A 72,089-nucleotide genomic window follows, 5' to 3' on the forward strand; every position below is an offset into this window, starting at 1 on the left:
AAGTTGCGTTTATTTTCTTAATTTAACCTCCATTTCCATAAATGGTGACTTGTGGATGGATGGAAGGGATCACACTTGCTGGGCTCTTTCATTTAGACATAAGTTGCATTTATTTTCTTAAATTAACCTCCATTTCTATAGATAGTGACTTGTGAATGGATGGAAGGGTTCACACCTGCTGGGCTCTTTCATGCAGACATAAGTTGCGCTTATTTTCTTAATTTAACCTCCATTTCCATAAATGGTGACTTGTGGATGGATGAAAGGGATCACACTTGCTGGGCTCTTTCATTTAGACATAAGTTGCGTTTATTTTCTTAAATTAACCTCCATTTCTATAAATGGTGACTTGTGAATGGATGGAAGAGTTCACACCTGCTGGGCTCTTTCATTTAGACATAAGTTGCGTTTGTTTTCTTAAATTAACCTCCATTTCTATAAACGGTGACTTGTGAATGGATGGAAGAGTTCACACCTGCTGGGCTCTTTCATGCAGACATAAATTGCGTTTATTTTCTTAATTTAACCTCCATTTCCATAAATGGTGACTTGTGGATGGATGGAAGAGATCACACTTGCTGGGCTCTTTCATTTAGACATAAGTTGCATTTATTTTCTTAAATTAACCTCCATTTCTATAAACGGTGACTTGTGAATGGATGGAAGAGTTCACACCTGCTGGGCTCTTTCATGCAGACATAAGTTGCGTTTATTTTCTTAATTTAACCTCCATTTCTATAAATGGTGATTTGTGGATGGATGGAAGAATTCACACCTGCTGGGCTCTTTCATGCAGACATAAGTTGCATTTATTTTCTTAAACTTAACCTAACCCTAACCCACCCCTCTTCCCTAACTCTAACCACCCCATCCTAACCCCCCTAATTTAGAAGACAGCAAAGGGTTTTGGGAAAATAGAATAATTAGGACTTAGCATGAGATTAATAGTGGTCAAATAATTATAACAATTTGGATTTGAAAAGGCAAAAAAACCAAAAACCAAAACCAAAACCAAATCCAAAAAACACACAACCAATTTCTCTCCAAAAAAATTGGATGCCTTGCTAGGGGGGAGGGCACTTGAGAGCCCACTACACAGACAGGGCTCCTTGCCAATATGTCTGGACCCGCCCCTGCAGACAGTGGAAGACATGCAAAGGAGCAGAATCTGCCCCTTCTCTCCAAAAATCTCCATTGAGCTGAGCACAGGAACAGACCTCACAGCCAACTAGAAAGATTTTTAAAACTTTTACTTCTTAGATTTTTGATTTTTTGATTTTTTTGTTTTACTGTGCCTCTGCCTGAAGACTCACAGGATTCAAAACATCTTCTCCGTTGAGCTGAGCATGGTAACAGACCTCACAGCCAACAGGTAAGTATACTTTTTGATTTCTTTATTTTTTGTTTTACTGTGCCTTTGCCTGAAGAAGACTCACAGCAGTCGAAACGTCGCGACAGGCACAATACTTTTCTTTTGCTTTGTTTTCTTTTCTTTTCGGAATTTTGTTTTTATTTGATTTTTAACCCTCTTACCTGAAAAAGTATGAGCGCAGATCAACGCGGTTGGACCCTGGTCAGCCACCGGAGAGGACGGGACCGTCCCCAGGCCAGGCCTCATACCGATTCAGGCCGCGAAATGCAAGACAGGAAGAAATGGGGTTGGACTGGGAGACCTACCTGGAGGAAGGCCCGTGCTCCACCTTCCCACCGTTCATTCGGAGGGGGGGATCAGTTTGTTAACCCTAACATGCCTGTGCCGCCTCCGGGATGTGTTTCCCACAGGCACCCCCACTTCCCTACTTACCCCAGACCACAGAGAAGATACGAAGGCGGGAAGAGCCGGACGTATGCTTCAGTGACCAGCAGAGGACGTCGGGCTCCCTCTACTGGCCGGATAAAGTCACCACCACGACAGCACACAACAGCCACCGACCCCAAATTTGGACTCATGATTCGGAAGATCCACGACATCATCAAGACGGTACACCACCTCCAAAATGTAGCTCCTAGAGAGGACCGGGCGGAACCGAAGATGATCACTCGGATGGTGAACAACTTGAGCTCCATGATCAAGCCAGCAGGACCCACAGCAAGGACCAGGGACCTGATCCGGGGAAATGCCCAAAACTGGGGTTACACGACCCTGTTAATCCTCAAGGACCACTACCAGGAGAATCTGGAGAGCATGTTGGGGGACATGAAGACCCTTTTGACCCAGGATTGGAGGGGGCCTTTTGAAGTGGCGAAAAGATGGGCCAACAAGAAACTCCCACGACTCCACAAGGACGTCACGGACCATGTGGAGGCCCTCCTCGCCTCGTGTTTTGAGGTGCAGGATGACCCCCAGGACCCACGACCCGCTCCCAGGATCAGACTGGACCTGACGGAGGACTTTGCGGATCTGACAGTCCACGAAGTTTCGGAGGGGTCGAGGGGATCACCAGGACCGACCACGTCACCACCATCCCCACCGCCACCCCCCCTTGGCAACGCTAGACCATCAGTGGCCACCATGACGGCCCAGACCTGGGACTGGTCACCCGAACCAGTAGGAGGAGAAGACAGGGACCAAACCCGGACTCCCCCACCCCCACGAACCTGGCCACCCAAACCACCAAGAACCCAAGACAGGGGCACGGTTTGGAACAACTGCGTAGTGGAGGAGGGGGCCGATGGCCTCAGTATCGAAGACCAGCCGATCGTGCCACAACCAACAAAGGTAAGTAGGCGTCAGCTCACAGCAGTACGATTGGCGCCCTTGAGTCTCTCCCGCAGCACCGAACGGAGGTCCCAGGTGCCGGAACACGCGTTGGTCCAGGTTCACCATCTACCCAGCCACGGACGGGAGGACTTAGCGGAACAGGTAAGCCCCCCACACACAATTACACACACGACACCGAGGATAACATCAACCCCCCAGAACACTACCACAGCACCACCATTTAGGGTCCACAGACATATCAGCACCTTCCGTAAAATGACGGAATGGGGTTTGAGTGTCCGGAAGAAGTGGTTGATCATCGGAGACTCCAATCTTTCAAGAATCCCGGGCCATGGTGTCCCGGACCTGCAGATTGAGAGCTACCCGGGAGCCGGCTTCCGGCATGTGGGGAACATTTTGGACCACGCCTCCACACTCGCTGACACACCTGTGGAAATAGTCATCCTCTCGCTCGGCATCAACTGCAAACAACAGAGCGCAAAGAAGACGTCCTCCAAGAGTGTGCAGGCAGCGTTCAAGAGTACCAAGGCCAGATTCCCCTATTCGGAAATATGGATCCCTCTCATCAACTACTCCACCAAGCTGCCTATGACGGAGCAGGACAACTTGCGGGAGCTGAACGACCACCTACAGCAACATATGCCCTGCATCCCCAAGTTAGACGAGGAGGATTTTGACACCGAAGGGGATCTAATCCACTGGACCGAACCAACGGCCACGGCCATGCTGGACCACTGGATCGCCTTTTTAAACTTCCAAGCCCCATAAGCCTCATGGAGGAGGGGCACAACAGACCACCCCTGCAATTGGGACAGAACATCATAAATCTGTCACAACACTTCACCCCTTCTGCGGCTCAACGACAGCTCCTCAACAAGGGCCTGACCTTTGTCCCCACACTTGACCTTGACAAAAACCAAAAGAAACAACTCCAATTTGACCTACAAAATTACCACCGCAGATTAGCACTAACAGCATACTTTATTCCAAACCAAAACAGAGTCCCACTCCCTTTCATGCCACGTAGCACATGGACGCCAACACCAAACATGCTACCGGCGGAGATTAACACATTGATTAAACGTGACAATGAATGTTTTAAGAAGCATTTTAAACCTCGTATAGAGGAACACAATCTCTTACAGGGGGAGGTCGTAGCACTCAGGGACCTGAAACACAATAACAGAATTGTCATCAAACCTGCGGACAAAGGCAGCGCCGCTGTTATCATGGACCGAGGACAATACACCAGGGAAGCATTAAGGCAATTAAACAACTCAACTTATTACAAAAAATTAGACCGGCCAATATATCCCCAGACTATTCCAAAAGTACACCAAATTATTAACACTCTGAGGGACAAAAAATTCATCAATGCTAAACAAAAAATCTATTTGCTAGGCGATACCGAACCCAGGGCTCGGCGGTTTTATCTCCTTCCCAAGGTGCATAAGGACCCGGAGCAGTGGACGGTACCGTTTGAGATGCCCCCAGGACGTCCCATAGTTTCAGATTGCAGCAGCGAAACTTACCTGACGGCCGCATACCTGGACCACCACCTGAACCCCCTGTCTACCAGACATCCATCCTACATCAAGGACACTTACCATTTCCTCGATTTGATCAAGAGCATGACAGTTCCTCCCGGTTCTCTGCTCTTTACCATGGATGTGGATAGCCTGTACACCAATATTGACACACAGGCGGGCTTAAAGGCAGTGGAAAAAATATTTAAAAAATATCCAGATATTAGAAGACCGGACAGAGAACTCCTGCTACTACTGGAAATCAACCTGACGAAGAACGATTTTGAATTTGATGGGGAATTTTACCTACAAATTAAAGGGACAGCCATGGGCAAGAAATTTGCTCCAGCCTATGCAAATATATTCATGGCCAACTGGGAGGAGGAAGCACTGGCCAGGTGTCACAAGAGGCCTCTACACTTCCTGAGGTACCTGGATGACATCTGGGGAGTGTGAACCCACTCAGAGGAGGAGCTACAACAGTTTATTGAGATCCTAAATTCACAGGATGACTCGATAAAAATTAAAACAACAACAAATGCACAAACAGTGGACTTTTTAGACACCACCGTCTTCAAAGGACCATTATTCACACAGAACCATAAATTGGACGTGAAAGTCTACTTCAAGGACACGGACACACACGCACTGCTATTCAAATCTAGCTTCCATCCCAAACATACATTCAGAGGATTGATTAAATCACAACTTCTCAGATTCCAAAGAATATGCACACGGGAGGAGGACTTCTGGATAGCAACCAAAACTTTATTTAAAGCATTGAAGGACAGGGGATATTCAAGGTCATTTCTGAGGCAAGGCCTCAAAACTTTTCGGCTGACTAAAATTAGAGAGGACAGGGACGTAATCCCTCTAATAACTTATTATTCATCTAATAGCACATTAGTGAATAGCCAACTTAAAACCAATTATAGGACCTTAATAGAGGAGGCAGGATTATTGAAAAAACATAAAATCATATCCGCCTACAGGAGGAACCCTAGCCTTAAAGACATCCTCGTCACGGCAAAACTAAAACCTTTACAAAAAATAAGAACCAAACCGGTACCACCATATTTCCAACCACTCAAATTCATCAAAAACAAATCCAACAAAACCATTTTCAAGGTTCCGCAACGCCTCGGTCCGTCCACGTCCAACTGCGTCTACATGATTTCCTGCAACAAGTGTGGAAAACAATATATTGGTGAGACCAAAAACTCCATCTCCACCAGAATGTCGCAGCATAAATATAACATCACAAACCTGAGGCCGGCTCACACCCCGTTGGTCCGCCACTTCAGGTCCCACGGTTGGCCGGCGGTTCGAGTCTCGGGGATCCAAACCAACTCATCTTGGACGGACACCTGTAGAAAAAAATGTGAAAGGACATGGATCGGTTTGATGAACACCAAAGAACCACTGGGTCTAAATGAAAAATACAATTAGTAATGACGGTATGTTATAGCGACTTACCTTGACCCTGGACAAAAATCTTATCCTAACCCTAATCCTAGCCCGAGCCCTTACCCTAACCTAACCCTAACCCACCCCTCTTCCCTAACCCCAACCCCCCTAATTTAGAACCCTAACCCTAACCCTAACCCTAACCCACCCCTCTTCCCTAACCCTAACCCACCCCTCTTCCCTAACCCTAACCACCCTATCCCAACTCCCCTAATTTAGAACCCTAACCCACCCCTCTTCCCTAACCCTAACCCTAACCCCCCTAATTTAGAACCCTGACCCTAACCCTAACCCTTACCCTAACCCCTAAACCCTGACCCTAACCCCAACCATGACCCTAACCCTAACCCACCCCTCTTCCCTAACCCTAACCACCTTATCCAACCTAACCCTGACCCTAACCCTAACCCTAACACAAGCGCTTCGCCTCGCTGCCAAAAATCTTCCGGAGGAGTCCGCTTTTTAATTTAACAACGCCTCGCTGCCAAAAATCTTCCAGAGGAGTCCGTTTCCATAAATGGTGACTTGTGGATGGATGGAAGGGAGTCTCTTTCATACAGACATAGGTTGCGTTTATTTTCTTAATTTAACCTCTATTTCTATAAATGGTGACTTGTGAATGGATGGAAGGGTTCACACCTGCTGGGCTCTTTCATGCAGACATAAGTTGCGTTTATTTTCTTAATTTAACCTCCATTTCCATAAATGGTGACTTGTGGATGGATGGAAGGGATCACACTTGCTGGGCTCTTTCATTTAGACATAAGTTGCGTTTATTTTCTTAAATTAACCTCCATTTCTATAAATGGTGACTTGTGAATGGATGGAAGAGTTCACACCTGCTGGGCTCTTTCATGCAGACATAAGTTGCGTTTATTTTCTTAATTTAACCTCCATTTCCATAAATGGTGACTTGTGGATGGATGGAAGAGATCACACTTGCTGGGCTCTTTCATTTAGACATAAATTGCATTTATTTTCTTAAATTAACCTCCATTTCTATAGATAGTGACTTGTGAATGGATGGAAGAGTTCACACCTGCTGGGCTCTTTCATTTAGACATAAGTTGCATTTATTTTCTTAAATTAACCTCCATTTCTATAAACGGTGACTTGTGAATGGATGGAAGAGTTCACACCTGCTGGGCTCTTTCATGCAGACATAAGTTGCATTTATTTTCTTAATTTAACCTCCATTTCCATAAATGGTGACTTGTGGATGGATGGAAGAGATCACACTTGCTGGGCTCTTTCATCTAGACATAAGTTGCGTTTATTTTCTTAAATTAACCTCCATTTCTATAAATGGTGACTTGTGAATGGGTGGAAGAGTTCACACCTGCTGGGCTCTTTCATGCAGACATAAGTTGCGCTTATTTTCTTAATTTAACCTCCATTTCCATAAATGGTGACTTGTGGATGGATGGAAGGGATCACACTTGCTGGGCTCTTTCATTTAGACATAAGTTGCGTTTATTTTCTTAAATTAACCTCCATTTCTATAAATGGTGACTTGTGAATGGATGGAAGAGTTCACACCTGCTGGGCTCTTTCATGCAGACATAAGTTGCGTTTATTTTCTTAATTTAACCTCCATTTCCATAAATGGTGACTTGTGGATGGATGGAAGGGATCACACTTGCTGGGCTCTTTCATTTAGACATAAGTTGCATTTATTTTCTTAAATTAACCTCCATTTCTATAGATAGTGACTTGTGAATGGATGGAAGAGTTCACACCTGCTGGGCTCTTTCATGCAGACATAAGTTGCGCTTATTTTCTTAATTTAACCTCCATTTCCATAAATGGTGACTTGTGGATGGATGAAAGAGATCACACTTGCTGGGCTCTTTCATTTAGACATAAGTTGCGTTTATTTTCTTAATTTAACCTCCATTTCCATAGATGGTGACTTGTGGATGGATGGAAGAGATCACACTTGCTGGGCTCTTTCATTTAGACATAAGTTGCATTTATTTTCTTAAATTAACCTCCATTTCTATAAACGGTGACTTGTGAATGGATGGAAGAGTTCACACCTGCTGGGCTCTTTCATGCAGACATAAGTTGCGTTTATTTTCTTAATTTAACCTCCATTTCTATAAATGGTGATTTGTGGATGGATGGAAGAATTCACACCTGCTGGGCTCTTTCATGCAGACATAAGTTGCATTTATTTTCTTAAACTTAACCTAACCCTAACCCACCCCTCTTCCCTAACTCTAACCACCCCATCCTAACCCCCCTAATTTAGAAGACACCAAAGGGTTTTGGGAAAATAGAATAATTAGGACTTAGCATGAGATTAATAGTGGTCAAATAATTATAACAATTTGGATTTGAAAAGGCAAAAAAAACCAAAAACCAAAACCAAAACCAAATCCAAAAAACACACAACCAATTTCTCTCCAAAAAATTGGATGCCTTGCTAGGGGGGAGGGCACTTGAGAGCCCGCTACACAGACAGGGCTCCTTGCCAATATGTCTGGGCCCGCCCCTGCAGACAGTGGAAGACATGCAAAGGAGCAGAATCTGCCCCTTCTCTCCAAAAATCTCCATTGAGCTGAGCACAGGAACAGACCTCACAGCCAACAAGAAAGATTTTTAAGACTTTTACTTCTTAGATTTTTGATTTTTTGATTTTTTTGTTTTACTGTGCCTCTGCCTGAAGACTCACAGGATTCAAAACATCTTCTCCGTTGAGCTGAGCATGGTAACAGACCTCACAGCCAACAGGTAAGTATACTTTTTGATTTCTTTATTTTTTGTTTTACTGTGCCTTTGCCTGAAGAAGACTCACAGCAGTCGAAACGTCGCGACAGGCACAATACTTTTCTTTTGCTTTGTTTTCTTTTCTTTTTGGAATTTTGTTTTTATTTGATTTTTAACCCTCTTACCTGAAAAAGTATGAGCGCAGATCAACGCGGTTGGACCCTGGTCAGCCACCGGAGAGGACGGGACCGTCCCCAGGCCAGGCCTCATACCGATTCAGGCCGCGAAATGCAAGACAGGAAGAAATGGGGTTGGACTGGGAGACCTACCTGGAGGAAGGCCCGTGCTCCACCTTCCCACCGTTCATTCGGAGGGGGGGATCAGTTTGTTAACCCTAACCCTAACCCTAACCCTAACCCTAACCAACCCTAACCCTAACCCTAACCCTAACCCTAACCAACCCTAACCCTAACCCTAACCCTAACCCTAACCCTAACACTAAACCTAACACTGGTTTTTTTGGCCCTAACCCTAACTCAGGATAATTTGGCCCTAATCCTAAACCAGGATTTTTTTGGCCCTAACCCTAACCAGGGAGACCCTGGCCCTAAGCCTAAAATTTGGACTCTCTGGCCTTATCCCTATCCCAGGATATTTTAACCCTAACCCTAACCGGGGTCACCTTGAAAGGCCCTAAACCTAAATTTTGAAGGGGAAGCATGGCCTATGGAAAAGAAGCCCCAAAAGCCAAGCCCCCGCGCAGTAAGGTTCTGTCAGGTGGTGGTGATCAGTCCAATAGGCAAAAGCAAGGTCAAAGGGACAGGAAGATCCACAGGGCCGCAGAGGAATAAGACCCCCCAAAAGGAGGGGGCGAACCCGGGCCGATGGATGGATAAAGGTACCCAAAAGACCAGCAAAGCCATGGACTTGGAAGTTCCTGGGGACAAACCGCTGCGCAGGGTGGACAGCCACTGGGAGGGACACCCCAGAAGCCACGCGCCCACAGGACAGGGAGACTCCATGGGCTGGAGCAGAGGCGGACGCCACCCCTGTCCACATTTGGTTTAATTTTTTTTAATTTTTTTTAAATAACCACTCAGGAGCCACTTTTTATTTTTTTAATTCTTTTTATTCTTCTTCCATGCTTGTGCCTGGTAAAAGGAAAAGAAGTGCCCTCTTACCAGCCTGGGCACTTGGCCAAACTGTCTGGGCCCCCGCCCCTGCAGACAGAGGGAGAAGCAGCCAGAAGAGCCCTCTCAACAGCCTGGGCGCTGAGCCAAAATGTCTGGGCCCGCCACTGCAAGCTGTGGGAGACTGGCCCCTTCTCTCCATACTCCGTTGAGCTGAACAAGGGAACAGACCTCACGGCCAACAGGTAAGTATGAGTTTTTTATCTTTTTGATATCTTTTTTAGTTTAGTCTTTTTATTTTTATGTGCCAATTGCCTGAAGAAGACTTAAAAAAGTCGAAACGTCGCGACAGGCACATTAGCTTGCAAAAACATTTAGAGTTTTTGCTTTTTGCATTTTTCTTTTCTTTTGTTTTGTTTTTTCGTTTTTTATTTTTTTATTTTTAGTTTGGACCCTCCTTACCAGCTGTGAAGTACAAGACAGCGGGGAGTGATTTTGGACTGGGAGACCTACCTGGTTGAGGGCCCGTGCTTCACCTTCCCACCGTTCATTCGGAGGGGGGGATCAGTTCCCTGCACCCTAACTCGCCAGTGCCGCCTCTGGGATAGGTTTCCCACACCCATCCCCACTTCCCTACTTCCTCCAGACCACCTTGGAGACACAAAGACATGGACAACAAGAAGACCAAAGTAAAGAGTGGACCTGTCCCTATCCTGGGATATTTTGACACTAAACCTAACACTGGTTTTTTTGGCCCTAACCCTAACTCAGGATAATTTGGCCCTAATCCTAAACCAGGATTTTTTTGGCCCTAACCCTAACCAGGGAGACCCTGGCCCTAAGCCTAAAATTTGGACTCTCTGGCCTTATCCCTATCCCAGGATATTTTAACCCTAACCCTAACCGGGGTCACCTTGAAAGGCCCTAAACCTAAATTTTGAAGGGGAAGCATGGCCTATGGAAAAGAAGCCCCAAAAGCCAAGCCCCCGCGCAGTAAGGTTCTGTCAGGTGGTGGTGATCAGTCCAATAGGCAAAAGCAAGGTCAAAGGGACAGGAAGATCCACAGGGCCGCAGAGGAATAAGACCCCCCAAAAGGAGGGGGCGAACCCGGGCCGATGGATGGATAAAGGTACCCAAAAGACCAGCAAAGCCATGGACTTGGAAGTTCCTGGGGACAAACCGCTGCGCAGGGTGGACAGCCACTGGGAGGGACACCCCAGAAGCCACGCGCCCACAGGACAGGGAGACTCCATGGGCTGGAGCAGAGGCGGACGCCACCCCTGTCCACATTTGGTTTAATTTTTTTTAATTTTTTTTAAATAACCACTCAGGAGCCACTTTTTATTTTTTTAATTCTTTTTATTCTTCTTCCATGCTTGTGCCTGGTAAAAGGAAAAGAAGTGCCCTCTTACCAGCCTGGGCACTTGGCCAAACTGTCTGGGCCCCCGCCCCTGCAGACAGAGGGAGAAGCAGCCAGAAGAGCCCTCTCAACAGCCTGGGCGCTGAGCCAAAATGTCTGGGCCCGCCACTGCAAGCTGTGGGAGACTGGCCCCTTCTCTCCATACTCCGTTGAGCTGAACAAGGGAACAGACCTCACGGCCAACAGGTAAGTATGAGTTTTTTATCTTTTTGATATCTTTTTTAGTTTAGTCTTTTTATTTTTATGTGCCAATTGCCTGAAGAAGACTTAAAAAAGTCGAAACGTCGCGACAGGCACATTAGCTTGCAAAAACATTTAGAGTTTTTGCTTTTTGCATTTTTCTTTTCTTTTGTTTTGTTTTTTCGTTTTTTATTTTTTTATTTTTAGTTTGGACCCTCCTTACCAGCTGTGAAGTACAAGACAGCGGGGAGTGATTTTGGACTGGGAGACCTACCTGGTTGAGGGCCCGTGCTTCACCTTCCCACCGTTCATTCGGAGGGGGGGATCAGTTCCCTGCACCCTAACTCGCCAGTGCCGCCTCTGGGATAGGTTTCCCACACCCATCCCCACTTCCCTACTTCCTCCAGACCACCTTGGAGACACAAAGACATGGACAACAAGAAGACCAAAGTAAAGAGTGGACCTGTCCCTATCCTGGGATATTTTGACACTAAACCTAACACTGGTTTTTTTGGCCCTAACCCTAACTCAGGATAATTTGGCCCTAATCCTAAACCAGGATTTTTTTGGCCCTAACCCTAACCAGGGAGACCCTGGCCCTAAGCCTAAAATTTGGACTCTCTGGCCTTATCCCTATCCCAGGATATTTTAACCCTAACCCTAACCGGGGTCACCTTGAAAGGCCCTAAACCTAAATTTTGAAGGGGAAGCATGGCCTATGGAAAAGAAGCCCCAAAAGCCAAGCCCCCGCGCAGTAAGGTTCTGTCAGGTGGTGGTGATCAGTCCAATAGGCAAAAGCAAGGTCAAAGGGACAGGAAGATCCACAGGGCCGCAGAGGAATAAGACCCCCCAAAAGGAGGGGGCGAACCCGGGCCGATGGATGGATAAAGGTACCCAAAAGACCAGCAAAGCCATGGACTTGGAAGTTCCTGGGGACAAACCGCTGCGCAGGGTGGACAGCCACTGGGAGGGACACCCCAGAAGCCACGCGCCCACAGGACAGGGAGACTCCATGGGCTGGAGCAGAGGCGGACGCCACCCCTGTCCACATTTGGTTTAATTTTTTTTAATTTTTTTTAAATAACCACTCAGGAGCCACTTTTTATTTTTTTAATTCTTTTTATTCTTCTTCCATGCTTGTGCCTGGTAAAAGGAAAAGAAGTGCCCTCTTACCAGCCTGGGCACTTGGCCAAACTGTCTGGGCCCCCGCCCCTGCAGACAGAGGGAGAAGCAGCCAGAAGAGCCCTCTCAACAGCCTGGGCGCTGAGCCAAAATGTCTGGGCCCGCCACTGCAAGCTGTGGGAGACTGGCCCCTTCTCTCCATACTCCGTTGAGCTGAACAAGGGAACAGACCTCACGGCCAACAGGTAAGTATGAGTTTTTTATCTTTTTGATATCTTTTTTAGTTTAGTCTTTTTATTTTTATGTGCCAATTGCCTGAAGAAGACTTAAAAAAGTCGAAACGTCGCGACAGGCACATTAGCTTGCAAAAACATTTAGAGTTTTTGCTTTTTGCATTTTTCTTTTCTTTTGTTTTGTTTTTTCGTTTTTTATTTTTTTATTTTTAGTTTGGACCCTCCTTACCAGCTGTGAAGTACAAGACAGCGGGGAGTGATTTTGGACTGGGAGACCTACCTGGTTGAGGGCCCGTGCTTCACCTTCCCACCGTTCATTCGGAGGGGGGGATCAGTTCCCTGCACCCTAACTCGCCAGTGCCGCCTCTGGGATAGGTTTCCCACACCCATCCCCACTTCCCTACTTCCTCCAGACCACCTTGGAGACACAAAGACATGGACAACAAGAAGACCAAAGTAAAGAGTGGACCTGTCCCTATCCTGGGATATTTTGACACTAAACCTAACACTGGTTTTTTTGGCCCTAACCCTAACTCAGGATAATTTGGCCCTAATCCTAAACCAGGATTTTTTTGGCCCTAACCCTAACCAGGGAGACCCTGGCCCTAAGCCTAAAATTTGGACTCTCTGGCCTTATCCCTATCCCAGGATATTTTAACCCTAACCCTAACCGGGGTCACCTTGAAAGGCCCTAAACCTAAATTTTGAAGGGGAAGCATGGCCTATGGAAAAGAAGCCCCAAAAGCCAAGCCCCCGCGCAGTAAGGTTCTGTCAGGTGGTGGTGATCAGTCCAATAGGCAAAAGCAAGGTCAAAGGGACAGGAAGATCCACAGGGCCGCAGAGGAATAAGACCCCCCAAAAGGAGGGGGCGAACCCGGGCCGATGGATGGATAAAGGTACCCAAAAGACCAGCAAAGCCATGGACTTGGAAGTTCCTGGGGACAAACCGCTGCGCAGGGTGGACAGCCACTGGGAGGGACACCCCAGAAGCCACGCGCCCACAGGACAGGGAGACTCCATGGGCTGGAGCAGAGGCGGACGCCACCCCTGTCCACATTTGGTTTAATTTTTTTTAATTTTTTTTAAATAACCACTCAGGAGCCACTTTTTATTTTTTTAATTCTTTTTATTCTTCTTCCATGCTTGTGCCTGGTAAAAGGAAAAGAAGTGCCCTCTTACCAGCCTGGGCACTGGGCCAAACTGTCTGGGCCCCCGCCCCTGCAGACAGAGGGAGAAGCAGCCAGAAGAGCCCTCTCAACAGCCTGGGCGCTGAGCCAAAATGTCTGGGCCCGCCACTGCAAGCTGTGGGAGACTGGCCCCTTCTCTCCATACTCCGTTGAGCTGAACAAGGGAACAGACCTCACGGCCAACAGGTAAGTATGAGTTTTTTATCTTTTTGATATCTTTTTTAGTTTAGTCTTTTTATTTTTATGTGCCAATTGCCTGAAGAAGACTTAAAAAAGTCGAAACGTCGCGACAGGCACATTAGCTTGCAAAAACATTTAGAGTTTTTGCTTTTTGCTTTTTTCTTTTCTTTTGTTTTGTTTTTTCGTTTTTTATTTTTTTATTTTTAGTTTGGACCCTCCTTACCAGCTGTGAAGTACAAGACAGCGGGGAGTGATTTTGGACTGGGAGACCTACCTGGTTGAGGGCCCGTGCTTCACCTTCCCACCGTTCATTCGGAGGGGGGGATCAGTTCCCTGCACCCTAACTCGCCAGTGCCGCCTCTGGGATAGGTTTCCCACACCCATCCCCACTTCCCTACTTCCTCCAGACCACCTTGGAGACACAAAGACATGGACAACAAGAAGACCAAAGTAAAGAGTGGACCTGTCCCTATCCTGGGATATTTTGACACTAAACCTAACACTGGTTTTTTTGGCCCTAACCCTAACTCAGGATAATTTGGCCCTAATCCTAAACCAGGATTTTTTTGGCCCTAACCCTAACCAGGGAGACCCTGGCCCTAAGCCTAAAATTTGGACTCTCTGGCCTTATCCCTATCCCAGGATATTTTAACCCTAACCCTAACCGGGGTCACCTTGAAAGGCCCTAAACCTAAATTTTGAAGGGGAAGCATGGCCTATGGAAAAGAAGCCCCAAAAGCCAAGCCCCCGCGCAGTAAGGTTCTGTCAGGTGGTGGTGATCAGTCCAATAGGCAAAAGCAAGGTCAAAGGGACAGGAAGATCCACAGGGCCGCAGAGGAATAAGACCCCCCAAAAGGAGGGGGCGAACCCGGGCCGATGGATGGATAAAGGTACCCAAAAGACCAGCAAAGCCATGGACTTGGAAGTTCCTGGGGACAAACCGCTGCGCAGGGTGGACAGCCACTGGGAGGGACACCCCAGAAGCCACGCGCCCACAGGACAGGGAGACTCCATGGGCTGGAGCAGAGGCGGACGCCACCCCTGTCCACATTTGGTTTAATTTTTTTTAATTTTTTTTAAATAACCACTCAGGAGCCACTTTTTATTTTTTTAATTCTTTTTATTCTTCTTCCATGCTTGTGCCTGGTAAAAGGAAAAGAAGTGCCCTCTTACCAGCCTGGGCACTTGGCCAAACTGTCTGGGCCCCCGCCCCTGCAGACAGAGGGAGAAGCAGCCAGAAGAGCCCTCTCAACAGCCTGGGCGCTGAGCCAAAATGTCTGGGCCCGCCACTGCAAGCTGTGGGAGACTGGCCCCTTCTCTCCATACTCCGTTGAGCTGAACAAGGGAACAGACCTCACGGCCAACAGGTAAGTATGAGTTTTTTATCTTTTTGATATCTTTTTTAGTTTAGTCTTTTTATTTTTATGTGCCAATTGCCTGAAGAAGACTTAAAAAAGTCGAAACGTCGCGACAGGCACATTAGCTTGCAAAAACATTTAGAGTTTTTGCTTTTTGCATTTTTCTTTTCTTTTGTTTTGTTTTTTCGTTTTTTATTTTTTTATTTTTAGTTTGGACCCTCCTTACCAGCTGTGAAGTACAAGACAGCGGGGAGTGATTTTGGACTGGGAGACCTACCTGGTTGAGGGCCCGTGCTTCACCTTCCCACCGTTCATTCGGAGGGGGGGATCAGTTCCCTGCACCCTAACTCGCCAGTGCCGCCTCTGGGATAGGTTTCCCACACCCATCCCCACTTCCCTACTTCCTCCAGACCACCTTGGAGACACAAAGACATGGACAACAAGAAGACCAAAGTAAAGAGTGGACCTGTCCCTATCCTGGGATATTTTGACACTAAACCTAACACTGGTTTTTTTGGCCCTAACCCTAACTCAGGATAATTTGGCCCTAATCCTAAACCAGGATTTTTTTGGCCCTAACCCTAACCAGGGAGACCCTGGCCCTAAGCCTAAAATTTGGACTCTCTGGCCTTATCCCTATCCCAGGATATTTTAACCCTAACCCTAACCGGGGTCACCTTGAAAGGCCCTAAACCTAAATTTTGAAGGGGAAGCATGGCCTATGGAAAAGAAGCCCCAAAAGCCAAGCCCCCGCGCAGTAAGGTTCTGTCAGGTGGTGGTGATCAGTCCAATAGGCAAAAGCAAGGTCAAAGGGACAGGAAGATCCACAGGGCCGCAGAGGAATAAGACCCCCCAAAAGGAGGGGGCGAACCCGGGCCGATGGATGGATAAAGGTACCCAAAAGACCAGCAAAGCCATGGACTTGGAAGTTCCTGGGGACAAACCGCTGCGCAGGGTGGACAGCCACTGGGAGGGACACCCCAGAAGCCACGCGCCCACAGGACAGGGAGACTCCATGGGCTGGAGCAGAGGCGGACGCCACCCCTGTCCACATTTGGTTTAATTTTTTTTAATTTTTTTTAAATAACCACTCAGGAGCCACTTTTTATTTTTTTAATTCTTTTTATTCTTCTTCCATGCTTGTGCCTGGTAAAAGGAAAAGAAGTGCCCTCTTACCAGCCTGGGCACTTGGCCAAACTGTCTGGGCCCCCGCCCCTGCAGACAGAGGGAGAAGCAGCCAGAAGAGCCCTCTCAACAGCCTGGGCGCTGAGCCAAAATGTCTGGGCCCGCCACTGCAAGCTGTGGGAGACTGGCCCCTTCTCTCCATACTCCGTTGAGCTGAACAAGGGAACAGACCTCACGGCCAACAGGTAAGTATGAGTTTTTTATCTTTTTGATATCTTTTTTAGTTTAGTCTTTTTATTTTTATGTGCCAATTGCCTGAAGAAGACTTAAAAAAGTCGAAACGTCGCGACAGGCACATTAGCTTGCAAAAACATTTAGAGTTTTTGCTTTTTGCATTTTTCTTTTCTTTTGTTTTGTTTTTTCGTTTTTTATTTTTTTATTTTTAGTTTGGACCCTCCTTACCAGCTGTGAAGTACAAGACAGCGGGGAGTGATTTTGGACTGGGAGACCTACCTGGTTGAGGGCCCGTGCTTCACCTTCCCACCGTTCATTCGGAGGGGGGGATCAGTTCCCTGCACCCTAACCCTAACCCTAACCCTAACCCTAACCCTAACAACCCTATCCCAACTCCCCTAATTTAGAACCCTAACCCACCCCTCTTCCCTAACCCTAACCCTAACCCCCCTAATTTAGAACCCTGACCCTAACCCTAACCCTTACCCTAACCCCTAAACCCTGACCCTAACCCCAACCATGACCCTAACCCTAACCCTAACCCTAACTTATCCCAACTCCCCTAATTTAGAACCCTAAACCTAACCCTAACCCTGAACTTTAACCCTAACCCTAACCCCAACCCTGACCCTAACCCTAACCCTAACACAAGCGCTTCGCCTCGCTGCCAAAAATCTTCCGGATGAGTCCGCTTTTTAATTTAACAACGCCTCGCTGCCAAAAATCTTCCAGAGGAGTCCGTTTCCATAAATGGTGACTTGTGGATGGATGGAAGGGAGTCTCTTTCATACAGACATAGGTTGCGTTTATTTTCTTAATTTAACCTCTATTTCTATAAATGGTGACTTGTGAATGGATGGAAGAGTTCACACCTGCTGGGCTCTTTCATGCAGACATAAGTTGCGTTTATTTTCTTAATTTAACCTCCATTTCCATAAATGGTGACTTGTGGATGGATGGAAGGGATCACACTTGCTGGGCTCTTTCATTTAGACATAAGTTGCATTTATTTTCTTAAATTAACCTCCATTTCTATAAATGGTGACTTGTGAATGGATGGAAGATTTCACACCTGCTGGGCTCTTTCTTGCAGACATAAGTTGCGTTTATTTTCTTAATTTAACCTCCATTTCCATAAATGGTGACTTGTGGATGGATGGAAGGGATCACACTTGCTGGGCTCTTTCATTTAGACATAGGTTGCGTTTATTTTCTTAAATTAACCTCCATTTCTATAAATGGTGACTTGTGAATGGATGGAAGAGTTCACACCTGCTGGGCTCTTTCATTTAGACATAAGTTGCGTTTATTTTCTTAAATTAACCTCCATTTCTATAAATGGTGACTTGTGAATGGATGGAAGAGTTCACACCTGCTGGGCTCTTTCATGCAGACATAAGTTGCGTTTATTTTCTTAATTTAACCTCCATTTCCATAAATGGTGACTTGTGGATGGATGGAAGAGATCACACTTGCTGGGCTCTTTCATCTAGACATAAGTTGCGTTTATTTTCTTAAATTAACCTCCATTTCTATAAATGGTGACTTGTGAATGAATGGAAGAGTTCACACCTGCTGGGCTCTTTCATGCAGACATAAGTTGCATTTATTTTCTTAAATTAACCTCCATTTCTATAAACGGTGACTTGTGAATGGATGGAAGAGTTCACACCTGCTGGGCTCTTTCATGCAGACATAAGTTGCATTTATTTTCTTAATTTAACCTCCATTTCCATAAATGGTGACTTGTGGATGGATGGAAGGGATCACACTTGCTGGGCTCTTTCATCTAGACATAAGTTGCGTTTACTTTCTTAAATTAACCTCCATTTCTATAAATGGTGACTTGTGAATGGATGGAAGAGTTCACACCTGCTGGGCTCTTTCATGCAGACATAAGTTGCGTTTATTTTCTTAATTTAACCTCCATTTCCATAAATGGTGACTTGTGTATGGATGGAAGAGATCACACTTGCTGGGCTCTTTCATTTAGGCATAGGTTGCATTTATTTTCTTAAATTAACCTCCATTTCTATAGATAGTGACTTGTGAATGGATGGAAGGGTTCACACCTGCTGGGCTCTTTCATGCAGACATAAGTTGCGCTTATTTTCTTAATTTAACCTCCATTTCCATAAATGGTGACTTGTGGATGGATGGAAGGGATCACACTTGCTGGGCTCTTTCATTTAGACATAAGTTGCGTTTATTTTCTTAATTTAACCTCCATTTCCATAAATGGTGACTTGTGGATGGATGGAAGGGATCACACTTGCTGGGCTCTTTCATTTAGACATAAGTTGCATTTATTTTCTTAAATTAACCTCCATTTCTATAAATGGTGACTTGTGAATGGATGGAAGATTTCACACCTGCTGGGCTCTTTCTTGCAGACATAAGTTGCGTTTATTTTCTTAATTTAACCTCCATTTCCATAAATGGTGACTTGTGGATGGATGGAAGGGATCACACTTGCTGGGCTCTTTCATTTAGACATAGGTTGCGTTTATTTTCTTAAATTAACCTCCATTTCTATAAATGGTGACTTGTGAATGGATGGAAGGGATCACACTTGCTGGGCTCTTTCATCTAGACATAAGTTGCGTTTACTTTCTTAAATTAACCTCCATTTCTATAAATGGTGACTTGTGGATGGATGGAAGGGATCACACTTGCTGGGCTCTTTCATTTAGACATAGGTTGCATTTATTTTCTTAATTTAACCTCCATTTCCATAAATGGTGACTTGTGGATGGATGGAAGGGATCACACTTGCTGGGCTCTTTCATCTAGACATAAGTTGCGTTTACTTTCTTAAATTAACCTCCATTTCTATAAATGGTGACTTGTGAATGGATGGAAGAGTTCACACCTGCTGGGCTCTTTCATGCAGACATAAGTTGCGTTTATTTTCTTAATTTAACCTCCATTTCCATAAATGGTGACTTGTGTATGGATGGAAGAGATCACACTTGCTGGGCTCTTTCATTTAGGCATAGGTTGCATTTATTTTCTTAAATTAACCTCCATTTCTATAGATAGTGACTTGTGAATGGATGGAAGGGTTCACACCTGCTGGGCTCTTTCATGCAGACATAAGTTGCGCTTATTTTCTTAATTTAACCTCCATTTCCATAAATGGTGACTTGTGGATGGATGGAAGGGATCACACTTGCTGGGCTCTTTCATTTAGACATAAGTTGCGTTTATTTTCTTAAATTAACCTCCATTTCTATAAATGGTGACTTGTGAATGGATGGAAGAGTTCACACCTGCTGGGCTCTTTCATTTAGACATAAGTTGCGCTTATTTTCTTAAATTAACCTCCATTTCTATAAATGGTGACTTGTGAATGGGTGGAAGAGTTCACACCTGCTGGGCTCTTTCATGCAGACATAGGTTGCATTTATTTTCTTAATTTAACCTCCATTTCTATAAATGGTGACTTGTGAATGGATGGAAGAGTTCACACCTGCTGGGCTCTTTCATGTAGACATAAGTTGCGTTTATTTTCTGAACTTAACCTACCATAATTTAACCTACTCCCAAAGGAGTTCCTTTCCATAAAGAGTGACTTGTGGATGGATGGAAGGGAGTCTCCTTCATGCAGACATAAGTTGCGTTTATGTTCTTAATTTAACCTCCATTTCTATAAATGGTGATTTGTGGATGGATGGAAGAATTCACACCTGCTGGGCTCTTTCATGCAGACATAAGTTGCATTTATTTTCTTAAACTTAACCTAACCCTAACCCACCCCTCTTCCTTAACTCTAACCACCCCATCCTAACCCCCCTAATTTAGAAGACACCAAAGGGTTTTGGGAAAATAGAATAATTAGGACTTAGCATGAGATTAATAGTGGTCAAATAATTATAACAATTTGGATTTGAAAAGGCAAAAAAACCAAAAACCAAAACCAAAACCAAATCCAAAAAACACACAACCAATTTCTCTCCAAAAAATTGGATGCCTTGCTAGGGGGGAGGGCACTTGAGAGCCCGCTACACAGACAGGGCTCCTTGCCAATATGTCTGGGCCCGCCCCTGCAGACAGTGGAAGACATGCAAAGGAGCAGAATCTGCCCCTTCTCTCCAAAAATCTCCATTGAGCTGAGCACAGGAACAGACCTCACAGCCAACAAGAAAGATTTTTAAGACTTTTACTTCTTAGATTTTTGATTTTTTGATTTTTTTTTTGTTTTACTGTGCCTCTGCCTGAAGACTCACAGGATTCAAAACATCTTCTCCGTTGAGCTGAGCATGGTAACAGACCTCACAGCCAACAGGTAAGTATACTTTTTGATTTCTTTATTTTTTGTTTTACTGTGCCTTTGCCTGAAGAAGACTCACAGCAGTCGAAACGTCGCGACAGGCACAATACTTTTCTTTTGCTTTGTTTTCTTTTCTTTTCGGAATTTTGTTTTTATTTGATTTTTAACCTTCTTACCTGAAAAAGTATGAGCGCAGATCAACGCGGTTGGACCCTGGTCAGCCACCGGAGAGGACGGGACCGTCCCCAGGCCAGGCCTCATACAGATTCAGACCGCGAAATGCAAGACAGGAAGAAATGGGGTTGGACTGGGAGACCTACCTGGAGGAAGGCCCGTGCTCCACCTTCCCACCGTGCATTCGGAGGGGGGGATCAGTTTGTTAACCCTAACATGCCTGTGCCGCCTCCGGGATGTGTTTCCCACAGGCACCCCCACTTCCCTACTTACCCCAGACCACAGAGAAGATACGAAGGCGGGAAGAGCCGGACGTATGCTTCAGTGACCAGCAGAGGACGTCGGGCTCCCTCTACTGGCCGGATAAAGTCACCACCACGACAGCACACAACAGCCACCGACCCCAAATTTGGACTCATGATTCGGAAGATCCACGACATCATCAAGACGGTACACCACCTCCAAAATGTAGCTCCTAGAGAGGACCGGGCGGAACCGAAGATGATCACTCGGATGGTGAACAACTTGAGCTCCATGATCAAGCCAGCAGGACCCACAGCAAGGACCAGGGACCTGATCCGGGGAAATGCCCAAAACTGGGGTTACACGACCCTGTTAATCCTCAAGGACCACTACCAGGAGAATCTGGAGAGCATGTTGGGGGACATGAAGACCCTTTTGACCCAGGATTGGAGGGGGCCTTTTGAAGTGGCGAAAAGATGGGCCAACAAGAAACTCCCACGACTCCACAAGGACGTCACGGACCATGTGGAGGCCCTCCTCGCCTCGTGTTTTGAGGTGCAGGATGACCCCCAGGACCCACGACCCGCTCCCAGGATCAGACTGGACCTGACGGAGGACTTTGCGGATCTGACAGTCCACGAAGTTTCGGAGGGGTCGAGGGGATCACCAGGACCGACCACGTCACCACCATCCCCACCGCCACCCCCCCTTGGCAACGCTAGACCATCAGTGGCCACCATGACGGCCCAGACCTGGGACTGGTCACCCGAACCAGTAGGAGGAGAAGACAGGGACCAAACCCGGACTCCCCCACCCCCACGAACCTGGCCACCCAAACCACCAAGAACCCAAGACAGGGGCACGGTTTGGAACAACTGCGTAGTGGAGGAGGGGGCCGATGGCCTCAGTATCGAAGACCAGCCGATCGTGCCACAACCAACAAAGGTAAGTAGGCGTCAGCTCACAGCAGTACGATTGGCACCCTTGAGTCTCTCCCGCAGCACCGAACGGAGGTCCCAGGTGCCGGAACACGCGTTGGTCCAGGTTCACCATCTACCCAGCCACGGACGGGAGGACTTAGCGGAACAGGTAAGCCCCCCACACACAATTACACACACGACACCGAGGATAACATCAACCCCCCAGAACACTACCACAGCACCACCATTTAGGGTCCACAGACATATCAACACCTTCCGTAAAATGACGGAATGGGGTTTGAGTGTCCGGAAGAAGTGGTTGATCATCGGAGACTCCAATCTTTCAAGAATCCCGGGCCATGGTGTTCCGGACCTGCAGATTGAGAGCTACCCGGGAGCCGGCTTCCGGCATGTGGGGAACATTTTGGACCACGCCTCCACACTCGCTGACACACCTGTGGAAATAGTCATCCTCTCGCTCGGCATCAACTGCAAACAACAGAGCGCAAAGAAGACGTCCTCCAAGAGTGTGCAGGCAGCGTTCAAGAGTACCAAGGCCAGGTTCCCCTATTCGGAAATATGGATCCCTCTCATCAACTACTCCACCAAGCTGCCTATGACGGAGCAGGACAACTTGCGGGAGCTGAACGACCACCTACAGCAACATATGCCCTGCATCCCCAAGTTAGACGAGGAGGATTTTGACACCGAAGGGGATCTAATCCACTGGACCGAACCAACGGCCACGGCCATGCTGGACCACTGGATCGCCTTTTTAAACTTCCAAGCCCCATAAGCCTCATGGAGGAGGGGCACAACAGACCACCCCTGCAATTGGGACAGAACATCATAAATCTGTCACAACACTTCACCCCTTCTGCGGCTCAACGACAGCTCCTCAACAAGGGCCTGACCTTTGTCCCCACACTTGACCTTGACAAAAACCAAAAGAAACAACTCCAATTTGACCTACAAAATTACCACCGCAGATTAGCACTAACAGCATACTTTATTCCAAACCAAAACAGAGTCCCACTCCCTTTCATGCCACGTAGCACATGGACGCCAACACCAAACATGCTACCGGCGGAGATTAACGCATTGATTAAACGTGACAATGAATGTTTTAAGAAGCATTTTAAACCTCGTATAGAGGAACACAATCTCTTACAGGGGGAGGTCGTAGCACTCAGGGACCTGAAACACAATAACAGAATTGTCATCAAACCTGCGGACAAAGGCAGCGCCGCTGTTATCATGGACCGAGGACAATACACCAGGGAAGCATTAAGGCAATTAAACAACTCAACTTATTACAAAAAATTAGACCGGCCAATATATCCCCAGACTATTCCAAAAGTACACCAAATTATTAACACTCTGAGGGACAAAAAATTCATCAATGCTAAACAAAAAATCTATTTGCTAGGCGATACCGAACCCAGGGCTCGGCGGTTTTATCTCCTTCCCAAGGTGCATAAGGACCCGGAGCAGTGGACGGTACCGTTTGAGATGCCCCCAGGACGTCCCATAGTTTCAGATTGCAGCAGCGAAACTTACCTGACGGCCGCATACCTGGACCACCACCTGAACCCCCTGTCTACCAGACATCCATCCTACATCAAGGACACTTACCATTTCCTCGATTTGATCAAGAGCATGACAGTTCCTCCCGGTTCTCTGCTCTTTACCATGGATGTGGATAGCCTGTACACCAATATTGACACACAGGCGGGCTTAAAGGCAGTGGAAAAAATATTTCAAAAATATCCAGATATTAGAAGACCGGACAGAGAACTCCTGCTACTACTGGAAATCAACCTGACGAAGAACGATTTTGAATTTGATGGGGAATTTTACCTACAAATTAAAGGGACAGCCATGGGCAAGAAATTTGCTCCAGCCTATGCAAATATATTCATGGCCAACTGGGAGGAGGAAGCACTGGCCAGGTGTCACAAGAGGCCTCTACACTTCCTGAGGTACCTGGATGACATCTGGGGAGTGTGGACCCACTCAGAGGAGGAGCTACAACAGTTTATTGAGATCCTAAATTCACAGGATGACTCGATAAAAATTAAAACAACAACAAATGCACAAACAGTGGACTTTTTAGACACCACCGTCTTCAAAGGACCATTATTCACACAGAACCATAAATTGGACGTGAAAGTCTACTTCAAGGACACGGACACACACGCACTGCTATTCAAATCTAGCTTCCATCCCAAACATACATTCAGAGGATTGATTAAATCACAACTTCTCAGATTCCAAAGAATATGCACACGGGAGGAGGACTTCTGGATAGCAACCAAAACTTTATTTAAAGCATTGAAGGACAGGGGATATTCAAGGTCATTTCTGAGGCAAGGCCTCAAAACTTTTCGGCTGACTAAAATTAGAGAGGACAGGGACGTAATCCCTCTAATAACTTATTATTCATCTAATAGCACATTAGTGAATAGCCAACTTAAAACCAATTATAGGACCTTAATAGAGGAGGCAGGATTATTGAAAAAACATAAAATCATATCCGCCTACAGGAGGAACCCTAGCCTTAAAGACATCCTCGTCACGGCAAAACTAAAACCTTTACAAAAAATAAGAACCAAACCGGTACCACCATATTTCCAACCACTCAAATTCATCAAAAACAAATCCAACAAAACCATTTTCAAGGTTCCGCAACGCCTCGGTCCGTCCACGTCCAACTGCGTCTACATGATTTCCTGCAACAAGTGTGGAAAACAATATATTGGTGAGACCAAAAACTCCATCTCCACCAGAATGTCGCAGCATAAATATAACATCACAAACGTGAGGCCGGCTCACACCCCGTTGGTCCGCCACTTCAGGTCCCACGGTTGGCCGGCGGTTCGAGTCTCGGGGATCCAAACCAACTCATCTTGGACGGACACCTGTAGAAAAAAATGTGAAAGGACATGGATCGGTTTGATGAACACCAAAGAACCACTGGGTCTAAATGAAAAATACAATTAGTAATGACGGTATATTATAGCGACTTACCTTGACCCTGGACAAAAATCTTATCCTAACCCTAATCCTAGCCCGAGCCCTTACCCTAACCTAACCCTAACCCACCCCTCTTCCCTAACCCCAACCCCCCTAATTTAGAACCCTGACCCTAACCCTAACCCTAACCCACCCCTCTTCCCTAACCCTAACAACCCTATCCCAACTCCCCTAATTTAGAAACCTAACCCACCCCTCTTCCCTAACCCTAACCCTAACCCCCCTAATTTAGAACCCTGACCCTAACCCTAACCCTTACCCTAACCCCTAAACCCTGACCCTAACCCCAACCATGACCCTAACCCTAACCCTAACCCTAACTTATCCCAACTCCCCTAATTTAGAACCCTAAACCTAACCCTAACCCTGAACTTTAACCCTAACCCTAACCCCAACCCTGACCCTAACCCTAACCCTAACACAAGCGCTTCGCCTCGCTGCCAAAAATCTTCCGGATGAGTCCGCTTTTTAATTTAACAACGCCTCGCTGCCAAAAATCTTCCAGAGGAGTCCGTTTCCATAAATGGTGACTTGTGGATGGATGGAAGGGAGTCTCTTTCATACAGACATAGGTTGCGTTTATTTTCTTAATTTAACCTCTATTTCTATAAATGGTGACTTGTGAATGGATGGAAGAGTTCACACCTGCTGGGCTCTTTCATGCAGACATAAGTTGCGTTTATTTTCTTAATTTAACCTCCATTTCCATAAATGGTGACTTGTGGATGGATGGAAGGGATCACACTTGCTGGGCTCTTTCATTTAGACATAAGTTGCATTTATTTTCTTAAATTAACCTCCATTTCTATAAATGGTGACTTGTGAATGGATGGAAGATTTCACACCTGCTGGGCTCTTTCTTGCAGACATAAGTTGCGTTTATTTTCTTAATTTAACCTCCATTTCCATAAATGGTGACTTGTGGATGGATGGAAGGGATCACACTTGCTGGGCTCTTTCATTTAGACATAGGTTGCGTTTATTTTCTTAAATTAACCTCCATTTCTATAAATGGTGACTTGTGAATGGATGGAAGAGTTCACACCTGCTGGGCTCTTTCATTTAGACATAAGTTGCGTTTATTTTCTTAAATTAACCTCCATTTCTATAAATGGTGACTTGTGAATGGATGGAAGAGTTCACACCTGCTGGGCTCTTTCATGCAGACATAAGTTGCGTTTATTTTCTTAATTTAACCTCCATTTCCATAAATGGTGACTTGTGGATGGATGGAAGAGATCACACTTGCTGGGCTCTTTCATCTAGACATAAGTTGCGTTTATTTTCTTAAATTAACCTCCATTTCTATAAATGGTGACTTGTGAATGAATGGAAGAGTTCACACCTGCTGGGCTCTTTCATGCAGACATAAGTTGCATTTATTTTCTTAAATTAACCTCCATTTCTATAAACGGTGACTTGTGAATGGATGGAAGAGTTCACACCTGCTGGGCTCTTTCATGCAGACATAAGTTGCATTTATTTTCTTAATTTAACCTCCATTTCCATAAATGGTGACTTGTGGATGGATGGAAGGGATCACACTTGCTGGGCTCTTTCATCTAGACATAAGTTGCGTTTACTTTCTTAAATTAACCTCCATTTCTATAAATGGTGACTTGTGAATGGATGGAAGAGTTCACACCTGCTGGGCTCTTTCATGCAGACATAAGTTGCGTTTATTTTCTTAATTTAACCTCCATTTCCATAAATGGTGACTTGTGTATGGATGGAAGAGATCACACTTGCTGGGCTCTTTCATTTAGGCATAGGTTGCATTTATTTTCTTAAATTAACCTCCATTTCTATAGATAGTGACTTGTGAATGGATGGAAGGGTTCACACCTGCTGGGCTCTTTCATGCAGACATAAGTTGCGCTTATTTTCTTAATTTAACCTCCATTTCCATAAATGGTGACTTGTGGATGGATGGAAGGGATCACACTTGCTGGGCTCTTTCATTTAGACATAAGTTGCGTTTATTTTCTTAATTTAACCTCCATTTCCATAAATGGTGACTTGTGGATGGATGGAAGGGATCACACTTGCTGGGCTCTTTCATTTAGACATAAGTTGCATTTATTTTCTTAAATTAACCTCCATTTCTATAAATGGTGACTTGTGAATGGATGGAAGATTTCACACCTGCTGGGCTCTTTCTTGCAGACATAAGTTGCGTTTATTTTCTTAATTTAACCTCCATTTCCATAAATGGTGACTTGTGGATGGATGGAAGGGATCACACTTGCTGGGCTCTTTCATTTAGACATAGGTTGCGTTTATTTTCTTAAATTAACCTCCATTTCTATAAATGGTGACTTGTGAATGGATGGAAGGGATCACACTTGCTGGGCTCTTTCATCTAGACATAAGTTGCGTTTACTTTCTTAAATTAACCTCCATTTCTATAAATGGTGACTTGTGGATGGATGGAAGGGATCACACTTGCTGGGCTCTTTCATTTAGACATAGGTTGCATTTATTTTCTTAATTTAACCTCCATTTCCATAAATGGTGACTTGTGGATGGATGGAAGGGATCACACTTGCTGGGCTCTTTCATCTAGACATAAGTTGCGTTTACTTTCTTAAATTAACCTCCATTTCTATAAATGGTGACTTGTGAATGGATGGAAGAGTTCACACCTGCTGGGCTCTTTCATGCAGACATAAGTTGCGTTTATTTTCTTAATTTAACCTCCATTTCCATAAATGGTGACTTGTGTATGGATGGAAGAGATCACACTTGCTGGGCTCTTTCATTTAGGCATAGGTTGCATTTATTTTCTTAAATTAACCTCCATTTCTATAGATAGTGACTTGTGAATGGATGGAAGGGTTCACACCTGCTGGGCTCTTTCATGCAGACATAAGTTGCGCTTATTTTCTTAATTTAACCTCCATTTCCATAAATGGTGACTTGTGGATGGATGGAAGGGATCACACTTGCTGGGCTCTTTCATTTAGACATAAGTTGCGTTTATTTTCTTAAATTAACCTCCATTTCTATAAATGGTGACTTGTGAATGGATGGAAGAGTTCACACCTGCTGGGCTCTTTCATTTAGACATAAGTTGCGCTTATTTTCTTAAATTAACCTCCATTTCTATAAATGGTGACTTGTGAATGGGTGGAAGAGTTCACACCTGCTGGGCTCTTTCATGCAGACATAGGTTGCATTTATTTTCTTAATTTAACCTCCATTTCTATAAATGGTGACTTGTGAATGGATGGAAGAGTTCACACCTGCTGGGCTCTTTCATGTAGACATAAGTTGCGTTTATTTTCTGAACTTAACCTACCATAATTTAACCTACTCCCAAAGGAGTTCCTTTCCATAAAGAGTGACTTGTGGATGGATGGAAGGGAGTCTCCTTCATGCAGACATAAGTTGCGTTTATGTTCTTAATTTAACCTCCATTTCTATAAATGGTGATTTGTGGATGGATGGAAGAATTCACACCTGCTGGGCTCTTTCATGCAGACATAAGTTGCATTTATTTTCTTAAACTTAACCTAACCCTAACCCACCCCTCTTCCTTAACTCTAACCACCCCATCCTAACCCCCCTAATTTAGAAGACACCAAAGGGTTTTGGGAAAATAGAATAATTAGGACTTAGCATGAGATTAATAGTGGTCAAATAATTATAACAATTTGGATTTGAAAAGGCAAAAAAACCAAAAACCAAAACCAAAACCAAATCCAAAAAACACACAACCAATTTCTCTCCAAAAAATTGGATGCCTTGCTAGGGGGGAGGGCACTTGAGAGCCCGCTACACAGACAGGGCTCCTTGCCAATATGTCTGGGCCCGCCCCTGCAGACAGTGGAAGACATGCAAAGGAGCAGAATCTGCCCCTTCTCTCCAAAAATCTCCATTGAGCTGAGCACAGGAACAGACCTCACAGCCAACAAGAAAGATTTTTAAGACTTTTACTTCTTAGATTTTTGATTTTTTGATTTTTTTTTTGTTTTACTGTGCCTCTGCCTGAAGACTCACAGGATTCAAAACATCTTCTCCGTTGAGCTGAGCATGGTAACAGACCTCACAGCCAACAGGTAAGTATACTTTTTGATTTCTTTATTTTTTGTTTTACTGTGCCTTTGCCTGAAGAAGACTCACAGCAGTCGAAACGTCGCGACAGGCACAATACTTTTCTTTTGCTTTGTTTTCTTTTCTTTTCGGAATTTTGTTTTTATTTGATTTTTAACCTTCTTACCTGAAAAAGTATGAGCGCAGATCAACGCGGTTGGACCCTGGTCAGCCACCGGAGAGGACGGGACCGTCCCCAGGCCAGGCCTCATACAGATTCAGACCGCGAAATGCAAGACAGGAAGAAATGGGGTTGGACTGGGAGACCTACCTGGAGGAAGGCCCGTGCTCCACCTTCCCACCGTGCATTCGGAGGGGGGGATCAGTTTGTTAACCCTAACATGCCTGTGCCGCCTCCGGGATGTGTTTCCCACAGGCACCCCCACTTCCCTACTTACCCCAGACCACAGAGAAGATACGAAGGCGGGAAGAGCCGGACGTATGCTTCAGTGACCAGCAGAGGACGTCGGGCTCCCTCTACTGGCCGGATAAAGTCACCACCACGACAGCACACAACAGCCACCGACCCCAAATTTGGACTCATGATTCGGAAGATCCACGACATCATCAAGACGGTACACCACCTCCAAAATGTAGCTCCTAGAGAGGACCGGGCGGAACCGAAGATGATCACTCGGATGGTGAACAACTTGAGCTCCATGATCAAGCCAGCAGGACCCACAGCAAGGACCAGGGACCTGATCCGGGGAAATGCCCAAAACTGGGGTTACACGACCCTGTTAATCCTCAAGGACCACTACCAGGAGAATCTGGAGAGCATGTTGGGGGACATGAAGACCCTTTTGACCCAGGATTGGAGGGGGCCTTTTGAAGTGGCGAAAAGATGGGCCAACAAGAAACTCCCACGACTCCACAAGGACGTCACGGACCATGTGGAGGCCCTCCTCGCCTCGTGTTTTGAGGTGCAGGATGACCCCCAGGACCCACGACCCGCTCCCAGGATCAGACTGGACCTGACGGAGGACTTTGCGGATCTGACAGTCCACGAAGTTTCGGAGGGGTCGAGGGGATCACCAGGACCGACCACGTCACCACCATCCCCACCGCCACCCCCCCTTGGCAACGCTAGACCATCAGTGGCCACCATGACGGCCCAGACCTGGGACTGGTCACCCGAACCAGTAGGAGGAGAAGACAGGGACCAAACCCGGACTCCCCCACCCCCACGAACCTGGCCACCCAAACCACCAAGAACCCAAGACAGGGGCACGGTTTGGGAACAACTGCGTAGTGGAGGAGGGGGCCGATGGCCTCAGTATCGAAGACCAGCCGATCGTGCCACAACCAACAAAGGTAAGTAGGCGTCAGCTCACAGCAGTACGATTGGCACCCTTGAGTCTCTCCCGCAGCACCGAACGGAGGTCCCAGGTGCCGGAACACGCGTTGGTCCAGGTTCACCATCTACCCAGCCACGGACGGGAGGACTTAGCGGAACAGGTAAGCCCCCCACACACAATTACACACACGACACCGAGGATAACATCAACCCCCCAGAACACTACCACAGCACCACCATTTAGGGTCCACAGACATATCAACACCTTCCGTAAAATGACGGAATGGGGTTTGAGTGTCCGGAAGAAGTGGTTGATCATCGGAGACTCCAATCTTTCAAGAATCCCGGGCCATGGTGTTCCGGACCTGCAGATTGAGAGCTACCCGGGAGCCGGCTTCCGGCATGTGGGGAACATTTTGGACCACGCCTCCACACTCGCTGACACACCTGTGGAAATAGTCATCCTCTCGCTCGGCATCAACTGCAAACAACAGAGCGCAAAGAAGACGTCCTCCAAGAGTGTGCAGGCAGCGTTCAAGAGTACCAAGGCCAGGTTCCCCTATTCGGAAATATGGATCCCTCTCATCAACTACTCCACCAAGCTGCCTATGACGGAGCAGGACAACTTGCGGGAGCTGAACGACCACCTACAGCAACATATGCCCTGCATCCCCAAGTTAGACGAGGAGGATTTTGACACCGAAGGGGATCTAATCCACTGGACCGAACCAACGGCCACGGCCATGCTGGACCACTGGATCGCCTTTTTAAACTTCCAAGCCCCATAAGCCTCATGGAGGAGGGGCACAACAGACCACCCCTGCAATTGGGACAGAACATCATAAATCTGTCACAACACTTCACCCCTTCTGCGGCTCAACGACAGCTCCTCAACAAGGGCCTGACCTTTGTCCCCACACTTGACCTTGACAAAAACCAAAAGAAACAACTCCAATTTGACCTACAAAATTACCACCGCAGATTAGCACTAACAGCATACTTTATTCCAAACCAAAACAGAGTCCCACTCCCTTTCATGCCACGTAGCACATGGACGCCAACACCAAACATGCTACCGGCGGAGATTAACGCATTGATTAAACGTGACAATGAATGTTTTAAGAAGCATTTTAAACCTCGTATAGAGGAACACAATCTCTTACAGGGGGAGGTCGTAGCACTCAGGGACCTGAAACACAATAACAGAATTGTCATCAAACCTGCGGACAAAGGCAGCGCCGCTGTTATCATGGACCGAGGACAATACACCAGGGAAGCATTAAGGCAATTAAACAACTCAACTTATTACAAAAAATTAGACCGGCCAATATATCCCCAGACTATTCCAAAAGTACACCAAATTATTAACACTCTGAGGGACAAAAAATTCATCAATGCTAAACAAAAAATCTATTTGCTAGGCGATACCGAACCCAGGGCTCGGCGGTTTTATCTCCTTCCCAAGGTGCATAAGGACCCGGAGCAGTGGACGGTACCGTTTGAGATGCCCCCAGGACGTCCCATAGTTTCAGATTGCAGCAGCGAAACTTACCTGACGGCCGCATACCTGGACCACCACCTGAACCCCCTGTCTACCAGACATCCATCCTACATCAAGGACACTTACCATTTCCTCGATTTGATCAAGAGCATGACAGTTCCTCCCGGTTCTCTGCTCTTTACCATGGATGTGGATAGCCTGTACACCAATATTGACACACAGGCGGGCTTAAAGGCAGTGGAAAAAATATTTCAAAAATATCCAGATATTAGAAGACCGGACAGAGAACTCCTGCTACTACTGGAAATCAACCTGACGAAGAACGATTTTGAATTTGATGGGGAATTTTACCTACAAATTAAAGGGACAGCCATGGGCAAGAAATTTGCTCCAGCCTATGCAAATATATTCATGGCCAACTGGGAGGAGGAAGCACTGGCCAGGTGTCACAAGAGGCCTCTACACTTCCTGAGGTACCTGGATGACATCTGGGGAGTGTGGACCCACTCAGAGGAGGAGCTACAACAGTTTATTGAGATCCTAAATTCACAGGATGACTCGATAAAAATTAAAACAACAACAAATGCACAAACAGTGGACTTTTTAGACACCACCGTCTTCAAAGGACCATTATTCACACAGAACCATAAATTGGACGTGAAAGTCTACTTCAAGGACACGGACACACACGCACTGCTATTCAAATCTAGCTTCCATCCCAAACATACATTCAGAGGATTGATTAAATCACAACTTCTCAGATTCCAAAGAATATGCACACGGGAGGAGGACTTCTGGATAGCAACCAAAACTTTATTTAAAGCATTGAAGGACAGGGGATATTCAAGGTCATTTCTGAGGCAAGGCCTCAAAACTTTTCGGCTGACTAAAATTAGAGAGGACAGGGACGTAATCCCTCTAATAACTTATTATTCATCTAATAGCACATTAGTGAATAGCCAACTTAAAACCAATTATAGGACCTTAATAGAGGAGGCAGGATTATTGAAAAAACATAAAATCATATCCGCCTACAGGAGGAACCCTAGCCTTAAAGACATCCTCGTCACGGCAAAACTAAAACCTTTACAAAAAATAAGAACCAAACCGGTACCACCATATTTCCAACCACTCAAATTCATCAAAAACAAATCCAACAAAACCATTTTCAAGGTTCCGCAACGCCTCGGTCCGTCCACGTCCAACTGCGTCTACATGATTTCCTGCAACAAGTGTGGAAAACAATATATTGGTGAGACCAAAAACTCCATCTCCACCAGAATGTCGCAGCATAAATATAACATCACAAACGTGAGGCCGGCTCACACCCCGTTGGTCCGCCACTTCAGGTCCCACGGTTGGCCGGCGGTTCGAGTCTCGGGGATCCAAACCAACTCATCTTGGACGGACACCTGTAGAAAAAAATGTGAAAGGACATGGATCGGTTTGATGAACACCAAAGAACCACTGGGTCTAAATGAAAAATACAATTAGTAATGACGGTATATTATAGCGACTTACCTTGACCCTGGACAAAAATCTTATCCTAACCCTAATCCTAGCCCGAGCCCTTACCCTAACCTAACCCTAACCCACCCCTCTTCCCTAACCCCAACCCCCCTAATTTAGAACCCTGACCCTAACCCTAACCCTAACCCACCCCTCTTCCCTAACCCTAACAACCCTATCCCAACTCCCCTAATTTAGAACCCTAACCCACCCCTCTTCCCTAACCCTAACCCTAACCCCCCTAATTTAGAACCCTGACCCTAACCCTAACCCTTACCCTAACCCCTAAACCCTGACCCTAACCCCAACCATGACCCTAACCCTAACCCTAACCCTAACTTATCCCAACTCCCCTAATTTAGAACCCTAAACCTAACCCTAACCCTGAACTTTAACCCTAACCCTAACCCCAACCCTGACCCTAACCCTAACCCTAACACAAGCGCTTCGCCTCGCTGCCAAAAATCTTCCGGATGAGTCCGCTTTTTAATTTAACAACGCCTCGCTGCCAAAAATCTTCCAGAGGAGTCCGTTTCCATAAATGGTGACTTGTGGATGGATGGAAGGGAGTCTCTTTCATACAGACATAGGTTGCGTTTATTTTCTTAATTTAACCTCTATTTCTATAAATGGTGACTTGTGAATGGATGGAAGAGTTCACACCTGCTGGGCTCTTTCATGCAGACATAAGTTGCGTTTATTTTCTTAATTTAACCTCCATTTCCATAAATGGTGACTTGTGGATGGATGGAAGGGATCACACTTGCTGGGCTCTTTCATTTAGACATAAGTTGCATTTATTTTCTTAAATTAACCTCCATTTCTATAAATGGTGACTTGTGAATGGATGGAAGATTTCACACCTGCTGGGCTCTTTCTTGCAGACATAAGTTGCGTTTATTTTCTTAATTTAACCTCCATTTCCATAAATGGTGACTTGTGGATGGATGGAAGGGATCACACTTGCTGGGCTCTTTCATTTAGACATAGGTTGCGTTTATTTTCTTAAATTAACCTCCATTTCTATAAATGGTGACTTGTGAATGGATGGAAGAGTTCACACCTGCTGGGCTCTTTCATTTAGACATAAGTTGCGTTTATTTTCTTAAATTAACCTCCATTTCTATAAATGGTGACTTGTGAATGGATGGAAGAGTTCACACCTGCTGGGCTCTTTCATGCAGACATAAGTTGCGTTTATTTTCTTAATTTAACCTCCATTTCCATAAATGGTGACTTGTGGATGGATGGAAGAGATCACACTTGCTGGGCTCTTTCATCTAGACATAAGTTGCGTTTATTTTCTTAAATTAACCTCCATTTCTATAAATGGTGACTTGTGAATGAATGGAAGAGTTCACACCTGCTGGGCTCTTTCATGCAGACATAAGTTGCATTTATTTTCTTAAATTAACCTCCATTTCTATAAACGGTGACTTGTGAATGGATGGAAGAGTTCACACCTGCTGGGCTCTTTCATGCAGACATAAGTTGCATTTATTTTCTTAATTTAACCTCCATTTCCATAAATGGTGACTTGTGGATGGATGGAAGGGATCACACTTGCTGGGCTCTTTCATCTAGACATAAGTTGCGTTTACTTTCTTAAATTAACCTCCATTTCTATAAATGGTGACTTGTGAATGGATGGAAGAGTTCACACCTGCTGGGCTCTTTCATGCAGACATAAGTTGCGTTTATTTTCTTAATTTAACCTCCATTTCCATAAATGGTGACTTGTGTATGGATGGAAGAGATCACACTTGCTGGGCTCTTTCATTTAGGCATAGGTTGCATTTATTTTCTTAAATTAACCTCCATTTCTATAGATAGTGACTTGTGAATGGATGGAAGGGTTCACACCTGCTGGGCTCTTTCATGCAGACATAAGTTGCGCTTATTTTCTTAATTTAACCTCCATTTCCATAAATGGTGACTTGTGGATGGATGGAAGGGATCACACTTGCTGGGCTCTTTCATTTAGACATAAGTTGCGTTTATTTTCTTAATTTAACCTCCATTTCCATAAATGGTGACTTGTGGATGGATGGAAGGGATCACACTTGCTGGGCTCTTTCATTTAGACATAAGTTGCATTTATTTTCTTAAATTAACCTCCATTTCTATAAATGGTGACTTGTGAATGGATGGAAGATTTCACACCTGCTGGGCTCTTTCTTGCAGACATAAGTTGCGTTTATTTTCTTAATTTAACCTCCATTTCCATAAATGGTGACTTGTGGATGGATGGAAGGGATCACACTTGCTGGGCTCTTTCATTTAGACATAGGTTGCGTTTATTTTCTTAAATTAACCTCCATTTCTATAAATGGTGACTTGTGAATGGATGGAAGGGATCACACTTGCTGGGCTCTTTCATCTAGACATAAGTTGCGTTTACTTTCTTAAATTAACCTCCATTTCTATAAATGGTGACTTGTGGATGGATGGAAGGGATCACACTTGCTGGGCTCTTTCATTTAGACATAGGTTGCATTTATTTTCTTAATTTAACCTCCATTTCCATAAATGGTGACTTGTGGATGGATGGAAGGGATCACACTTGCTGGGCTCTTTCATCTAGACATAAGTTGCGTTTACTTTCTTAAATTAACCTCCATTTCTATAAATGGTGACTTGTGAATGGATGGAAGAGTTCACACCTGCTGGGCTCTTTCATGCAGACATAAGTTGCGTTTATTTTCTTAATTTAACCTCCATTTCCATAAATGGTGACTTGTGTATGGATGGAAGAGATCACACTTGCTGGGCTCTTTCATTTAGGCATAGGTTGCATTTATTTTCTTAAATTAACCTCCATTTCTATAGATAGTGACTTGTGAATGGATGGAAGGGTTCACACCTGCTGGGCTCTTTCATGCAGACATAAGTTGCGCTTATTTTCTTAATTTAACCTCCATTTCCATAAATGGTGACTTGTGGATGGATGGAAGGGATCACACTTGCTGGGCTCTTTCATTTAGACATAAGTTGCGTTTATTTTCTTAAATTAACCTCCATTTCTATAAATGGTGACTTGTGAATGGATGGAAGAGTTCACACCTGCTGGGCTCTTTCATTTAGACATAAGTTGCGCTTATTTTCTTAAATTAACCTCCATTTCTATAAATGGTGACTTGTGAATGGGTGGAAGAGTTCACACCTGCTGGGCTCTTTCATGCAGACATAGGTTGCATTTATTTTCTTAATTTAACCTCCATTTCTATAAATGGTGACTTGTGAATGGATGGAAGAGTTCACACCTGCTGGGCTCTTTCATGTAGACATAAGTTGCGTTTATTTTCTGAACTTAACCTACCATAATTTAACCTACTCCCAAAGGAGTTCCTTTCCATAAAGAGTGACTTGTGGATGGATGGAAGGGAGTCTCCTTCATGCAGACATAAGTTGCGTTTATGTTCTTAATTTAACCTCCATTTCTATAAATGGTGATTTGTGGATGGATGGAAGAATTCACACCTGCTGGGCTCTTTCATGCAGACATAAGTTGCATTTATTTTCTTAAACTTAACCTAACCCTAACCCACCCCTCTTCCTTAACTCTAACCACCCCATCCTAACCCCCCTAATTTAGAAGACACCAAAGGGTTTTGGGAAAATAGAATAATTAGGACTTAGCATGAGATTAATAGTGGTCAAATAATTATAACAATTTGGATTTGAAAAGGCAAAAAAACCAAAAACCAAAACCAAAACCAAATCCAAAAAACACACAACCAATTTCTCTCCAAAAAATTGGATGCCTTGCTAGGGGGGAGGGCACTTGAGAGCCCGCTACACAGACAGGGCTCCTTGCCAATATGTCTGGGCCCGCCCCTGCAGACAGTGGAAGACATGCAAAGGAGCAGAATCTGCCCCTTCTCTCCAAAAATCTCCATTGAGCTGAGCACAGGAACAGACCTCACAGCCAACAAGAAAGATTTTTAAGACTTTTACTTCTTAGATTTTTGATTTTTTGATTTTTTTTTTGTTTTACTGTGCCTCTGCCTGAAGACTCACAGGATTCAAAACATCTTCTCCGTTGAGCTGAGCATGGTAACAGACCTCACAGCCAACAGGTAAGTATACTTTTTGATTTCTTTATTTTTTGTTTTACTGTGCCTTTGCCTGAAGAAGACTCACAGCAGTCGAAACGTCGCGACAGGCACAATACTTTTCTTTTGCTTTGTTTTCTTTTCTTTTCGGAATTTTGTTTTTATTTGATTTTTAACCTTCTTACCTGAAAAAGTATGAGCGCAGATCAACGCGGTTGGACCCTGGTCAGCCACCGGAGAGGACGGGACCGTCCCCAGGCCAGGCCTCATACAGATTCAGACCGCGAAATGCAAGACAGGAAGAAATGGGGTTGGACTGGGAGACCTACCTGGAGGAAGGCCCGTGCTCCACCTTCCCACCGTGCATTCGGAGGGGGGGATCAGTTTGTTAACCCTAACATGCCTGTGCCGCCTCCGGGATGTGTTTCCCACAGGCACCCCCACTTCCCTACTTACCCCAGACCACAGAGAAGATACGAAGGCGGGAAGAGCCGGACGTATGCTTCAGTGACCAGCAGAGGACGTCGGGCTCCCTCTACTGGCCGGATAAAGTCACCACCACGACAGCACACAACAGCCACCGACCCCAAATTTGGACTCATGATTCGGAAGATCCACGACATCATCAAGACGGTACACCACCTCCAAAATGTAGCTCCTAGAGAGGACCGGGCGGAACCGAAGATGATCACTCGGATGGTGAACAACTTGAGCTCCATGATCAAGCCAGCAGGACCCACAGCAAGGACCAGGGACCTGATCCGGGGAAATGCCCAAAACTGGGGTTACACGACCCTGTTAATCCTCAAGGACCACTACCAGGAGAATCTGGAGAGCATGTTGGGGGACATGAAGACCCTTTTGACCCAGGATTGGAGGGGGCCTTTTGAAGTGGCGAAAAGATGGGCCAACAAGAAACTCCCACGACTCCACAAGGACGTCACGGACCATGTGGAGGCCCTCCTCGCCTCGTGTTTTGAGGTGCAGGATGACCCCCAGGACCCACGACCCGCTCCCAGGATCAGACTGGACCTGACGGAGGACTTTGCGGATCTGACAGTCCACGAAGTTTCGGAGGGGTCGAGGGGATCACCAGGACCGACCACGTCACCACCATCCCCACCGCCACCCCCCCTTGGCAACGCTAGACCATCAGTGGCCACCATGACGGCCCAGACCTGGGACTGGTCACCCGAACCAGTAGGAGGAGAAGACAGGGACCAAACCCGGACTCCCCCACCCCCACGAACCTGGCCACCCAAACCACCAAGAACCCAAGACAGGGGCACGGTTTGGAACAACTGCGTAGTGGAGGAGGGGGCCGATGGCCTCAGTATCGAAGACCAGCCGATCGTGCCACAACCAACAAAGGTAAGTAGGCGTCAGCTCACAGCAGTACGATTGGCACCCTTGAGTCTCTCCCGCAGCACCGAACGGAGGTCCCAGGTGCCGGAACACGCGTTGGTCCAGGTTCACCATCTACCCAGCCACGGACGGGAGGACTTAGCGGAACAGGTAAGCCCCCCACACACAATTACACACACGACACCGAGGATAACATCAACCCCCCAGAACACTACCACAGCACCACCATTTAGGGTCCACAGACATATCAACACCTTCCGTAAAATGACGGAATGGGGTTTGAGTGTCCGGAAGAAGTGGTTGATCATCGGAGACTCCAATCTTTCAAGAATCCCGGGCCATGGTGTTCCGGACCTGCAGATTGAGAGCTACCCGGGAGCCGGCTTCCGGCATGTGGGGAACATTTTGGACCACGCCTCCACACTCGCTGACACACCTGTGGAAATAGTCATCCTCTCGCTCGGCATCAACTGCAAACAACAGAGCGCAAAGAAGACGTCCTCCAAGAGTGTGCAGGCAGCGTTCAAGAGTACCAAGGCCAGGTTCCCCTATTCGGAAATATGGATCCCTCTCATCAACTACTCCACCAAGCTGCCTATGACGGAGCAGGACAACTTGCGGGAGCTGAACGACCACCTACAGCAACATATGCCCTGCATCCCCAAGTTAGACGAGGAGGATTTTGACACCGAAGGGGATCTAATCCACTGGACCGAACCAACGGCCACGGCCATGCTGGACCACTGGATCGCCTTTTTAAACTTCCAAGCCCCATAAGCCTCATGGAGGAGGGGCACAACAGACCACCCCTGCAATTGGGACAGAACATCATAAATCTGTCACAACACTTCACCCCTTCTGCGGCTCAACGACAGCTCCTCAACAAGGGCCTGACCTTTGTCCCCACACTTGACCTTGACAAAAACCAAAAGAAACAACTCCAATTTGACCTACAAAATTACCACCGCAGATTAGCACTAACAGCATACTTTATTCCAAACCAAAACAGAGTCCCACTCCCTTTCATGCCACGTAGCACATGGACGCCAACACCAAACATGCTACCGGCGGAGATTAACGCATTGATTAAACGTGACAATGAATGTTTTAAGAAGCATTTTAAACCTCGTATAGAGGAACACAATCTCTTACAGGGGGAGGTCGTAGCACTCAGGGACCTGAAACACAATAACAGAATTGTCATCAAACCTGCGGACAAAGGCAGCGCCGCTGTTATCATGGACCGAGGACAATACACCAGGGAAGCATTAAGGCAATTAAACAACTCAACTTATTACAAAAAATTAGACCGGCCAATATATCCCCAGACTATTCCAAAAGTACACCAAATTATTAACACTCTGAGGGACAAAAAATTCATCAATGCTAAACAAAAAATCTATTTGCTAGGCGATACCGAACCCAGGGCTCGGCGGTTTTATCTCCTTCCCAAGGTGCATAAGGACCCGGAGCAGTGGACGGTACCGTTTGAGATGCCCCCAGGACGTCCCATAGTTTCAGATTGCAGCAGCGAAACTTACCTGACGGCCGCATACCTGGACCACCACCTGAACCCCCTGTCTACCAGACATCCATCCTACATCAAGGACACTTACCATTTCCTCGATTTGATCAAGAGCATGACAGTTCCTCCCGGTTCTCTGCTCTTTACCATGGATGTGGATAGCCTGTACACCAATATTGACACACAGGCGGGCTTAAAGGCAGTGGAAAAAATATTTCAAAAATATCCAGATATTAGAAGACCGGACAGAGAACTCCTGCTACTACTGGAAATCAACCTGACGAAGAACGATTTTGAATTTGATGGGGAATTTTACCTACAAATTAAAGGGACAGCCATGGGCAAGAAATTTGCTCCAGCCTATGCAAATATATTCATGGCCAACTGGGAGGAGGAAGCACTGGCCAGGTGTCACAAGAGGCCTCTACACTTCCTGAGGTACCTGGATGACATCTGGGGAGTGTGGACCCACTCAGAGGAGGAGCTACAACAGTTTATTGAGATCCTAAATTCACAGGATGACTCGATAAAAATTAAAACAACAACAAATGCACAAACAGTGGACTTTTTAGACACCACCGTCTTCAAAGGACCATTATTCACACAGAACCATAAATTGGACGTGAAAGTCTACTTCAAGGACACGGACACACACGCACTGCTATTCAAATCTAGCTTCCATCCCAAACATACATTCAGAGGATTGATTAAATCACAACTTCTCAGATTCCAAAGAATATGCACACGGGAGGAGGACTTCTGGATAGCAACCAAAACTTTATTTAAAGCATTGAAGGACAGGGGATATTCAAGGTCATTTCTGAGGCAAGGCCTCAAAACTTTTCGGCTGACTAAAATTAGAGAGGACAGGGACGTAATCCCTCTAATAACTTATTATTCATCTAATAGCACATTAGTGAATAGCCAACTTAAAACCAATTATAGGACCTTAATAGAGGAGGCAGGATTATTGAAAAAACATAAAATCATATCCGCCTACAGGAGGAACCCTAGCCTTAAAGACATCCTCGTCACGGCAAAACTAAAACCTTTACAAAAAATAAGAACCAAACCGGTACCACCATATTTCCAACCACTCAAATTCATCAAAAACAAATCCAACAAAACCATTTTCAAGGTTCCGCAACGCCTCGGTCCGTCCACGTCCAACTGCGTCTACATGATTTCCTGCAACAAGTGTGGAAAACAATATATTGGTGAGACCAAAAACTCCATCTCCACCAGAATGTCGCAGCATAAATATAACATCACAAACGTGAGGCCGGCTCACACCCCGTTGGTCCGCCACTTCAGGTCCCACGGTTGGCCGGCGGTTCGAGTCTCGGGGATCCAAACCAACTCATCTTGGACGGACACCTGTAGAAAAAAATGTGAAAGGACATGGATCGGTTTGATGAACACCAAAGAACCACTGGGTCTAAATGAAAAATACAATTAGTAATGACGGTATATTATAGCGACTTACCTTGACCCTGGACAAAAATCTTATCCTAACCCTAATCCTAGCCCGAGCCCTTACCCTAACCTAACCCTAACCCACCCCTCTTCCCTAACCCCAACCCCCCTAATTTAGAACCCTGACCCTAACCCTAACCCTAACCCACCCCTCTTCCCTAACCCTAACAACCCTATCCCAACTCCCCTAATTTAGAACCCTAACCCACCCCTCTTCCCTAACCCTAACCCCCCTAATTTAGAACCCTGACCCTAACCCTAACCCTTACCCTAACCCCTAAACCCTGACCCTAACCCCAACCATGACCCTAACCCTAACCCACCCCTCTTCCCTAACCCTAACCAACTTATCCCAACTCCCCTAATTTAGAACCCTAAACCTAACCCTAACCCTGAACTTTAACCCTAACCCTAACCCCAACCCTGACCCTAACCCTAACCCTAACACAAGCGCTTCGCCTCGCTGCCAAAAATCTTCCGGATGAGTCCGCTTTTTAATTTAACAACGCCTCGCTGCCAAAAATCTTCCAGAGGAGTCCGTTTCCATAAATGGTGACTTGTGGATGGATGGAAGGGAGTCTCTTTCATACAGACATAGGTTGCGTTTATTTTCTTAATTTAACCTCTATTTCTATAAATGGTGACTTGTGAATGGATGGAAGAGTTCACACCTGCTGGGCTCTTTCATGCAGACATAAGTTGCGTTTATTTTCTTAATTTAACCTCCATTTCCATAAATGGTGACTTGTGGATGGATGGAAGGGATCACACTTGCTGGGCTCTTTCATTTAGACATAAGTTGCATTTATTTTCTTAAATTAACCTCCATTTCTATAAATGGTGACTTGTGAATGGATGGAAGATTTCACACCTGCTGGGCTCTTTCTTGCAGACATAAGTTGCGTTTATTTTCTTAATTTAACCTCCATTTCCATAAATGGTGACTTGTGGATGGATGGAAGGGATCACACTTGCTGGGCTCTTTCATTTAGACATAGGTTGCGTTTATTTTCTTAAATTAACCTCCATTTCTATAAATGGTGACTTGTGAATGGATGGAAGAGTTCACACCTGCTGGGCTCTTTCATTTAGACATAAGTTGCGTTTATTTTCTTAAATTAACCTCCATTTCTATAAATGGTGACTTGTGAATGGATGGAAGAGTTCACACCTGCTGGGCTCTTTCATGCAGACATAAGTTGCGTTTATTTTCTTAATTTAACCTCCATTTCCATAAATGGTGACTTGTGGATGGATGGAAGGGATCACACTTGCGGGGCTCTTTCATTTAGACATAAGTTGTGTTTATTTTCTTAAATTAACCTCCATTTCTATAAATGGTGACTTGTGAATGGATGGAAGAGTTCACACCTGCTGGGCTCTTTCATGCAGACATAAGTTGCATTTATTTTCTTAATTTAACCTCCATTTCCATAAATGGTGACTTGTGGATGGATGGAAGAGATCACACTTGCTGGGCTCTTTCATTTAGACATAAGTTGCATTTATTTTCTTAAATTAACCTCCATTTCTATAAACGGTGACTTGTGAATGGGTGGAAGGGTTCACACCTGCTGGGCTCTTTCATGCAGACATAAGTTGCATTTATTTTCTTAATTTAACCTCCATTTCCATAAATGGTGACTTGTGGATGGATGGAAGAGATCACACTTGCTGGGCTCTTTCATCTAGACATAAGTTGCGTTTATTTTCTTAAATTAACCTCCATTTCTATAAATGGTGACTTGTGAATGGATGGAAGAGTTCACACCTGCTGGGCTCTTTCATGCAGACATAAGTTGCATTTATTTTCTTAAATTAACCTCCATTTCAAAAAAACGTGACTTGTGAATGGATGGAAGAGTTCACACCTGCTGGGCTCTTTCATGCAGACATAAGTTGCATTTATTTTCTTAATTTAACCTCCATTTCCATAAATGGTGACTTGTGGATGGATGGAAGGGATCACACTTGCTGGGCTCTTTCATCTAGACATAAGTTGCGTTTACTTTCTTAAATTAACCTCCATTTCTATAAATGGTGACTTGTGAATGGATGGAAGAGTTCACACCTGCTGGGCTCTTTCATGCAGACATAGGTTGCGTTTATTTTCTTAATTTAACCTCCATTTCCATAAATGGTGACTTGTGTATGGATGGAAGAGATCACACTTGCTGGGCTCTTTCATTTAGGCATAAGTTGCATTTATTTTCTTAAATTAACCTCCATTTCTATAGATAGTGACTTGTGAATGGATGGAAGGGTTCACACCTGCTGGGCTCTTTCATGCAGACATAAGTTGCGCTTATTTTCTTAATTTAACCTCCATTTCCATAAATGGTGACTTGTGGATGGATGGAAGGGATCACACTTGCTGGGCTCTTTCATTTAGACATAAGTTGCGTTTATTTTCTTAAATTAACCTCCATTTCTATAAATGGTGACTTGTGAATGGATGGAAGAGTTCACACCTGCTGGGCTCTTTCATTTAGACATAGGTTGCGCTTATTTTCTTAAATTAACCTCCATTTCTATAAATGGTGACTTGTGAATGGGTGGAAGAGTTCACACCTGCTGGGCTCTTTCATGCAGACATAGGTTGCATTTATTTTCTTAATTTAACCTCCATTTCTATAAATGGTGACTTGTGAATGGATGGAAGAGTTCACACCTGCTGGGCTCTTTCATGTAGACATAAGTTGCGTTTATTTTCTGAACTTAACCTACCATAATTTAACCTACTCCCAAAGGAGTTCCTTTCCATAAAGAGTGACTTGTGGATGGATGGAAGGGAGTCTCCTTCATGCAGACATAAGTTGCGTTTATGTTTTTAATTTAACCTCCATTTCTATAAATGGTGATTTGTGGATGGATGGAAGAATTCACACCTGCTGGGCTCTTTCATGCAGACATAAGTTGCATTTATTTTCTTAAACTTAACCTAACCCTAACCCACCCCTCTTCCTTAACTCTAACCACCCCATCCTAACCCCCCTAATTTAGAAGACACCAAAGGGTTTTGGGAAAATAGAATAATTAGGACTTAGCATGAGATTAATAGTGGTCAAATAATTATAACAATTTGGATTTGAAAAGGCAAAAAAACCAAAAACCAAAACCAAAACCAAATCCAAAAAACACACAACCAATTTCTCTCCAAAAAATTGGATGCCTTGCTAGGGGGGAGGGCACTTGAGAGCCCGCTACACAGACAGGGCTCCTTGCCAATATGTCTGGGCCCGCCCCTGCAGACAGTGGAAGACATGCAAAGGAGCAGAATCTGCCCCTTCTCTCCAAAAATCTCCATTGAGCTGAGCACAGGAACAGACCTCACAGCCAACAAGAAAGATTTTTAAGACTTTTACTTCTTAGATTTTTGATTTTTTGATTTTTTTTGTTTTACTGTGCCTCTGCCTGAAGACTCACAGGATTCAAAACATCTTCTCCGTTGAGCTGAGCATGGTAACAGACCTCACAGCCAACAGGTAAGTATACTTTTTGATTTCTTTATTTTTTGTTTTACTGTGCCTTTGCCTGAAGAAGACTCACAGCAGTCGAAACGTCGCGACAGGCACAATACTTTTCTTTTGCTTTGTTTTCTTTTCTTTTCGGAATTTTGTTTTTATTTGATTTTTAACCTTCTTACCTGAAAAAGTATGAGCGCAGATCAACGCGGTTGGACCCTGGTCAGCCACCGGAGAGGACGGGACCGTCCCCAGGCCAGGCCTCATACAGATTCAGACCGCGAAATGCAAGACAGGAAGAAATGGGGTTGGACTGGGAGACCTACCTGGAGGAAGGCCCGTGCTCCACCTTCCCACCGTGCATTCGGAGGGGGGGATCAGTTTGTTAACCCTAACCCTACCCTAACCCTAACCCTAACCCTAACCCTAACCTAACCCTAACCCTAACCTAACCCTAACCCTAACCCTAACCCCTAACCCCTAACCCTAACCCTAACCCTAACCCCTAACCCCTAACCCCTAACCCTAACCCTAACCCTAACCCTAACCCCCACACGACAGGGAGACTCCATAAATAGGAGCAGAGGCAGAGGCCCCCCTGTCTTCATTCGGTCTGCTGACACAGAGCAAGAAGGAGCTGCTCAGCAAAGCAAAAAAAAAACACTCGTAGACCGCGAGGGGACCACTTTTCTTTTATTTTATTTTATTTTTCTTTCGTGCCTACGCCTGATGAAGACCAAACAGGTCGAAACGTTGCGACAGGCACAGAACAAACCGGTCATATATTTTTTTTAATGACAATCTAGTCACTTTTTATTTTTATTTTTTCTTCTTATTATTTTTTTCATGCAGGGATCTGTCTCCTCCTGTAACAAAAAAACAAAAAAAGACAAAAAAAATCAGAGAGGAACCAACATTTAACAGGGACATATGAGCCCAAATTAGAAACACGGAATATGAGGGAGAGAGGGGTGTTGGGGTGGGAGTCCTGCCGGAGGATGGACCGTGCATCTACTCTCGCCCGTTTATTCGGACGGGAGGATCAGAATACTTCACCTAACCCGCCAGTGCCTCCTTCGGATCACAGGCTCCCATCCCACCCCTACTCCCTCATTTCCATCCACGTAATCAGGACCACGTAAAATTAATACTCACCTTGATACCAAATTTGATACTTACCTGATTACTAGAATTCGAACCCAAATTTATATTATATATAACAAACCTAAAATGGATACTTACCTTAAGGCAAAACTGCCTTTTATTTATTTCTCCTAACCCTAACTTGGGATAATTTGGCCCCTAACCCTAACTTGGGATAATTTGGCCCCTAACCCTAACACGGGATAATTTGGCCCCTAACCCTTCTCCTAACCCTAACTTGGGATAATTTGGCCCCTAACCCTAACTTGGGATAATTTGGCCCCTAACCCTAACACGGGATAATTTGGCCCCTAACCCTAACCCAGGGGACTTTGGCCCTAACCCTAACCTAGGGGACTTTGGCCCTAACCCTAACACGGGATAATTTGGCCCCTAACCCTAACACGGGATAATTTGGCCCTAACCCTAACCCAGGGGACTTTGGCCCTAACCCTAACCTAGGGGACTTTGGCCCTAACCCTAACACGGGATAATTTGGCCCCTAACCCTAACACGGGATAATTTGGCCCCTAACCCTAACACGGGATAATTTGGCCCCTAACCCTAACCTAGGGGACTTTGGCCCTAACCCTAACCTAGGGGACTTTGGCCCTAACCCTAACACGGGATAATTTGGCCCCTAACCCTAACACGGGAGAATTTGGCCCCTAACCCTAATACGGGATAATTTGGCCCCTAACCCTAACACGGGATAATTTAATTTGACCCTAACCATAATACGGAATAATTTGGCCCCTAACCATAATACGGAATAATTTGGCCCCTAACCCTAATACGGGATATAATAATTTTTTTTTTTTTAAATAAAAATCAGATCCCTATATTTTTTCAAATAAATTTAAAAAAAAAAAAAAAAAAAATAACAGAAACAGTGGTCCATTGAATTTGAAAATATATTTGGATACCGTAACACATTGGAGAAGTTACGAGGACTAAAATGGGGAGGTACGAAAAATGGCCAACGGAATAGAAGCTCCAAAAAGCCAGGCCCCCGCGCAGAAAGGTACGGTCGACAGACAAACAGTCCATCAGGCAAAGCAGAGTCAGGAGGAAAAAGAAATCCACAGGACTAAGCCGGGGGACCCAAAAAGGGAAGGCAAAACCGATCCGAAGGATATAAAAAAACCCATAAGACAGAGCAAAGCCGTGGACTGTGACATTTCATGGGGCAAACCGCTGCGCGGGGATAACAGCCAATGGAAGGGAAGCTCCGGAAGCCACGCCCCCACACGACAGGGAGACTCCATAAATAGGAGCAGAGGCAGAGGCCCCCCTGTCTTCATTCGGTCTGCTGACACAGAGCAAGAAGGAGCTGCTCAGCAAAGCAAAAAAAAAACACTCGTAGACCGCGAGGGGACCACTTTTCTTTTATTTTATTTTATTTTTCTTTCGTGCCTACGCCTGATGAAGACCAAACAGGTCGAAACGTTGCGACAGGCACAGAACAAACCGGTCATATATTTTTTTTAATGACAATCTAGTCACTTTTTATTTTTATTTTTTCTTCTTATTATTTTTTTCATGCAGGGATCTGTCTCCTCCTGTAACAAAAAAACAAAAAAAGACAAAAAAAATCAGAGAGGAACCAACATTTAACAGGGACATATGAGCCCAAATTAGAAACACGGAATATGAGGGAGAGAGGGGTGTTGGGGTGGGAGTCCTGCCGGAGGATGGACCGTGCATCTACTCTCGCCCGTTTATTCGGACGGGAGGATCAGAATACTTCACCTAACCCGCCAGTGCCTCCTTCGGATCACAGGCTCCCATCCCACCCCTACTCCCTCATTTCCATCCACGTAATCAGGACCACGTAAAATTAATACTCACCTTGATACCAAATTTGATACTTACCTGATTACTAGAATTCGAACCCAAATTTATATTATATATAACAAACCTAAAATGGATACTTACCTTAAGGCAAAACTGCCTTTTATTTATTTCTCCTAACCCTAACTTGGGATAATTTGGCCCCTAACCCTAACTTGGGATAATTTGGCCCCTAACCCTAACACGGGATAATTTGGCCCCTAACCCTTCTCCTAACCCTAACTTGGGATAATTTGGCCCCTAACCCTAACTTGGGATAATTTGGCCCCTAACCCTAACACGGGATAATTTGGCCCCTAACCCTAACCCAGGGGACTTTGGCCCTAACCCTAACCTAGGGGACTTTGGCCCTAACCCTAACACGGGATAATTTGGCCCCTAACCCTAACACGGGATAATTTGGCCCTAACCCTAACCCAGGGGACTTTGGCCCTAACCCTAACCTAGGGGACTTTGGCCCTAACCCTAACACGGGATAATTTGGCCCCTAACCCTAACACGGGATAATTTGGCCCCTAACCCTAACACGGGATAATTTGGCCCCTAACCCTAACCTAGGGGACTTTGGCCCTAACCCTAACCTAGGGGACTTTGGCCCTAACCCTAACACGGGATAATTTGGCCCCTAACCCTAACACGGGAGAATTTGGCCCCTAACCCTAATACGGGATAATTTGGCCCCTAACCCTAACACGGGATAATTTAATTTGACCCTAACCATAATACGGAATAATTTGGCCCCTAACCATAATACGGAATAATTTGGCCCCTAACCCTAATACGGGATATAATAATTTTTTTTTTTTAAATAAAAATCAGATCCCTATATTTTTTCAAATAAATTTAAAAAAAAAAATAACAGAAACAGTGGTCCATTGAATTTGAAAATATATTTGGATACCGTAACACATTGGAGAAGTTACGAGGACTAAAATGGGGAGGTACGAAAAATGGCCAACGGAATAGAAGCTCCAAAAAGCCAGGCCCCCGCGCAGAAAGGTACGGTCGACAGACAAACAGTCCATCAGGCAAAGCAGAGTCAGGAGGAAAAAGAAATCCACAGGACTAAGCCGGGGGACCCAAAAAGGGAAGGCAAAACCGATCCGAAGGATATAAAAAAACCCATAAGACAGAGCAAAGCCGTGGACTGTGACATTTCATGGGGCAAACCGCTGCGCGGGGATAACAGCCAATGGAAGGGAAGCTCCGGAAGCCACGCCCCCACACGACAGGGAGACTCCATAAATAGGAGCAGAGGCAGAGGCCCCCCTGTCTTCATTCGGTCTGCTGACACAGAGCAAGAAGGAGCTGCTCAGCAAAGCAAAAAAAAAAAAAACACTCGTAGACCGCGAGGGGACCACTTTTCTTTTATTTTATTTTATTTTTCTTTCGTGCCTACGCCTGATGAAGACCAAACAGGTCGAAACGTTGCGACAGGCACAGAACAAACCGGTCATATATTTTTTTTAATGACAATCTAGTCACTTTTTATTTTTATTTTTTCTTCTTATTATTTTTTTCATGCAGGGATCTGTCTCCTCCTGTAACAAAAAAACAAAAAAAGACAAAAAAAATCAGAGAGGAACCAACATTTAACAGGGACATATGAGCCCAAATTAGAAACACGGAATATGAGGGAGAGAGGGGTGTTGGGGTGGGAGTCCTGCCGGAGGATGGACCGTGCATCTACTCTCGCCCGTTTATTCGGACGGGAGGATCAGAATACTTCACCTAACCCGCCAGTGCCTCCTTCGGATCACAGGCTCCCATCCCACCCCTACTCCCTCATTTCCATCCACGTAATCAGGACCACGTAAAATTAATACTCACCTTGATACCAAATTTGATACTTACCTGATTACTAGAATTCGAACCCAAATTTATATTATATATAACAAACCTAAAATGGATACTTACCTTAAGGCAAAACTGCCTTTTATTTATTTCTCCTAACCCTAACTTGGGATAATTTGGCCCCTAACCCTAACTTGGGATAATTTGGCCCCTAACCCTAACACGGGATAATTTGGCCCCTAACCCTTCTCCTAACCCTAACTTGGGATAATTTGGCCCCTAACCCTAACTTGGGATAATTTGGCCCCTAACCCTAACACGGGATAATTTGGCCCCTAACCCTAACCCAGGGGACTTTGGCCCTAACCCTAACCTAGGGGACTTTGGCCCTAACCCTAACACGGGATAATTTGGCCCCTAACCCTAACACGGGATAATTTGGCCCTAACCCTAACCCAGGGGACTTTGGCCCTAACCCTAACCTAGGGGACTTTGGCCCTAACCCTAACACGGGATAATTTGGCCCCTAACCCTAACACGGGATAATTTGGCCCCTAACCCTAACACGGGATAATTTGGCCCCTAACCCTAACCTAGGGGACTTTGGCCCTAACCCTAACCTAGGGGACTTTGGCCCTAACCCTAACACGGGATAATTTGGCCCCTAACCCTAACACGGGAGAATTTGGCCCCTAACCCTAATACGGGATAATTTGGCCCCTAACCCTAACACGGGATAATTTAATTTGACCCTAACCATAATACGGAATAATTTGGCCCCTAACCATAATACGGAATAATTTGGCCCCTAACCCTAATACGGGATATAATAATTTTTTTTTTTTAAATAAAAATCAGATCCCTATATTTTTTCAAATAAATTTAAAAAAAAAAATAACAGAAACAGTGGTCCATTGAATTTGAAAATATATTTGGATACCGTAACACATTGGAGAAGTTACGAGGACTAAAATGGGGAGGTACGAAAAATGGCCAACGGAATAGAAGCTCCAAAAAGCCAGGCCCCCGCGCAGAAAGGTACGGTCGACAGACAAACAGTCCATCAGGCAAAGCAGAGTCAGGAGGAAAAAGAAATCCACAGGACTAAGCCGGGGGACCCAAAAAGGGAAGGCAAAACCGATCCGAAGGATATAAAAAAACCCATAAGACAGAGCAAAGCCGTGGACTGTGACATTTCATGGGGCAAACCGCTGCGCGGGGATAACAGCCAATGGAAGGGAAGCTCCGGAAGCCACGCCCCCACACGACAGGGAGACTCCATAAATAGGAGCAGAGGCAGAGGCCCCCCTGTCTTCATTCGGTCTGCTGACACAGAGCAAGAAGGAGCTGCTCAGCAAAGCAAAAAAAAAAACACTCGTAGACCGCGAGGGGACCACTTTTCTTTTATTTTATTTTATTTTTCTTTCGTGCCTACGCCTGATGAAGACCAAACAGGTCGAAACGTTGCGACAGGCACAGAACAAACCGGTCATATATTTTTTTTAATGACAATCTAGTCACTTTTTATTTTTATTTTTTCTTCTTATTATTTTTTTCATGCAGGGATCTGTCTCCTCCTGTAACAAAAAAACAAAAAAAGACAAAAAAAATCAGAGAGGAACCAACATTTAACAGGGACATATGAGCCCAAATTAGAAACACGGAATATGAGGGAGAGAGGGGTGTTGGGGTGGGAGTCCTGCCGGAGGATGGACCGTGCATCTACTCTCGCCCGTTTATTCGGACGGGAGGATCAGAATACTTCACCTAACCCGCCAGTGCCTCCTTCGGATCACAGGCTCCCATCCCACCCCTACTCCCTCATTTCCATCCACGTAATCAGGACCACGTAAAATTAATACTCACCTTGATACCAAATTTGATACTTACCTGATTACTAGAATTCGAACCCAAATTTATATTATATATAACAAACCTAAAATGGATACTTACCTTAAGGCAAAACTGCCTTTTATTTATTTCTCCTAACCCTAACTTGGGATAATTTGGCCCCTAACCCTAACTTGGGATAATTTGGCCCCTAACCCTAACACGGGATAATTTGGCCCCTAACCCTTCTCCTAACCCTAACTTGGGATAATTTGGCCCCTAACCCTAACTTGGGATAATTTGGCCCCTAACCCTAACACGGGATAATTTGGCCCCTAACCCTAACCCAGGGGACTTTGGCCCTAACCCTAACCTAGGGGACTTTGGCCCTAACCCTAACACGGGATAATTTGGCCCCTAACCCTAACACGGGATAATTTGGCCCTAACCCTAACCCAGGGGACTTTGGCCCTAACCCTAACCTAGGGGACTTTGGCCCTAACCCTAACACGGGATAATTTGGCCCCTAACCCTAACACGGGATAATTTGGCCCCTAACCCTAACACGGGATAATTTGGCCCCTAACCCTAACCTAGGGGACTTTGGCCCTAACCCTAACCTAGGGGACTTTGGCCCTAACCCTAACACGGGATAATTTGGCCCCTAACCCTAACACGGGAGAATTTGGCCCCTAACCCTAATACGGGATAATTTGGCCCCTAACCCTAACACGGGATAATTTAATTTGACCCTAACCATAATACGGAATAATTTGGCCCCTAACCATAATACGGAATAATTTGGCCCCTAACCCTAATACGGGATATAATAATTTTTTTTTTTTAAATAAAAATCAGATCCCTATATTTTTTCAAATAAATTTAAAAAAAAAAAAATAACAGAAACAGTGGTCCATTGAATTTGAAAATATATTTGGATACCGTAACACATTGGAGAAGTTACGAGGACTAAAATGGGGAGGTACGAAAAATGGCCAACGGAATAGAAGCTCCAAAAAGCCAGGCCCCCGCGCAGAAAGGTACGGTCGACAGACAAACAGTCCATCAGGCAAAGCAGAGTCAGGAGGAAAAAGAAATCCACAGGACTAAGCCGGGGGACCCAAAAAGGGAAGGCAAAACCGATCCGAAGGATATAAAAAAACCCATAAGACAGAGCAAAGCCGTGGACTGTGACATTTCATGGGGCAAACCGCTGCGCGGGGATAACAGCCAATGGAAGGGAAGCTCCGGAAGCCACGCCCCCACACGACAGGGAGACTCCATAAATAGGAGCAGAGGCAGAGGCCCCCCTGTCTTCATTCGGTCTGCTGACACAGAGCAAGAAGGAGCTGCTCAGCAAAGCAAAAAAAAAACACTCGTAGACCGCGAGGGGACCACTTTTCTTTTATTTTATTTTATTTTTCTTTCGTGCCTACGCCTGATGAAGACCAAACAGGTCGAAACGTTGCGACAGGCACAGAACAAACCGGTCATATATTTTTTTTAATGACAATCTAGTCACTTTTTATTTTTATTTTTTCTTCTTATTATTTTTTTCATGCAGGGATCTGTCTCCTCCTGTAACAAAAAAACAAAAAAAGACAAAAAAAATCAGAGAGGAACCAACATTTAACAGGGACATATGAGCCCAAATTAGAAACACGGAATATGAGGGAGAGAGGGGTGTTGGGGTGGGAGTCCTGCCGGAGGATGGACCGTGCATCTACTCTCGCCCGTTTATTCGGACGGGAGGATCAGAATACTTCACCTAACCCGCCAGTGCCTCCTTCGGATCACAGGCTCCCATCCCACCCCTACTCCCTCATTTCCATCCACGTAATCAGGACCACGTAAAATTAATACTCACCTTGATACCAAATTTGATACTTACCTGATTACTAGAATTCGAACCCAAATTTATATTATATATAACAAACCTAAAATGGATACTTACCTTAAGGCAAAACTGCCTTTTATTTATTTCTCCTAACCCTAACTTGGGATAATTTGGCCCCTAACCCTAACTTGGGATAATTTGGCCCCTAACCCTAACACGGGATAATTTGGCCCCTAACCCTTCTCCTAACCCTAACTTGGGATAATTTGGCCCCTAACCCTAACTTGGGATAATTTGGCCCCTAACCCTAACACGGGATAATTTGGCCCCTAACCCTAACCCAGGGGACTTTGGCCCTAACCCTAACCTAGGGGACTTTGGCCCTAACCCTAACACGGGATAATTTGGCCCCTAACCCTAACACGGGATAATTTGGCCCTAACCCTAACCCAGGGGACTTTGGCCCTAACCCTAACCTAGGGGACTTTGGCCCTAACCCTAACACGGGATAATTTGGCCCCTAACCCTAACACGGGATAATTTGGCCCCTAACCCTAACACGGGATAATTTGGCCCCTAACCCTAACCTAGGGGACTTTGGCCCTAACCCTAACCTAGGGGACTTTGGCCCTAACCCTAACACGGGATAATTTGGCCCCTAACCCTAACACGGGAGAATTTGGCCCCTAACCCTAATACGGGATAATTTGGCCCCTAACCCTAACACGGGATAATTTAATTTGACCCTAACCATAATACGGAATAATTTGGCCCCTAACCATAATACGGAATAATTTGGCCCCTAACCCTAATACGGGATATAATAATTTTTTTTTTTTTTAAATAAAAATCAGATCCCTATATTTTTTCAAATAAATTTAAAAAAAAAATAACAGAAACAGTGGTCCATTGAATTTGAAAATATATTTGGATACCGTAACACATTGGAGAAGTTACGAGGACTAAAATGGGGAGGTACGAAAAATGGCCAACGGAATAGAAGCTCCAAAAAGCCAGGCCCCCGCGCAGAAAGGTACGGTCGACAGACAAACAGTCCATCAGGCAAAGCAGAGTCAGGAGGAAAAAGAAATCCACAGGACTAAGCCGGGGGACCCAAAAAGGGAAGGCAAAACCGATCCGAAGGATATAAAAAAACCCATAAGACAGAGCAAAGCCGTGGACTGTGACATTTCATGGGGCAAACCGCTGCGCGGGGAAACAGCCAATGGAAGGGAAGCTCCGGAAGCCACGCCCCCACACGACAGGGAGACTCCATAAATAGGAGCAGAGGCAGAGGCCCCCCTGTCTTCATTCGGTCTGCTGACACAGAGCAAGAAGGAGCTGCTCAGCAAAGCAAAAAAAAAAAACACTCGTAGACCGCGAGGGGACCACTTTTCTTTTATTTTATTTTATTTTTCTTTCGTGCCTACGCCTGATGAAGACCAAACAGGTCGAAACGTTGCGACAGGCACAGAACAAACCGGTCATATATTTTTTTTAATGACAATCTAGTCACTTTTTATTTTTATTTTTTCTTCTTATTATTTTTTTCATGCAGGGATCTGTCTCCTCCTGTAACAAAAAAACAAAAAAAGACAAAAAAAATCAGAGAGGAACCAACATTTAACAGGGACATATGAGCCCAAATTAGAAACACGGAATATGAGGGAGAGAGGGGTGTTGGGGTGGGAGTCCTGCCGGAGGATGGACCGTGCATCTACTCTCGCCCGTTTATTCGGACGGGAGGATCAGAATACTTCACCTAACCCTAACCCTAACCCTAACCCTAACTAACCCTAACCCTAACCCTAAACCCTAAACCCTAACCCTAAACCCTAAACCCTAAACCTAACCCTAACCCTAACCCTAACCCTAATTTTTTTTAATGACAATCTAGTCACTTTTTATTTTTATTTTTTTCTTCTTATTTTTTTTCATGCAGGGATCTGTCTCCTCCTGTAATAAAAAAACAAAAAAAGACCAAAAAAAATCAGAGAGGAACTAACATTTAACAGGGACAGATGAGCCCAAATTATAAACACGGAATATGAGGGAGAGAGAGGTGTTGGGGTGGGAGTCCTGCCGGAGGATGGACCGTGCATCTACTCTCGCCCGTTTATTCGGACGGGAGGATCAGAATACTTCACCTAACCCTAACCCTAACCCTAACCCCCAACCCTAACCCTAACCCTAACCCTAACCCCTAACCCCTAACCCTAACCCTAACCCTAACCCTAACTCCGTTGAGCTGAACAAGGGAACAGACCTCACGGCCAACAGGTAAGTATGAGTTTTTTATCTTTTTGATATCTTTTTTAGTTTAGTCTTTTTATTTTTATGTGCCAATTGCCTGAAGAAGACTTAAAAAAGTCGAAACGTCGCGACAGGCACATTAGCTTGCAAAAACATTTAGAGTTTTTGCTTTTTGCATTTTTCTTTTCTTTTGTTTTGTTTTTTCGTTTTTTATTTTTTTATTTTTAGTTTGGACCCTCCTTACCAGCTGTGAAGTACAAGACAGCGGGGAGTGATTTTGGACTGGGAGACCTACCTGGTTGAGGGCCCGTGCTTCACCTTCCCACCGTTCATTCGGAGGGGGGGATCAGTTCCCTGCACCCTAACTCGCCAGTGCCGCCTCTGGGATAGGTTTCCCACACCCATCCCCACTTCCCTACTTCCTCCAGACCACCTTGGAGACACAAAGACATGGACAACAAGAAGACCAAAGTAAAGAGTGGACCTGTCCCTATCCTGGGATATTTTGACACTAAACCTAACACTGGTTTTTTTTGGCCCTAACCCTAACTCAGGATAATTTGGCCCTAATCCTAAACCAGGATTTTTTTTGGCCCTAACCCTAACCAGGGAGACCCTGGCCCTAAGCCTAAAATTTGGACTCTCTGGCCTTATCCCTATCCCAGGATATTTTAACCCTAACCCTAACCGGGGTCACCTTGGCCCTAAACCTAAATTTTGAAGGGGAAGCATGGCCTATGGAAAAGAAGCCCCAAAAGCCAAGCCCCCGCGCAGTAAGGTTCTGTCAGGTGGTGGTGATCAGTCCAATAGGCAAAAGCAAGGTCAAAGGGACAGGAAGATCCACAGGGCCGCAGAGGAATAAGACCCCCCAAAAGGAGGGGGCGAACCCGGGCCGATGGATGGATAAAGGTACCCAAAAGACCAGCAAAGCCATGGACTTGGAAGTTCCTGGGGACAAACCGCTGCGCAGGGTGGACAGCCACTGGGAGGGACACCCCAGAAGCCACGCGCCCACAGGACAGGGAGACTCCATGGGCTGGAGCAAAGGCGGACGCCACCCCTGTCCTCATTTGGTTTAATTTTTTTAATTTTTTTTAAAAATAACCACTCAGGAGCCACTTTTTATTTTTTTAATTCTTTTTATTCTTCTTCCATGCTTGTGCCTGGTAAAAGGAAAAGAAGTGCCCTCTTACCAGCCTGGGCACTTGGCCAAACTGTCTGGGCCCCCGCCCCTGCAGACAGAGGGAGAAGCAGCCAGAAGAGCCCTCTCAACAGCCTGGGCGCTGAGCCAAAATGTCTGGGCCCGCCACTGCAAGCTGTGGGAGACTGGCCCCTTCTCTCCATACTCCGTTGAGCTGAACAAGGGAACAGACCTCACGGCCAACAGGTAAGTATGAGTTTTTTATCTTTTTGATATCTTTTTTAGTTTAGTCTTTTTATTTTCATGTGCCAATTGCCTGAAGAAGACTTAAAAAAGTCGAAACGTCGCGACAGGCACATTAGCTTGCAAAAACATTTAGAGTTTTTGCTTTTTGCTTTTTTCTTTTCTTTTGTTTTGTTTTTTCGTTTTTTATTTTTTTATTTTTAGTTTGGACCCTCCTTACCAGCTGTGAAGTACAAGACAGCGGGGAGTGATTTTGGACTGGGAGACCTACCTGGTTGAGGGCCCGTGCTTCACCTTCCCACCGTTCATTCGGAGGGGGGGATCAGTTCCCTGCACCCTAACCCTAACCCCTAACCCCTAACCCCTAACCCCAACCCTAACCCTAACCCTAACCCTAACCCCTAACCCTAACTTGGGATAATTTGGCCCCTAACCCTAACACGGGATAATTTGGCCCCTAACCCTTCTCCTAACCCTAACTTGGGATAATTTGGCCCCTAACCCTAACTTGGGATAATTTGGCCCCTAACCCTAACACGGGATAATTTGGCCCCTAACCCTAACCCAGGGGACTTTGGCCCTAACCCTAACCTAGGGGACTTTGGCCCTAACCCTAACACGGGATAATTTGGCCCCTAACCCTAACACGGGATAATTTGGCCCTAACCCTAACCCAGGGGACTTTGGCCCTAACCCTAACCTAGGGGACTTTGGCCCTAACCCTAACACGGGATAATTTGGCCCCTAACCCTAACACGGGATAATTTGGCCCCTAACCCTAACACGGGATAATTTGGCCCCTAACCCTAACCTAGGGGACTTTGGCCCTAACCCTAACCTAGGGGACTTTGGCCCTAACCCTAACACGGGATAATTTGGCCCCTAACCCTAACACGGGAGAATTTGGCCCCTAACCCTAATACGGGATAATTTGGCCCCTAACCCTAGCACGGGATAATTTAATTTGACCCTAACCATAATACGGAATAATTTGGCCCCTAACCATAATACGGAATAATTTGGCCCCTAACCCTAATACGGGATATAATTTTTTAAAATAAAAATCAGATCCCTATATTTTTTTAAATAAATTTAAAAAAAATAACAGAAACAGTGGTCCATTGAATTTGAAAATATATTTGGATACCGTAACACATTGGAGAAGTTACGAGGACTAAAATGGGGAGGTACGAAAAATGGCCAACGGAATAGAAGCTCCAAAAAGCCAGGCCCCCGCGCAGAAAGGTACGGTCGACAGACAAACAGTCCATCAGGCAAAGCAGAGTCAGAGGGAAAAAGAAATCCACAGGACTAAGCCAGGGGACCCAAAAAGGGAAGGCAAAACCGATCCGAAGGATAGAGAAAAACCCATAAGACAGAGCAAAGCCGTGGACTGTGACATTTCATGGGGCAAACCGCTGCGCGGGGATAACAGCCAATGGGAGGGAAGCTCCAGAAGCCACGCCCCCACACGACAGGGAGACTCCATAAATAGGAGCAGAGGCAGAGGCCCCCCTGTCTTCATTCGGTCTGCTGACACAGAGCAAGAAGGAGCTGCTCAGCAAAGCAAAAAAAACACTCGTAGACCGCGAGGGGACCACTTTTCTTTTATTTTATTTTATTTTTCTTTCGTGCCTACGCCTGATGAAGACCAAACAGGTCGAAACGTTGCGACAGGCACAGAACAAACCGGTCATATATTTTTTTTAATGACAATCTAGTCACTTTTTATTTTTATTTTTTCTTCTTATTATTTTTTTCATGCAGGGATCTGTCTCCTCCTGTAACAAAAAAACAAAAAAAGACAAAAAAAATCAGAGAGGAACCAACATTTAACAGGGACATATGAGCCCAAATTAGAAACACGGAATATGAGGGAGAGAGGGGTGTTGGGGTGGGAGTCCTGCCGGAGGATGGACCGTGCATCTACTCTCGCCCGTTTATTCGGACGGGAGGATCAGAATACTTCACCTAACCCTAACCCTAACCCTAACCCTAAGGGGAAACAATTGCCCCCTCTACTGGCCGTAGGGGTCCAGGCACTTGTGAACCTGATACATGGACAGTGCTCTTGGACTTCATGTATGGGCCCGCCCCTGCAGACAATGGGAGACAGATGGGGAGCACTCACTGCCCATTGTCTCCTTTGTCTGTTGAGCAAAACAGAGGAACATACCTCACAGCCAACAGTCATTCTTTACTGTGCCTTTGCCTGAAGAAGACCCATGCAGGTCGAAACGTCGCGACGGGCACATTAAATGTATCTTGTTTTTGGAAAAATAAAAAAGATTATTTTCCAAAGAGACATGGCTTTTTTGCTTTCTTCGGATTTGTTCTTGGATTAAAAGCAGTTCTTTCGGACTTAACCTTGGATTAAAAGGGAGTTCTTTCCAGAGGAGCATTATCTTTTTGCCTTCTTGGATTAAAAGCTTTTTTCCAAAGGACCATTTTTAATCCGAAGTCCTAAAGATGAGCACAGATCAGTACGGTTGGTCCCTGGTCAGCCGCCGGAGGAGACGACGACGACGACGAGGCCGCCCCCAGAACGGGCCTCATGCGGATTCCGGCCGCCGGGGGTATGACAGGGGAGAGTGGGGTTGGACGGGGAGACCTGAATCCTGGAGGAGGGCCCGTGCTCCTTCTTCCCGCCGTTCATTCGGTGGGGAGTATCAGTTCACTGAACCTAACCCGCCTGTGCCGCCTTCGGGATGGGTCTCCCACACACATCCCCACTTCCCTTCTTCCCCCAGACAGCCGAGGAGATACAACCATATGCACGGCCAGACATATGCAACAGTGGCCAGCAGAGGACGTCGGGCTCCCTCTACTGGTCGGATGAGGTCGCCACCACGACAGCCCAGAGCAGCAGTGACCGGCAGAGGACGTCGGGCTCCCTCTACTGGTCGGATGAGGTCGCCACCACGACAGCCCAGAGCAGCAGTGAAGACCGGCAAAGGACGTCGGGCTCCCTCTACTGGTCGGAGGAGGTCGCCACCACGACAGCCCAGAGCAGCAGTAACCAGCAGAGGACGTCGGGCTCCCTCTACTGGTCGTATGAGGTCGCCGCCACGACAGCCCAGAACAGCCGCCGACCCCGAATTTCGACGCATGGTTCGTGGGATATACGACATCATGAGAGCAGTGCACCACCGCGAAATTGTGTATTCTGAGGAGCTCCAGGCTGGGCCAAAGATGATCGCTCGCATGGTGGACACCTTGAGCTCCATGATCAAACCTGCGGGACTCACGGAGAAGACCCGAGAGCGGATCCGGAAAAATGCCCAAGACTGGGGTACCAAGACCCTGTCGATCCTCTCGGAACACTACCGAGTGAGTATAGATACCATGGTGGAGGACACTGTGTCCCTTTTGACCCCGGAAAATTGGAGGGGGCCTTTTGAAGTGGCAAAAAGATGGGCCAACAAAAACCTCCCGCGTCTCGGAAGGGACACCACAGACGAGGCCAAGGAACTCCTCGTCGACGGTATTCAGCTGCAGGTGGACTACCCGGACAGTGAGGATGGGAGCGAGACCGACACTCCCATTCCAGCACCAGTGCCCCAACGACACGGGCCCGCACCGGGACCTCTGAACCCACGTTCCACTCCCGGACTCGGACTGGACCTGGCAGAGGTCCACGAGGCTTCGGATGGATCAGGGGGATTACCGGGACCGGCCACACCACCACCTTCCCCACCTCCACCACCCCCCCTCGGCAGCACTGCACCACCGGTGGCCACTGGGACGGCCCTGACCGGGCGCTGGTCTACCGCACCGGTGGAAGGAGACGGCGGGGACCAGATCCTGATTCGCACACCCCCACCGACCCGGTCACCCCAGCCACCACGACCCCGAACCAGGGGCATCGGCAGGAAAGACGGCGTGAGGGAGGAGGAGGCCGTCGCCATCGATGCAGGAGACCACACGTTCCCCGTGGTCTTGGAGGGGCGAGAGGACTTGGTGAAACCGGAAAGCCCCCCACATGCAGACTCCCGCACGACACCGGGGGCAACGTCAACCCCCCAGCAGCCTGCTGCAGCGCCACGGTTTGGGGCCACCATACACCCCGAAATAAAGACAAAGAAGTCAAAAAAGAAAAAAAGAAAGGGGTAACCATACACCCCAAAATAAAGACAAAGAAGTCAAGAAAACCACATCTTTATTCCCATCAGTAACCACTTAGGTCCCACGGTTAGCCAGCAGCTCGGGTCTCAGGGATCCAGGCCACATCATCTGGGACAGTCATCTGCAGGAGAAAATGTATCAATTAATACTCACCCTGATGCCAAATGTGAATGACATGTACAACTAATACTCACCTTGATGCCAAATGTGAATGAAATGTGCAATTAATACTCACCTGGATACCAACTGTGAATGTAATGTACAATTGATACTCACCTTGATGCCAAATGTGTATTGAACTGTACACTTAGTGCTTTTTCTGATACCAATGGTGATACTTACCTGATGGCTAGAATTGAACCCAAATTTGATGTATTATAACCCCATCCCGGTGTATGTTAACCCTAAACATAACCCGAGTTATTTTGGCCCTAACCCTAATAAGGGTTATCTTGCAACCTAATCCTGACCCTAAATGATTTGGCCCTAACCCTAAACCGGAAGAGTTGGCCCTAAACCTAAACCAGAAGAGTTTGGCTCTAACCCTAATCCAGAATATTTTGGCCCTAACCCTAACACGGGATAATTTGGCCCTAAACCTAACATGGGATATTTGGCCCTTAAAAATATCCAGAATAGCTCACTTCCAATTTTACTCAGTAAATTGTGGCAGCATCTGCCTCCTCTTCTGGCTAAAGGGGTCCAGGCACTTGTGAGCCCGCTACACAGCCGGTGCTCTTGGCCACAATTTTTAAACTGAGAGCCTGCTCCTGCAGGCCAGGGGTGACATGACAAGGGGAAACAACTGCCCCCTCTACTGGCCGTAGGGGTCCAGGCACTTGTGAACCTGATACATGGACAGTGCTCTTGGACTTCATGTATGGGCCCGCCCCTGCAGACAATGGGAGACAGATGGGGAGCACTCACTGCCCATTGTCTCCTTTGTCTGTTGAGCAAAACAGAGGAACATACCTCACAGCAAAGGGATCCAGGCGCTTGTGAGCCCGCTACAGAGCCGGTGCTCTGAGCCACAATGTTTAAACTGAGAACCTGCTCCTGCAGGCCAGGGGTGACATGACAAGGGGAAACAATTGCCCCCTCTACTGGCCGTAGGGGTCCAGGCACTTGTGAACCTGATACATGGACAGTGCTCTTGGACTTCATGTATGGGCCCGCCCCTGCAGACAATGGGAGACAGATGGGGAGCACTCACTGCCCATTGTCTCCTTTGTCTGTTGAGCAAAACAGAGGAACATACCTCACAGCCAACAGTCATTCTTTACTGTGCCTTTGCCTGAAGAAGACCCATGCAGGTCGAAACGTCGCGACGGGCACATTAAATGTATCTTGTTTTTGGAAAAATAAAAAAGATTATTTTCCAAAGAGACATGGCTTTTTTGCTTTCTTCGGATTTGTTCTTGGATTAAAAGCAGTTCTTTCGGACTTAACCTTGGATTAAAAGGGAGTTCTTTCCAGAGGAGCATTATCTTTTTGCCTTCTTGGATTAAAAGCTTTTTTCCAAAGGACCATTTTTAATCCGAAGTCCTAAAGATGAGCACAGATCAGTACGGTTGGTCCCTGGTCAGCCGCCGGAGGAGACGACGACGACGACGAGGCCGCCCCCAGAACGGGCCTCATGCGGATTCCGGCCGCCGGGGGTATGACAGGGGAGAGTGGGGTTGGACGGGGAGACCTGAATCCTGGAGGAGGGCCCGTGCTCCTTCTTCCCGCCGTTCATTCGGTGGGGAGTATCAGTTCACTGAACCTAACCCTAACCCTAACCCTAACCCTAAACCCTAAACCCTAACCCTAACCCTAACCCTAACCCTAACCAACCCTAACCCTAACCCTAAACCCTAACCCTAACCCTAACCCTAACCCTAACCCTTCCCTGCACCCTAACCCTAACCCTAACACGGGATAATTTGGCCCTAACCCTAACCCAGGGGACTTTGGCCCTAACCCTAACCTAGGGGACTTTGGCCCTAACCCTAACACGGGATAATTTGGCCCCTAACCCTAACACGGGATAATTTGGCCCCTAACCCTAACACGGGATAATTTGGCCCCTAACCCTAACCTAGGGGACTTTGGCCCTAACCCTAACCTAGGGGACTTTGGCCCTAACCCTAACACGGGATAATTTGGCCCCTAACCCTAACACGGGAGAATTTGGCCCCTAACCCTAATACGGGATAATTTGGCCCCTAACCCTAGCACGGGATAATTTAATTTGACCCTAACCATAATACGGAATAATTTGGCCCCTAACCATAATACGGAATAATTTGGCCCCTAACCCTAATACGGGATATAATTTTTTTAAAATAAAAATCAGATCCCTATATTTTTTTAAATAAATTTAAAAAAAATAACAGAAACAGTGGTCCATTGAATTTGAAAATATATTTGGATACCGTAACACATTGGAGAAGTTACGAGGACTAAAATGGGGAGGTACGAAAAATGGCCAACGGAATAGAAGCTCCAAAAAGCCAGGCCCCCGCGCAGAAAGGTACGGTCGACAGACAAACAGTCCATCAGGCAAAGCAGAGTCAGAGGGAAAAAGAAATCCACAGGACTAAGCCAGGGGACCCAAAAAGGGAAGGCAAAACCGAGCCGAAGGATAGAGAAAAACCCATAAGACAGAGCAAAGCCGTGGACTGTGAAATTTCATGGGGCAAACCGCTGCGCGGGGATAACAGCCAATGGGAGGGAAGCTCCAGAAGCCACGCCCCCACACGACAGGGAGACTCCATAAATAGGAGCAGAGGCAGAGGCCCCCCTGTCTTCATTCGGTCTGCTGACACAGAGCAAGAAGGAGCTGCTCAGCAAAGCAAAAAAACACTCGTAGACCGCGAGGGGACCACTTTTCTTTTATTTTATTTTATTTTTCTTTCGTGCCTACGCCTGATGAAGACCAAACAGGTCGAAACGTTGCGACAGGCACAGAACAAACCGGTCACATTTATTTTATTTTTTTTCCTAATGACAATCTAGTCACTTTTTATTTTTATTTCTCCTTTTTTTTCATGCAGGGATCTGTCTCCTCCTGTAACAAAAAAACAAAAAAGACAAAAAAAATCAGAGAGGAACTAACATTGAACAGGGACAGATGAGCCCAGATTAAAAACACGGAATATGGGAGAGAGGGGTTGGGGTGGGAGTCCTGCCGGAGGATGGACCGTGCATCTCCTCTCGCCCGTTTACTCGGACGGGAGGATCAGAATACTTCACCTAACCCGCCTGTGCCTCCTCCGGATCACAGGCTCCCATCCCGCCTCTACTCCCTCATTTCCGTCCACGTAATCAGGACCACGTAAAATTAATATTTACCTTGATACCAAATTTGATACTTACCTGATTACTAGAATTCGAACCCAAATTTATTATATATAACAAACCTAAAATGGAAACTTACCTTAAGGCAAAACTGCCTTTTATTTATTTCTCCGAACCCTAACTTGGGATAATTTGGCCCCTAACCCTAACTTGGGATAATTTGGCCCCTAACCCTAACACGGGATAATTTGGCCCCTAACTCTTCTCCTAACCCTAACTTGGGATAATTTGGCCCCTAACCCCAACTTGGGATAATTTGGCCCCTAACCCTAACACGGGATAATTTGGCCCCTAACCCTAACCCAGGGGACTTTGGCCCTAACCCTAACCTAGGGGACTTTGGCCCTAACCCTAACACGGGATAATTTGGCCCCTAACCCTAACACGGGATAATTTGGCCCTAACCCTAACCCAGGGGACTTTGGCCCTAACCCTAACCTAGGGGACTTTGGCCCTAACCCTAACACGGGATAATTTGGCCCCTAACCCTAACACGGGATAATTTGGCCCCTAACCCTAACACGGGATAATTTGGCCCCTAACCCTAACCTAGGGGACTTTGGCCCTAACCCTAACCTAGGGGACTTTGGCCCTAACCCTAACACGGGATAATTTGGCCCCTAACCCTAACACGGGAGAATTTGGCCCCTAACCCTAATACGGGATAATTTGGCCCCTAACCCTAGCACGGGATAATTTAATTTGACCCTAACCATAATACGGAATAATTTGGCCCCTAACCATAATACGGAATAATTTGGCCCCTAACCCTAATACGGGATATAATTTTTTTAAAATAAAAATCAGATCCCTATATTTTTTTAAATAAATTTAAAAAAAATAACAGAAACAGTGGTCCATTGAATTTGAAAATATATTTGGATACCGTAACACATTGGAGAAGTTACGAGGACTAAAATGGGGAGGTACGAAAAATGGCCAACGGAATAGAAGCTCCAAAAAGCCAGGCCCCCGCGCAGAAAGGTACGGTCGACAGACAAACAGTCCATCAGGCAAAGCAGAGTCAGAGGGAAAAAGAAATCCACAGGACTAAGCCAGGGGACCCAAAAAGGGAAGGCAAAACCGAGCCGAAGGATAGAGAAAAACCCATAAGACAGAGCAAAGCCGTGGACTGTGAAATTTCATGGGGCAAACCGCTGCGCGGGGATAACAGCCAATGGGAGGGAAGCTCCAGAAGCCACGCCCCCACACGACAGGGAGACTCCATAAATAGGAGCAGAGGCAGAGGCCCCCCTGTCTTCATTCGGTCTGCTGACACAGAGCAAGAAGGAGCTGCTCAGCAAAGCAAAAAAACACTCGTAGACCGCGAGGGGACCACTTTTCTTTTATTTTATTTTATTTTTCTTTCGTGCCTACGCCTGATGAAGACCAAACAGGTCGAAACGTTGCGACAGGCACAGAACAAACCGGTCACATTTATTTTATTTTTTTTCCTAATGACAATCTAGTCACTTTTTATTTTTATTTCTCCTTTTTTTTCATGCAGGGATCTGTCTCCTCCTGTAACAAAAAAACAAAAAAGACAAAAAAAATCAGAGAGGAACTAACATTGAACAGGGACAGATGAGCCCAGATTAAAAACACGGAATATGGGAGAGAGGGGTTGGGGTGGGAGTCCTGCCGGAGGATGGACCGTGCATCTCCTCTCGCCCGTTTACTCGGACGGGAGGATCAGAATACTTCACCTAACCCTAACCCTAACCCCTGCGCAAGGATGACACGCAAATTCGTGAAGCGGACCTTATTTTTAAAACGGAGGAGAGGAGGCCGCCCCCAGACCGGGCCTCATGCGGATTCCGGCCGCCAGGGGCATGATAGGGGAGAGTGGGGTTGGACGGGGAGACCTGAATCCTGGAGGAGGGCCCGTGCTCCTTCTCCCCGCCGTTCATTCGGTGGGGAGTATCAGTTCACTGAACCTAACCCTAACCCCAACCCCAACCCTAACCCTAACCCTAACCCCCTAACCCCCTAACCCCCTAACCCTAACCCTAACCCCTAACCCTAACCCTAACCCCTAACCCCTAACCCTAACCCTAACCCTAACCCACCCCTCTTCCCTAACCCTAACCCTAACCCCCCTAATTTAGAACCCTGACCCTAACCCTAACCCTTACCCTAACCCCTAAACCCTGACCCTAACCCCAACCATGACCCTAACCCTAACCCACCCCTCTTCCCTAACCCTAACCACCTTATCCCAACTCCCCTAATTTAGAACCCTAAACCTAACCCTGACCCTAACCCTAACCCTAACACAAGCGCTTCGCCTCGCTGCCAAAAATCTTCCGGAGGAGTCCGCTTTTTAATTTAACAACGCCTCGCTGCCAAAAATCTTCCAGAGGAGTCCGTTTCCATAAATGGTGACTTGTGGATGGATGGAAGGGAGTCTCTTTCATACAGACATAGGTTGCGTTTGTTTTCTTAAATTAACCTCCATTTCTATAAATGGTGACTTGTGAATGGATGGAAGAGTTCACACCTGCTGGGCTCTTTCATTTAGACATAAGTTGCGTTTGTTTTCTTAAATTAACCTCCATTTCTATAAATGGTGACTTGTGAATGGATGGAAGAGTTCACACCTGCTGGGCTCTTTCATGCAGACATAAATTGCGTTTATTTTCTTAATTTAACCTCCATTTCCATAAATGGTGACTTGTGGATGGATGGAAGGGATCACACTTGCTGGGCTCTTTCATTTAGACATAAGTTGCATTTATTTTCTTAAATTAACCTCCATTTCTATAAACGGTGACTTGTGAATGGATGGAAGAGTTCACACCTGCTGGGCTCTTTCATGCAGACATAAGTTGCATTTATTTTCTTAATTTAACCTCCATTTCCATAAATGGTGACTTGTGGATGGATGGAAGGGATCACACTTGCTGGGCTCTTTCATCTAGACATAAGTTGCGTTTATTTTCTTAAATTAACCTCCATTTCTATAAATGGTGACTTGTGAATGGATGGAAGAGTTCACACCTGCTGGGCTCTTTCATGCAGACGTAAGTTGCGTTTATTTTCTTAATTTAACCTCCATTTCCATAAATGGTGACTTGTGGATGGAGGAAAGGGATCACACTTGCAGGGCTCTTTCATTTAGACATAAGTTGCGTTTATTTTCTTAAATTAACCTCCATTTCTATAGATAGTGACTTGTGAATGGATGGAAGAGTTCACACCTGCTGGGCTCTTTCATGCAGACATAAGTTGCGCTTATTTTCTTAATTTAACCTCCATTTCCATAAATGGTGACTTGTGGATGGATGGAAGGGATCACACTTGCTGGGCTCTTTCATTTAGACATAAGTTGCGTTTATTTTCTTAAATTAACCTCCATTTCTACAAATGGTGACTTGTGAATGGATGGAAGAGTTCACACCTGCTGGGCTCTTTCATTTAGACATAGGTTGCGTTTGTTTTCTTAAATTAACCTCCATTTCTATAAACGGTGACTTGTGAATGGATGGAAGAGTTCACACCTGCTGGGCTCTTTCATGCAGACATAAGTTGCATTTATTTTCTTAATTTAACCTCCATTTCTATAAATGGTGACTTGTGGATGGATGGAAGGGATCACACTTGCTGGGCTCTTTCATTTAGACATAAGTTGCGTTTATTTTCTTAATTTAACCTCTATTTCTATAAATGGTGACTTGTGAATGGATGGAAGAGTTCACACCTGCTGGGCTCTTTCATGTAGACATAAGTTGCGTTTATTTTCTGAACTTAACCTACCATAATTTAACCTACTCCCAAAGGAGTTCCTTTCCATAAATAGTGACTTGTGGATGGATGGAAGGGAGTCTCCTTCATGCAGACATAAGTTGCGTTTATGTTCTTAATTTAACCTCCATTTCTATAAATGGTGATTTGTGGATGGATGGAAGAATTCACACCTGCTGGGCTCTTTCATGCAGACATAAGTTGCATTTATTTTCTTAAACTTAACCTAACCCTAACCCACCCCTCTTCCCTAACTCTAACCACCCCATCCTAACCCCCCTAATTTAGAAGACACCAAAGGGTTTTGGGAAAATAGAATAATTAGGACTTAGCATGAGATTAATAGTGGTCAAATAATTATAACAATTAGGATTTGAAAAGGCAAAAAAACCAAAAACCAAAACCAAAACCAAATCCAAAAAACACACAACCAATTTCTCTCCAAAAAATTGGATGCCTTGCTAGGGGGGAGGGCACTTGAGAGCCCGCTACACAGACAGGGCTCCTTGCCAATATGTCTGGGCCCGCCCCTGCAGACAGTGGAAGACATGCAAAGGAGCAGAATCTGCCCCTTCTCTCCAAAAATCTCCATTGAGCTGAGCACAGGAACAGACCTCACAGCCAACAAGAAAGATTTTTAAGACTTTTACTTCTTAGATTTTTGATTTTTTGATTTTTTTGTTTTACTGTGCCTCTGCCTGAAGACTCACAGGATTCAAAACATCTTCTCCGTTGAGCTGAGCATGGTAACAGACCTCACAGCCAACAGGTAAGTATACTTTTTGATTTCTTTATTTTTTGTTTTACTGTGCCTTTGCCTGAAGAAGACTCACAGCAGTCGAAACGTCGCGACAGGCACAATACTTTTCTTTTGCTTTGTTTTCTTTTCTTTTCGGAATTTTGTTTTTATTTGATTTTTAACCTTCTTACCTGAAAAAGCATGAGCGCAGATCAACGCGGTTGGACCCTGGTCAGCCACCGGAGAGGACGGGACCGTCCCCAGGCCAGGCCTCATACCGATTCAGGCCGCGAAATGCAAGACAGGAAGAAATGGGGTTGGACTGGGAGACCTACCTGGAGGAAGGCCCGTGCTCCACCTTCCCACCGTTCATTCGGAGGGGGGGATCAGTTTGTTAACCCTAACATGCCTGTGCCGCCTCCGGGATGTGTTTCCCACAGGCACCCCCACTTCCCTACTTACCCCAGACCACAGAGAAGATACGAAGGCGGGAAGAGCCGGACGTATGCTTCAGTGACCAGCAGAGGACGTCGGGCTCCCTCTACTGGCCGGATAAAGTCACCACCACGACAGCACACAACAGCCTCCGACCCCAAATTTGGACTCATGATTCGGAAGATCCACGACATCATCAAGACGGTACACCACCTCCAAAATGTAGCTCCTAGAGAGGACCGGGCGGAACCGAAGATGATCACTCGGATGGTGAACAACTTGAGCTCCATGATCAAGCCAGCAGGACCCACAGCAAGGACCAGGGACCTGATCCGGGGAAATGCCCAAAACTGGGGTTACACGACCCTGTTAATCCTCAAGGACCACTACCAGGAGAATCTGGAGAGCATGTTGGGGGACATGAAGACCCTTTTGACCCAGGATTGGAGGGGGCCTTTTGAAGTGGCGAAAAGATGGGCCAACAAGAAACTCCCACGACTCCACAAGGACGTCACGGACCATGTGGAGGCCCTCCTCGCCTCGTGTTTTGAGGTGCAGGATGACCCCCAGGACCCACGACCCGCTCCCAGGATCAGACTGGACCTGACGGAGGACTTTGCGGATCTGACAGTCCACGAAGTTTCGGAGGGGTCGAGGGGATCACCAGGACCGACCACGTCACCACCATCCCCACCGCCACCCCCCCTTGGCAACGCTAGACCATCAGTGGCCACCATGACGGCCCAGACCTGGGACTGGTCACCCGAACCAGTAGGAGGAGAAGACAGGGACCAAACCCGGACTCCCCCACCCCCACGAACCTGGCCACCCAAACCACCAAGAACCCAAGACAGGGGCACGGTTTGGAACAACTGCGTAGTGGAGGAGGGGGCCGATGGCCTCAGTATCGAAGACCAGCCGATCGTGCCACAACCAACAAAGGTAAGTAGGCGTCAGCTCACAGCAGTACGATTGGCGCCCTTGAGTCTCTCCCGCAGCACCGAACGGAGGTCCCAGGTGCCGGAACACGCGTTGGTCCAGGTTCACCATCTACCCAGCCACGGACGGGAGGACTTAGCGGAACAGGTAAGCCCCCCACACACAATTACACACACGACACCGAGGATAACATCAACCCCCCAGAACACTACCACAGCACCACCATTTAGGGTCCACAGACATATCAGCACCTTCCGTAAAATGACGGAATGGGGTTTGAGTGTCCGGAAGAAGTGGTTGATCATCGGAGACTCCAATCTTTCAAGAATCCCGGGCCATGGTGTCCCGGACCTGCAGATTGAGAGCTACCCGGGAGCCGGCTTCCGGCATGTGGGGAACATTTTGGACCACGCCTCCACACTCGCTGACACACCTGTGGAAATAGTCATCCTCTCGCTCGGCATCAACTGCAAACAACAGAGCGCAAAGAAGACGTCCTCCAAGAGTGTGCAGGCAGCGTTCAAGAGTACCAAGGCCAGATTCCCCTATTCGGAAATATGGATCCCTCTCATCAACTACTCCACCAAGCTGCCTATGACGGAGCAGGACAACTTGCGGGAGCTGAACGACCACCTACAGCAACATATGCCCTGCATCCCCAAGTTAGACGAGGAGGATTTTGACACCGAAGGGGATCTAATCCACTGGACCGAACCAACGGCCACGGCCATGCTGGACCACTGGATCGCCTTTTTAAACTTCCAAGCCCCATAAGCCTCATGGAGGAGGGGCACAACAGACCACCCCTGCAATTGGGACAGAACATCATAAATCTGTCACAACACTTCACCCCTTCTGCGGCTCAACGACAGCTCCTCAACAAGGGCCTGACCTTTGTCCCCACACTTGACCTTGACAAAAACCAAAAGAAACAACTCCAATTTGACCTACAAAATTACCACCGCAGATTAGCACTAACAGCATACTTTATTCCAAACCAAAACAGAGTCCCACTCCCTTTCATGCCACGTAGCACATGGACGCCAACACCAAACATGCTACCGGCGGAGATTAACGCATTGATTAAACGTGACAATGAATGTTTTAAGAAGCATTTTAAACCTCGTATAGAGGAACACAA

This window comes from Embiotoca jacksoni, unplaced genomic scaffold (assembly GCF_022577435.1).
Source record: "Embiotoca jacksoni isolate LCO1_2020_lvr unplaced genomic scaffold, fEmbJac1.0.p SCAF_97, whole genome shotgun sequence".
Lineage (NCBI taxonomy): Eukaryota > Metazoa > Chordata > Actinopteri > Embiotocidae > Embiotoca > Embiotoca jacksoni.